This window comes from Diabrotica virgifera, chromosome 10 (assembly GCF_917563875.1).
Source record: "Diabrotica virgifera virgifera chromosome 10, PGI_DIABVI_V3a".
NCBI classification, from domain to species: Eukaryota; Metazoa; Arthropoda; class Insecta; order Coleoptera; family Chrysomelidae; genus Diabrotica; species Diabrotica virgifera.
In genome coordinates, this window is record NC_065452.1 from 82,820,444 (window position 1) to 82,892,532 (window position 72,089).

A 72,089-nucleotide genomic window follows, 5' to 3' on the forward strand; every position below is an offset into this window, starting at 1 on the left:
ACTGGGAGCGATACATCACACCAAATTTTACCTATACAGTTATGAGCACGTTATTCCTGAGAGTTATCTTAACTTTAACTCAAACGTTAAACTTAACTTCATCCATCACACGACTGATTATTATTAAAGTTATTTATTTAAAGTTATTGAAAAAAAATATTAAAATTGAAAAATATTATTTAAGAGAATTGAAAATGTAAATTTTAGTATAAAAACTTGTCGCTTCTACAAACTCCGATTAGGTTGATGAGGGGAGAGCCAAGTAAGGTATCCTCCGGTTTTCCCAACCTTAGTGGGGTACTTCTCATCAACAAGGAAGTACGACGAGCAGGTACGACAAGGAGGTACTTCCTAGTACCGGAAAAATCGTCTATTAAAAAAAAACAAAAAATAATCCAACATTCATCCAAATCCAAACCAAAAGAAACCCCAAAATGATTGTTTATTCTATAATTACAGTAACTAAAGTATCCAATTTGACTTAATCTTCTACTTCTCCTCCAGTGACTAAAAGAAAACAAAAACTGTGATCAGCTGGTTTCCTCTTAGTACACATGACAAGGGGCCTATACAAAAAGGTGCACAACCTTATAAGAACTGACAATAAAAAAATCTAAATAAAAAGTGAAGTTTTGATGTATGTACTTGAAGTATCATTGACTGTAGTACGACCTTGATTTTAAACCGGCATTTTTAGATATGTAAGGGAGTATTTGAACAACTAAAATATGTATTTTACAACAAAAGATTACTTTATAGAATTAGATAAAAGAGAGAATGAAAATATCATTGATTTCAAACTTATTTGGAGTGAAAATTTAATTCTTAGAACTTTTTTTATCTGTAGAACGTAGATTAGAAGTATTGAAGTATTGAAAATCTAATTGTTGAAATATAACAGTTATTTTAATATAATATAGATCTAGTATTAGGAAGGATAAAGATGGTTATGTTTTTTTTAAGGGAAAAAATTAGAAGAAAAAAATATTTCTACATACCCGGTGATCCAATAAAACCAACGAAACTCCTCTCCTAAACTTCACCAAACCCAAAAACACAACTTCTAACTTAACTTATTCTCCAAAAATAATTTCCAATATAAATTATATTCTAAAATCACCGGTCAATGAAGATGTTCTTTCTACCAAATCCTTCAAAAGAGTGAAGGTTTTTCACTTCTGTCAACCACGTTCGGCGGAAATTCCTCGACAGATTGTCAACTTCCCAATTCCAATGTTACCAAATATTTCATCGAATCGTACCCAAAATCAACGCAATACCTCAAACAACCAGCTGCATACTTGGTTGCATACTATTAAGTTCTATCTGACTAATATTCGGAGTTGCATAGATCGTCCCTAACAACACACAACATTCCAGGAATGTACTACCAAAGTTCTATCAATATTTGAATGTCCTGGACATTTAGGGAACATTCGGTGAACATCTGATTAAATTATTCGTGGAATGTTACCATAAGACATTCTGTGAACATACTACCAATGTTCCTGTTCATTTTCAAATTCACGGCGCATGTATTTGTGCATGGTGCTTAGAGAGGGCATCACGTGACTAAAAACGACCAATGACCTCACTTCAGACTTCGGTTCGGCCATCTTGACATGCATCTTGCCTTGGCCACCTTGCCGTGCGTGATCGTTGTTTGTTTTTATTTGTGCTTTTTAAGAATATTTTTTAATTCGGATACTTTTATAATAACTTTAATAGTATTATTAATATAGTGCATAAAATCAGTTGGAGTAGCAGAAGCAATGTAGATAAAAAATCTGCAGGAATAATGTTTCAAAGGTTAGTATATTATGCAAATATGTAAACAAAGGCATGCCCCTATTTCAGAAAATATCCATTTATTATTTTAATAATTGCGAATAAGCCACAAACTTGCTTATTCCTAATTAAAATAGTAGGTAAATAGAGATAATAACAAACGGATTATTTGTAAAATTAAATTTTTTTTTGCGTTTTTGCTAATGTATGCGTTTATAAACAGGATGGTAGACCACACACTATAATAGTACCAACTAATGAATACACAGTATGAATAGTACAGTCGGTTCGCTAAACTTAGTCTCAGACACAACTGGCTAGTGATTTTAGTAAATAATTTTGACAATTTGGTAAAATTGGCAAAAAAATAACTAAATAGTTAGTAATTTTGGCAAAAATGGCCAAAAACAAAAAAATTACCTACTAAAATCACTAGCCAGTTGTGGCTAGGGAAACGACTATACTAATAAACAATTTCTAAGCTGCTTTTTATAATATTTTGTGAGTTCATTAATCATATTTTTTATTTAAAACTAAAATTTGTTAATAATGCTCAGTAATGCATATATTTTGTATTTTTAGCTTTCCAGAAGATCCTGCGAAGAAGGCATGAAGTATTGATCAGATTTGTTAATAGAGCAGTATGTTCAAAACATTTTTTAGAAAAAGATATTGACAGAACTTCACTTTCAACCGTTTGAGAGACTGTGCTGTTCCAATAGCTTATATCACACAGGTAATATGCTTAACCCAATTAATAATACAATTACAATATACAGTTGGAAAAATTAAAGAATAGGGCTTTTCATTTACAGTCATTTGTTTCGAGCTACTGTCATATGTCGTATAATCCGTGTTGTATTAATATTATACACAGATTATATAACATATGACAGAAGCTCGAAACAAATGACAATCGATGAAAAGCAATATAGGGCTTTGTTCATTGTCATTTGTTTCGAGCTTCTGTCATGTGTCACATATATTAATATATCTACGTCATACATCTTTGGTTTGTATCATTGATTATATCAATAACGTATGATGTAGATATATTAATATTATGTGACACATGACAGAAGCTCGAAACAAATGACTGAATGAAAAACCCTATAACCATGAACGATCACATCAATCACTTATTTTGTATAGGGCTTTTCATTCACAGTCATTTGTTTCGAGCTTCTGTCATGTGTCACACAATATTACTATATCTACGTCATAAGTTATTGGCATATACCAATGATACAAACCAAAGACGTATGACGTAGATATATTAATATTATGTGACACATGACAGAAGCTCGAAACAAATGACAGTTGATGAAAAGCCCTATTTGCTGTCTTTTTCTATAAATCACAAACGTTTGTTACCTATAGAAAAAGATCATCATCATCATTGGCTCGACAGCCCTTTCTGGGTCTTGGCCTGTTCCAGGATTCTTCTCCACTCTGATCTGTTTCATGCTTTTTTTCTCCAGTTTTTTATTTTTAATGTTTTTATATCATTTTCTATTTGTTCTAAAATAGAAAAAGATAGCAAATACAACATAAGTGATTGATGTGATCGTTCATGGGTATAGGGCTTTTCATTCACAGTCATTTGTTTCGAGCTTTTGTCATGTGTCACATAATATTAATATATCTACGACATACGTTATTGGTATATACAATAATAGATACAAACCAAAGACATATGACATAGATATATTAATATTATGTGACACATGCCAGAAGCTCGAAACAAATGACAATTGATGAAAAGCCCTATTCTTTCATTTTTCCAACTGTAGATACCGTTGTTCTTCATTATCTACATCAGAGATCTAAGTTGACATTGTTGCCCAATTACAAAAAATTTTTGAATTCATTTTAAGTCCAATATATCACATAATTATTGCGAAGTAGATTATACAAGAAAACAGATTAATGTTGAATGCAAATAAATAAAAACATCAGAAATAGAAAACAAGAATTAAGTTATAATCTTAAGTTAAAGTAAATAATAAAAACAATAAATATAATAAAACAAAATACTTATTAGTTTGTGAAAAAGCTATTTCTTTGTGGCATTTTTGTAATTATTGTAACTATTTTAATGGGGAAATAAGCCAGAATTTACTTGAAAAAATAACTTTATTATGGTTTCTACTTCCACATCGGACGTCGTTGTCAAAATACAAAATGTTTTATTATTTTCTTTATTAAATATTATTTATTATTTATTTAAATATTATTTAATTTATTATTTATTTTATTATTATTATTATATGCATATTATTACCTGTAAATATTTCTTCTGATTGTTAATTGTAAAGGATAGAAAAATTACCATTTATTTTATTTTCTTTTAGAATCAGCTGAGAGAAGTGGTCTACAAAAAACCAGGAAGGAAATGGAATATGTGGCTATGAAAGGCAAAAGAAAGGTTTACAAAGCAAATGTGACACATTTTTTTATAGGAATATCAGTAAATTACATTAAAAAAATGTATGAAAAGATTTTTTGCAATAAAAATGTTTATATTTATCAAGCATGCATTATTTGGTATGGCCACATATCGTCAGTGATGTGACAATACCTCCTATCTGTTTTTTCATGAGATTTGTAAGATAGACTAAAAACTTGTTTGGGCCACCTCCTGTTTTCATATATTTTTTGACTTGTTTTGCAGTAAATTTAACTATCTATTTACTACAAAACAAGCCAGAACTTACGTATGCAAACAGGAGGTGACCTTAAAAAATGTTTTTCGTCTCCTGCAAACCTCATGAAAAAAGATATAGGAAGTATTGTCACAGCACTGACGATATATTTCAGAGAATGTCTAAAAAATATACTGTGAATGTTCAAAGAACGTTCGTAGACATTCATGGAATGTTCCAACAAGACATTTAGTCTAAAAAATATACTGTGAATGTCCAAAGAACATTCATGGAATGTTCCAACATTCATGGAATGTCCCAACAAGACATTCAGTCTAAAAAATATACTGTGAATGTCCAAAGAACATTCATGGAATGTTCCAACAAGACATTCAGTCTAAAACATATACTGTGAATGTCCAAAGAACATTCGTAGACATTCATGGAATGTTCCAACAGAACATTCTAAGAATATTTAAAATGCTGACACAGCACATTCCAGGGACTTTCCAGGGACATTCGTGTGCATTTGGGGACATTCCAGGAATGTTTGGAATGTCCTGTGAGTACATTCTAGGAACATTCATGGAATGTTTTGTGTTATTAGGGGTAACGATGAACTTATCGTTACATTCCCCCTTTACTTGGAGAAAAAATTGATCTAAGGAACATTTTTTTCCATACATATATACACATATAAATACTCAATAGCAGTATTCATAGAGAAAAATCACACGCTGTGGGATCCAACACAGGCGTGAATAAAACAAATATCTAAAATATAATAAGAATCTGACAGTAGTGTAGTACTATAAACTAAACTATGTTAACGGCACAGAACCAGTACTCTGTGACTTATATCCTAAAGACCAAATTGTGTTCAAGTTGATTTAGTAGATTTAAATAAAACCCCAAATTATAGTCAACAAGAACACCATAAAAACACTATTCTCAAATGCAAACTAAATATAACCTATACAACGACTAACTTACGCATACTTACATCTATATTACGACTTAATCGATTATACCTAACCGCAAATTATGAGTCATGTAAATGGGGTTGCGTAAATGCCCAATATATTACATATGGTACCAACATACATACTTAAGGTTTATTATAACCCTTTGCCATATTACTCACTTACGATACATTCTAATCTCAAAAAAAATTGTCGAATGGGACGAGTAGTACAAAATTGTTCCATCGATGGACAACAGATTTTTATCGAAGCATTCCAAAGTGAACAATCAGTAGATTTCGTAGCCAATTCGCAATAAACCAAAACATAGACCACAGTATAAACCAAAATAAATATAAGAGTTATTGACAAGACAACAAATTTGATTGTAGCAAGTCTTTTATCCTATATCTATCCGACAGTGGACAACAGATTTGAATTGAAGCATATCCAAGGTGGAACAACCAGGCAGATTTATTGATCAACACTACAATCAAGTACCAAATGCACTAACAATGACTACACATTGGGTCCTATGAACTAACTCAACTGATCATCAGATTTGCATCAGATGCAACGGAAGATCTATCTAAGGGTCCCAATTGAATAGTTGACATAACAGAAGTTAACTTATTGTGACGAATTTCTAACTGAGGCCGGCCTGCCCCTAGCAGTCAACAAACAACGGCGACACGTCATCGACGAGTAATGTCTCCGCTAATCCAGAATTTTCCCGATGATAGGCGGAGACCTGCCTCAGGCGTTCCAAATGTTCTCGAAGCAGAGCCGTATCTATATAAGCGGATGATTTTTAAGCAGCAGTCAGTCAGTTACTAATTTCGACGCGATATTATATTGTTACGTTTTTGTGAACGGGTTTGAAATGTATTTTTAAAGTAGATAAATAAGTATTTGCAAATGAATTAAATAAGTTAGTATGTAAGTGTAAAATAAATTAGATATATTGTTGTAAAATTAAGTGTTAAATTGTAAGTGTTACAAATTAAACAATTTCAAGTAAGTCTTTTATTTATTTAATAATAATTAAAAGTCAGTTCGCGTAATAGTTCACAAATAAATAAATCAGTACAGTAATAACCCAACAACTGGTGATCAGAAGTGGATAAAATCAACACAAATTTTCGACTTAAATATAGTGTTGAATCTTTTAAAAATAAATAAAATATAAATCGTAATAAATAAAGTTTGTGATCATGTCTACCTTGTGTAAGCTAAAATTTGCAGACCTGAGACTTGAATTAGAAGAAAGGGACCTGAGTTCTACTGGGAAAAAGGCTGATCTAGTCGAACGTCTAAAGAACGCTCTTCAAGAGGAGGGTCAAGATCCAGAAACCTATTTGTTTGAAGACAAGCATGCTGCTTTGATTTCGTCAATTACGTCGTTAGAGAACAAAGTTTCTGGTGATATTTCCCAAGTTTCGACAGACATTACATCGTTAGAGAAAAAGGTTTCTAGTGAAATTTCCCAAGTTTCCTCGGATGTTTTGAAAGTTTCGACAGACATTGCATCGTTAGAGAAGAAAGTTTCGGGTGATATTTCATCCCTTGACAGCAAAATGACTAACGAGATCTCTAAAGTCACTTCGGATTTTGACGACAAGATATCGTCCATAAAATCTACTTTTGAAGAACAGATCAAGGAAATAGAAAAGAAACTGGAGGAAACGGAAAAAGTGGACAAAGTGGTAGAACCCATCTTAACAGACATTAAAAATGATGAAACCAAATACAAATTGGAGCCACGGTCGATAGTTGAAGGGAGTGTGGGTCATGCTCGGGTTAAGGTGCCAAATTTCGACGGAAAGTCGTCATGGAACAGTTATAAATAACAATTTGAAACAGTTTCAAGGGCGAACGGATGTCTGAAAAAGACAAAGCTGTAAATCTGGTTATTGCTCTTCGAGGAGAGGCTTTGGATGTACTCCAGACCATAGCTGTAGAGGAGACGAATGATTTTGAACAACTCATGAAGAGACTAAACATGCGTTATGGGCACGAACATTTGGAGTATGTCTATCAGGCGCGGCTTAAAAACCGACGACAAAAGAAAGATGAAGCTCTTCAAGAATATGAGCTAGATATTGCCAGGCTAGTACGATTCGCTTATCCAACAGCTCCCGAAGACATGAGGGAAATATTGGCTGTTCAAACATTTATGGATGGTCTTCGTGATGTTGAAATGCAGAGAACACTGCGATTAGCTCGTCAGTCCGCGGCCCTCGAGTTCGAATCAGCTACGCAAGCCTCTGGTGAGTACAGTGCAGTTCGAACTGTGAAAGAAGAAGAGGATGAAGACAAACTTGACCAGCTGGTAAATATGGTGAAAGGCTTTACATCGAAGAAAACGAAGACCATGAATGGCTGCAATTGTGGTGAAAATGGGCACGCACGGAGTTTAAGGAAGAAGGCAAATCAAGAAACTCGCCAGCAGGAAATAAGAGAACGCACAGACCCTAGGAGGGCAGCCTCGACTCAGAACTCCTCTAAAGACCATCTAATACTAATAGCTTCTTTGAAATGTCGTGAGGATAGTGTATATGTAGATGGAGAAATAAATGGCAAAAAGTATACATTGTTGGTGGGTACCGGAGCGACCAGGACCATTATTCGACCGTCAATTGTAAACAGCCATAAGAAACTCGTACCAACGAGGTTGCGACTGCGGACTGCCACAGGTGAAAATGCCAACACCCACGGAGAAATCCAGATACAATTAGGGATTGGAGCAGAAAAGTTCGTCCATACCGTCATAGTTGCAGATATCGCAGAAGATGTTATATTAGGAATGGACGTAATGAATTTACATGGATTTCAATTGGATTTTAAGAATAGGGTAATCAAAGTTGGCAACGAGGAGGTATTTCTTCATCCACATGATGACAGCACTGTGCTAGCAGCCATTAAAGAAGATACAGTTGTGCCTGCGAGGAGTGAAACGATCATCGTAGCGCGACTACAGGGAATTGTAGAAGAAGGAACACCTGTTATGATGGAGCCATGGAACCACGACGAGGAGGTTGGCCGAGGAATCATAATTGGAAAGGAATTGGTTACTTCTGCTAAAGAAATTCCCGTGAGATTGATTAATGTCAATGACTACCCAGTGACATTAAGAAGGAGACAAAAGTAGGAACTTGTGTACCCGTGACGTCCATAATCCGTCAGACGACAACATCAGATAATTCCAACGACAAGTTCTACCAAATGGTTGCAGTTGCAGGCCAATCTCTAAATCAAATGGAAAAAAGGAAATTAAGGGAATTTCTTAGGCAATATCGTGACATATTTGTACCGAAAGGAGGAAAGACAGGAAGAACGACAGTTGTCAAACATAAAATTGACACTGGTACCGCTAGGCCAATTCGTCAAACAGCTCGACGATTACCACAGGCGAAGAGAGAGGAAGCTGAAAGGATTGTTCAAGAAATGAAGAATGATAGAACCTTCTACGAGCCCATGGGTCTCTCCAGTGGTCCTTGTCAAGAAGAAAGATGGAACTACGAGGTTTTGTGTGGACTACCGTTTGTTGAACAATGCTACCAAGAAAGATAGTTATCCTCTGCCTCGGATCGACGACACGTTGGACACATTAGCTGGAAGTAAGTTGTTTTCTACGTTGGACTTGAAGTCTGGATATTGGCAGGTAGAAATGGACCCAGTGGACAAGGAGAAGACGGCCTTCACGACAGGATCTGGATTATGGGAATTCAAAGTTATGCCGTCTGGACTCTGTAATGCTCCTGCGACATTTGAGAGGCTTATGGAAAATGTGTTGAGAGGGTTATCTTGGAAAACGTGCCTGGTGTATTTAGACGACATAATCGTTTTGGGGGAGACGTTTGAGGACCACCTTAAGAATTTAGAAGACGTTTTTAATCGACTTAAATCTGCCCAGTTAATGTTAAACCCCAAGAAATGCCAAGTAAAGTCAAGTAAAGTCAAGCCCAAGTAAAGTCAATTATTTAGGTCATATAGTCAGCAAAGAATGAGTGGCCGTGGATAAAGGAAAAATCGATTCCATTAAGGAATGGCCTGAACCAACTGATAAACATCAAGTGAAAAGTTTTCTGGGACTATGTACATACTACCGGAGGTTCATTAAGAAGTTTGCAGATATCGCTAAGCCATTAACGCGACTTACAGAGGAAGCAAGGGATTATTGCTGGGATGGAGACTGCCAAACGGCCTTTGAAACTTTGAAGAGGCATTTAATTACAGCACCAATATTAGGGTATCCACTGCCAGAAGGAGAGTTCATCTTAGATACGGATGCAAGTAATGTGGGAATTGGAGGGGTGCTGTCGCAGATTCAAGGAGGACAGGAACGAGTCCTTGGATATTTTAGTAAAGTGCTTTCAAAATCTGAACGAAATTACTGCGTCACGAGAAGAGAACTTCTAGCAGTAGTAAAATCGGTGGAACACTTCTATCAATACCTCTATGGAAGGAAGTTTCTAATCCGAACCGACCATGCCGCCCTTAAATAGTTAATGCAGTTTAAGAATCCAGAGGGTCAGATAGCCAGATGGATTGAACGACTTCAAGAATATGATTTGAAAATTGAGCATCGGGCCGCAGTTAGCCACAGGAACGCTGATTCTTTATCTAGAAGGCCGTGCTCAGCAGAGTGTTCCCATTGCAACAAAACAGAGTCAAAGGAAGCAGCAGTACTAAGAACAACAGTGGTTAACGACGAGTGGACGCCTACCAAGATCAAGGAAGAACAAGAAAAAGATCCAGTTTTACAGAAGATTCGAAAATGGAAAGAAGAAAATCGTCGACAATCTTGGCAAGAAATATCAAGTCTAGGCTCAGTAGTTAAGACGTATTGGGCCCAGTGGGACTCATTTATCTTGGAAGACAGCTTGCTTAAACGAGTAATGGGAAATGATGATGGTTCAGCGAGGAGAACACAGTTGGTGATTCCAAAGAGCAGAGTAGCCGAAGTACTTCGTCAGTTACACGACAGTCCATCAGGAGGTCATTTAAGTGTAAAGAAAACCCTTCAGAGAATTCGGGAACGATTTTATTGGATGAATAGTTCCGACGATGTGAAGGACTGGTGTAAGAAATGTACTACCTGTGCTACAAGTAACGAACCCTACCGGAAAAGAAAGGCTCCTATGAGACAGTACAATGTTGGAAGTCCGTTTGAAAGAATAGCTTTGGATATTGCCGGGCCATTTCCAGAAAGTGACAATGGATGCAAATACATGTTGGTGGTAATGGATTACTTCACGAAATGGGTTGAGATCTACGCAATTCCAGACCAGAAGGCCGCCACTATTGCAGATGTGTTAATCAAAGACTGCATCAGCCGATTCGGAGTGCCTCTGGAGATCCATAGTGACCAAGGAAGGAACTTTGAGAGCGATCTATTTCAGGTAATTTGTGATAGACTAGGCATGAAGAAGACAAGAACTACGGCCTATCACCCACAATCGGATGAAATGGTGGAGCGTATGAATAGGACCGTCGGCAAGTATTTGACAAAGATGGTGTCCAATCATCAACCAGACTGGGACCAGTACCTTCTGAATCCTACCTATAGATCTGCTGTTAATGAATTAACGGGCCAAACACCAGCAAAAGTCTTATTTGGACGTGAGATGCGTCTACCCTGTGATCTAGAGTTTGGATGTCGACCTGGAGAAGATGTTGCTGGTGAGGATTACGTGAATGAATTGCGAAGAAGAATGGACGATATACATGAGTTGGTCCGTTCCCATCTTCAGATCGCTAGCGACCGAATGAAGAAACGATACGATACCCAAGTCGAGAAGGGATGTTTCAAGGAGAACGACAAAGTCTGGCTTTATAATCCAAAGAAGCGAACAGGTTGTTCTCCCAAGTTGCAGCAGTTCTGGGAAGGTCCGTACGTCATTGTCAAGAAAATTAATGACGTTATCTACCGAATAAGCAAGATTCCTAGGGGAAAGCCGATGATAGTCCACCATAACCGGATGGCGCCATACGAGGGAGACCACGACGTAGATGAAGAAGTAGAAGTCAACCAAGTTCGAGAAATACCTGACCTCACGTTTGAAGAGTTCATGGGGGCTTACGGAGGTACCGGTAAAGCGAGACATGGTGTTACCACTGAAGAAAAGCGAGATCTACTCGCACTTCCCCATGACTATTCACTGGCCCATACCATCCCGGCCAGTATCAAAGACGCACGAGGGTTGGCATCCGCCTTCCGCAGGAAGTTTGGTCGAGTTACAGAACTTCAATGCCAACTGCCAGCTCCTGGCAAAGCATTGAAACTCCAAGATGCATCACGTTACCTATTCTATCTGGTAACAAAAGACACTGTCCATGACCAACCTACCTACCAAGATGTATGGGATGCATTAATTCAATTGAGAGAGCACGTGTTGGAGTCCGACGTGCAAAAGTTGGCCATGCAAAAGTTAGAATGCAGCCAATTAGACTGGAGAGTTATCCGAAATATGGTAGAAGAAATTTTCCAAGACACCGAGGTCCAGGTGTTGGTCTGTTACTGGTGCGGAGCGAAGACCGTCCCCTGTCACTTTTATACAACTGGGAGTTGTAAAAGAGGGTCCAGTTGCCGATACCAGCATCCAGTTCCAGTCCTGACAAGGTTCCAGGAGGAACCATCTATTAAGGAGGGGGCAATGTGACGAATTTCTAACTGAGGCCGGCCCTGCCCCTAGCAGTCAACAAACAACGACGACACGTCATCGACGAGTAATGTCTCCGCTAATCCAGAATTTTCCCGATGATAGGCGGAGACCTGCCTCAGGCGTTCCAAATGTTCTCGAAGCAGAGCCGTATCTATATAAGTGGATGATTTTTAAGCAGCAGTCAGTCAGTTACTAATTTCGACGCGATATTATATTGTTACGTTTTTGTGAACGGGTTTGAAATGTATTTTTAAAGTAGATAAATAAATATTTGCAAATGAATTAAATAAGTTAGTATGTAAGTGTAAAATAAATTAGATATACTGTTGTAAAATTAAGTGTTAAATTGTAAGTGTTATAAATTAAACAATTTCAAGTAAGTCTTTTATTTATTTAATAATAATTAAAAGTCAATTCGCGTAATAGTTCACAAATAAATAAATCAGTACAGTAATAACCCAACATTATTCTGGGATTCTCTAACTATAGCTATAGCTACAACAGATTAATAAGAATAGCCAGAAGAAGCCAACCAATATTTCGAAGTCATCACTAATGAAATAACTCAAGAAGTCAAAGATTAATAACTCTTATAATCAATTTCCAAAGAAACTGCAGATTATGAGAATGTTACCTAGTTACTCACAGAGAACAGGATATCGATCCTGACTCAAGTTACATACAAACAAAAAAATGAGTTCCCAGGAAAGCTGATGCCTAAACAGAATAATCCCTTGGCGAATTCAAAAGCTACAATATTTCAATAGGACTGATATCCAAGAAGTTACCATCATTATCAGAACAATAAAATAGTAAAACTTAAGAAGAATAGATAAACATACAAGTTAAGACCAAGTCTCTTCAGAATGAACATAAACTGAAAATCGAATAAGAATGCAGAGTGTGGGTCGGTTGGGCATGGGAAAATTTTGACAGCGTGGGAAAAATTTTATCTGCCACGCCCCACGCCACGCCCACCACAAAGCCACGCCCACCACAAAGCCACGCCCACCGCAAGCCACGCCCACCACAAAGCCACGCCCACCACAAAGCCACGCCCACCGCAAGCCACGCCCACCACAAAGCCACGCCCACCGACCACGCCCACCACAAAGCCACGCCCACAGACCAATGGTTGCCCACCGGCCAATGATTGCCCACCGACCAATGAGAAGGAAGCCTCGCCCACCCACAGCATCGCCCATGGACCAATGAGATCAAAGTCCAGCGACCAATGAGAACTTAGCCCCAATCACCGACCAATGAGAACGAAGCCCCGCCCAACGACCAATGGGAACACAGCCAGGCCCACCTACGTCACAAACCCTCGCCTTCCAAGATGGCCTCCTCTTTATTTCGTTTATCGCAAAATATACAGGGTGTAGTCAGAAAGCCAAATAAGACACTTATCCATGAAGCACCTATCTGCCATCTGCGTTGTTATTGGTTCGTTTATTACATGTAAGACATTAAACGAAAGAGGAGCAATCACAAAGACATTAGCAAAAGAGCATTAGAGCATGTCTCCGACCTGACTGATCATATATTGTTGGAAAGAGGAAGGCATGTTACCATATAAACAAAGATGTCAGCAATGACAAAACGGCACTATATCATATCTTCGTGTCTATTGGTCCAATTCGTGTGAATATGGTCTCGTTGGGAAAAAGAGGGGATATTGAATATGTTAACATAAAAACAAAGATGTCAGCAATGCCAAAACGACACTATATCTTCGTTGCTATTAATTTTAGCGCAACAGACATCGAAGGGAAGGAGAAACATGGCAACACTGCCAAAACGGTGATATATTAGTCCTATCACAGTTCTTCATCTTATCATGCCACCTGTCGGCTGCAACATGTAACTATGCTCAAACCATCTAGAAGAACGTATACCAGTCTTACAGTATGACCAAACCATCAAACATCCTATCACAGTTCTTCATCTTATCCTGCCACCTGTCGGCTGCAACATGTAACTATGTCCAAACCCTCTATAAGAACATATACCATTCTTACGCTGTGGTCAATTCTTCATCTTATCATGCCACCTGTCGGCTGCAACATGTAACTATGCCCAAGCCCTCTAGAAGAACGTATACCATTCTTACAGTACGACCATCAAACATCCTATCACAGTTCTTCATCTTATCATGCCACCTGTCGGCTGCAACACGTAACTAATTGACATTGCCAAAACGGCATTACAACATATCTTCTTGGCTAATGATCCGATTTTGACGTATGGGATATCAAATGAAAGCGGTGGCGACACAGATGGCAACTGTCAATTCTTCTTCTGTCAACGTTCAATATTAATTGCCAATTCTTCTTCTTCTTTTCCGTATAGTGCCTAACAGAACGTGACAGTGCCTAACAGAACGTGACGTGCATAACGTCACGTGAATCACGCGACGTAAATAACGTGACCTGATGGTTTCTAATGGCCTCTAATGGTCTCTGCTACACTCTATTCCCTAATGGTATAGACTATTTATCTTTAAACCATCCTAACAGTGTACCTCTTTAACGTGATATTTTACCGTGAATGACGTAACGTGAATGACGTGACGTGAATAAGACATTGCCAAAACGGCACTATATCGTATCTTCGTTTCAATCATACATTCCTACAATGAACATATACCATTCTTACAGTATGACCAACAAACATCCTCGATCTCCCTCCAATCATACATTCCTACAATGAACATATACCATTCTTACAGTATGACCAACAAACATCCTCGATCTCCCTCCAATCATACATTCCTACAATGAGCATATACCATTCTTACGCTGTGGCCAAACCTGCAAACATCTCATGTACAAGTCTTTTCAGAAAAATGCGTATTATTTTTATGTAATTGACTGAATAGTTGCATACAATATTTTATCTACGGAAAGTCAGGTAATATTATTGTTTTTTTTTACAGTTTGATATTTTACTTTTATAGTTAAATAATCGTCTATTCAATATATAGGAGGCTACATTTGTCATCTAGTTTTATGTTTATATGATATATAAACCTTCGGTGTAGACTACTATGACGTTCCTCCACTCATGCAAAATTCACAGATACACGATAGAATACTATGACGTTCCCCCACTCCTGCAAAATTCACAGATACACGATAGAATACTATGACGTTCCCCCACTCCTGCAAAATTCGCAGATACATGATAGAATGAATAAAGCAAAAATCAGTATCATTCAATCAATCGATGAAGCAAGATGGAAAAAATTGAGTTGTTCAGAGGTCCGAACGCAGTCAGAAAAATTAAGCAGTTAAATGTAGATGATATACTTATTGATCAATGGATGACAAACACAAAAGTTACCTGCTACATCCTTTATGTCAGCGGAGTACCAGCATCATTTGTACTCCTATCGAAACGTGACTTTGATCCACTTGGACAACATGATGTACCAAGAGTATTAGAATACGTATACACTTTACCTAATCATCGAAGAAGAGGATATGCATGCAAACTTATACATCACATAAAGAAAAATAATGAATTCACTGCGTTCTGCTTCAACGAAGAATCTGAACGGCTTTTTTTAAAAAGGAAATGTATTAATCACGGCTTAATGAATTATAATGTAATGTTTAGATATCCATAATAAATTTATATAAAATATATCTTGTCTTATTTCTTACACGTTTAATGTACTTGTAAGTAATAGATGGTGTAGCTTACAATGACAATACATAAAGATGCATGAATCTCCCTCCAATCATACATGAAACTGTCATGGTTATTAATCCTATTTGATATCGCCCAATAGAAATATGGGGTATAATAAAATGAATGAAGAGATAAAGAAATGATAAAAATAAAACTTCTTTCATTTATCCACTCACTTATGCGGTTAAAAAAACCTTAAAAAGGAAAAGGCTTCGGTTGCTGCTATAAAACGCAGGAGTAGCATACACATGAAAAACACCTCCATCATTGTTTACATACAAAAATAGACTAACCTATATTTGTATAAGCATCAATTTATATATAATCCCATAAAACATACGATATAGTGCCAAAGAGGCCTTATACATAACATGTTGTTAAAACAGACGTCATAACGTAATTTGTCATTCAAAATCCTGTAATTTGAGGTGTCATACGATAAGATTCACCATACAATGCTAAAAATATAAGATAGAGGGCCAAAGGGGCCTTATACATAACATGGTGTTAAAACAGACATCTTAACGTAATTTGTCATTCAAAATCCTGTAATTTGAGGTGCTACATGATAAGATTCAATATATCAGGCAAATAATATAAGATATAACGCCAAAAAGGCGTTATACGTGACATGTTGTTAAAACAAACATCATAACGTAATTTGACATTCTAAATCCTGTAATTTGAGGTGCTACATGATAAGATTTGACATATAATGCGAATAATATAAGATAGAGGGTCAAAAAGGCGTTATACGTGACATGTTGTTAAAACAGACATCATAACGTAATTTGTCATTCAAAATCCTGTAATTTGAGGTGCTACATGATAATATTCTACATATAATGCGAATAATATAAGATAGAGGGTCAAAAAGGCGTTATACGTGACATGTTAAAACAGACATCATAACGTAATTTGTCATTCAAAATCCTGTAATTTGAGGTGCTACATGATAAGATTCTACATATAATGCGAATAATATAAGATAGAGGGTCAAAGAGGCGTTATACATGACATGTTGTTAAAACCGACATCACAACGTAATTTGTCATTCAAAACCCTGTAATTTGAGGTGCTACATGATAAGATTCGACATATCAGGCAAATAATAAACGATAATGTGTCCAAAGGGCGTTATACATGACATGGCGTTAAAACAGACACCGCAACGTAATTCATCATTCAAAATCCTTTAATTTGATGGGTCACACATTGATTTCTGATTATCCGTTCCGAAGATACATGGTACATTGCCATAACGGCCTAAGGGATAACTTGGTTGAGCTGTAAATGCTTATTTATTGTTATTGACGTTAAAACAAAGCCATTAGCATAGAAAAATCTCGTATCGCAGTTTGATCTCTAGCAAATCCTAATTCGCTCAATTTTGCACCAAGTGCTCCGTGCAATATATCATTAGAAAGGTCTTTTCATACATATTAAGAAAATCACTGACCAAGTGTGTTACGGTCATTATTTATGGCTGAAAACGACAAAAAACTACAAATTCTCAATGTACTATATTGACACAAAATGTACTTATATGGTACAAAAAAAAGGCCTTATACAGAACATTGTGTTAAAACAGACATCACAACGTAATTCGTCATTCAAAATCCTTTAATTTGATGGGTCATACATTGATTTCTGATTATCCGTTCCAAAGATACAAATATTTGTACAAAATTATGAAAAATCGAATAATTTGAAATATTTACAAAAATATTTTAAGTTGTTTGTTAACATGCCGGGTGTGTATGGTTGATAAGAAAAGAGTGCAGACGTTATTTTTGTTAATATTAACCTCCAAAGATATGACAAGCCACAATGCTAAAAGTCCGGATGTAGTCGGATGAGAACATGTAACCGCAGTTGTTATTTGTGTAAATGTTATCACATATTTTTAAAACTATAAGGTCTTGTTTTTGCAAAACACATTCAAACATTTGATCACGTTCATGCTGTGTGAATTTCGCCTATAAATACTGAAACAGACGAGCATATACCACAGTCGACATCTGACAGTTTCTACAGTATAGTTGCAGTGTTCAGTGGAAAATATTCAATTAAGGTAAGAGATTTTGCTGTTTATTTTACATATGGTTTTTATGAATTTATTGGTTTGCTATTTTTGTTAAATAATTTGGATGTACATGTGTTTCCTTTCATCTATGGGTAATACTGGTTTTAATTCTCTCTTCCCAACTTGTTTGCAGGTCTTCTAAGTATTTATGATTCTTGTATCTATATATACTTCTCTTACAATAAAATGTGTGTACTATAGGTGATTTTATTCTTATATTCAATGTGATTTATTATAGTAATTTTATTACTTGTTTTTATCATATCGTAGGATGTATCTGTCGCTAATATTTTTAACTGATTTTACGTTTTATCCCTAAAATAATAATAGCTGTTTATGACTCATTTCTACTGTACTTTTTCATCTTTTAATATTTCCTTGTTACATAAATAAATGAGGTAGGTTTTTACATTAAGATAATCATATTTTACTATTTAGTTCTAAGTGGTCACTTTCATGCACCAGAATCGCCATGTGGCTCAGAATCGGTATGCCGATACGGGGGCCACTTTCATGCACCAAAATCGCCATGTGGTCCCGAATCGGTGGTATGCCGACTCCCGGGCACTCAAGAATAGTAACTTTTTATGATACATTTAGCGCGGTACTCCGTCTTCTTTTAGCACATTTTTCTTGTTATCTGCATCAGGATAATAGTATTTTACCGTTTAGTTCTTATTTTCTAATTTGAATTATAAATATGTGTTATTTCATGTTTTTTCAGGCATGTATGATGCAACACCCGTCCGTATATTTCTGAACAATTTTATGATTTATTTCAGTATCTTTTTATGCCGCATTCTACCGTACTTTTGTTTTTCAAGAATATACAATGAAGCGTAGCTGTCATTTATATTTTATATACGACCAAGCGTAGCTGGTATTTATTTTTAACAGTGTGATAATAATCGTGTTGCATTTTCTATTTTATGTACGACCCAACTTATTTTTATTTTTAAAAATATATTGACACTCTTTGTAATGCATTGGGTTAGTAAATAAGAGACAATATGAGTCATTTTATTATTTCATTTAAATTTTTTATGCTAGTACATTATTACAGTTTTTAATTAAAAACTAAATGCCCTAGTCGATTTATTTTAACATTTTTATCCAGAGGTCCAACGACATAATGGTTAAACGATGATGTCTCGTAATCTATGCTTGTGCGCTGTTTAAATTGTCGGTCAGAGCGTTCAACACTCTTACGATGTTTTTTCTCAGTTTTCCGAACATTTTCACAGGGGCTTCGACGCATGTTTGAGTTATTTTTAAACAAAGGTTTTATGATCTTATTAAATTTATCCGGGAATGCTTGATGCCTCAAATATCCTAGGGAATCTCTATGAACACCTGTGACTTCTAATATTTTTTTTATAGTTTAGGCTATCATTTGGTGTAAAGTCTTGAGGATACATATAAAATTATAACAGTATATAGCCCACAAGTAGCCTTGTACTTGCTATCGTTAATCAGTATATTCTTAGGAGCAAATTTGATTTCCATATCACCCATTAGCCATTTATCAGTTTTCCAAACATAGTGTGGACCATAAGCTCTATCAAGGTCTGGTGAATGATGCCAATATTTTTGAAGGTGTTCATCTTCTTCTTCATCTGTGCTTTCTTCATCCTTCTGGCGCATATTTCTCAAACGATTGTTTTGGTGTCCGCTGGTCTCTTCATGCTTCTCTGTCTGATGTGAAGTTTTCAGATAATTGTTTAGTTCTCCAAGAGGTTCAGTACTAGGTGTTAAAACTGTTTTGAGTTGTTGTTCACGTTGCATTATTATTTTGAGTGAATTATACTTTTTTTAATAACTTAGCAAGCTGCTTGACACGATGTTCACCGTTAATTTTCTTGTATCTGAATGCCGTTTCTCTAGTTAACACCTTTATCTATATCCGCTAACTCGCATCTGACATATAGCTAACATGCATCTGGCATACATCTGGCATACATCTGACTAGCATCTGACTTGCATCTGACTTGGCGCTAACCGTTAAATTATCGCTGTATAACCTCAGACATAACGCTGAATCATAGTTTACTTCATGCAGTAATCACGTGACACAGAACGTCACAGTAACTAACAGAACGTGACAGTAACTAACAGAGCGTTACGTGAATGACGTAAATCACGTGACAGTACTCAACAGAACGTGACAGAACGTGACAGAACGTGACGTAAAATAACGTGACAGAACGTGTCAGCACCTAACAGAACGTGACAGAACGTGTCAGCACCTAACTCTCTCTATCTCTCTCTCTCTTTCTCTGCTATCACACTTTCTTTGCGCTCAACAACCTTTTTGCTACAAGCATCAATGACGTACTTCCTATTAACAAGTGATATATTGTTTGTAACAATATAACCTAATTCTTTAATTATTTGTTTTATAGCTAAGTAGGTCATTGTCAATAACTGAGTTGTATATAAAAAACAATTACTTCAAAAATTTATTTATTTTTTCCTAAGTATCTTTGCTACAGTAATAAAAATATTTTTTCGTATTTCCAGCAGACCTGCAGGAGCCTCTTTAAAATAGGCAGTCGTCGATTTGCTTTTCTGAAAATCATAATAAATATTCTACATTTTTATGTCTTCGCCGCTTTTACACATAACATTCCTTTTTTCATCGTAAATTCTATTTGATGAGGTAGATGATGTTTTGTAATTGCATCTGTTGGACCGTATACTAGTTCGTATGTTCATTCCAGAAATGGGGCGTAATTACAATTCCATTTGAGTAGAACTTTGCACCTACTACCACCTCTGTCTTTATCCCATACTGGCTGGCAACTTCATGAAATATTAAACTAGCCGGTAAACACGCGCCTGCGTAGCTGGTTCGGATAAATTCTTGCTCGATACATGTCTTAATCAAGTTTAACTGAATGTACTGTTTCATACTGGAGCAACTGCTGTGCCTGCTTTGACGGTTATTCGAAGAATGAAAACTTATTGTGTTATCGAGTGTGTTAGTGATGAAAGTGGCGGGAGTTTTCTCGCCGAAATGTTATGCAAATCTAACTGAACAGTTTTCAATGTCGTGTTTATTCATCATATCTCGATATATGTATATCGGTTCTCTTCATACATTTTCCACATCTTTCGCTAAGTAGCTGACATCTATCATAATTATGTTGCCCATTTTTCAAATATTTTCGTAACTAGACCAGGAAGAAGAATTATATGAAACCCACTTTCAATTCCTAACCATGAATCCTTCTTGTGATAGAATAATGAAGAATTAACTATGAATGAGTCGACTTATAATTTTATGTGCCTGCTCCAATCTAATCATCACAAAGTATCTTTTACTTTCTGGTAATATTTGTTCTAAGTTGGCCGTACTGCTTCTTTTTATGTTGGTAGTACTGATACTTCCTTGAAAAATGTATCCAAGTTTAATAAATGTCTTAAATGCAGCACTTTTACATTGATTCTTATGGAAGAACAAGCACAAATCTACACTTTGCAGGGGCCTTTTGAGCATAACATAATAACATTTAGTTTTCCGTCCGACTAGAAGTATATTTAATACCTTACATTACGGCATTTTCTTCATTCTGTTTCAGATATTCCTAGCGTTCAGACGTGTGCTCTGGTGAGTTTTATATCGTTCAGAAGTGTGCTCTGTTGAGTGGCAAACTTTGAATATTTTTTGATTTTGTCGAAAACAATTTTTTTTTGAAATTTTTAAAACATATTTAGTGTTTGGGTTCTAATTTTTTTTGAATTCTAAGTTTTGAATATTTATTATTATGTTATTACTTAGTGTTGTTTGATTTGGTCAGTTTTTTTTAATAACGAAAACATGAACACATTCTTAGTCACTAAAGATACATTTAAGAAAATTCGTATTTCTCATCCTTTAATAACGAAAACATGAACAAATTCTTAGTCACTAAAGATACATTTAAGAAAATTCGTAAATTTGGCCTCCAGGGACGAACTCTGGAATTTAAAATCAGGGATGTGCCGCAGAGTGAGGAACCTGTGGGATGGGTAAAAAAGGCCATCGAGGGGATTGTACTTAAGGGAACAGAAGGTTTGGAACCAACCGATCAGGTCGGTTTCACTTTTTGCTCGAAAGACTTTGCCAGAGGTCAGGGTTGGATGAGGTTCAAGCCTGCCTGTGAAGTGACCGTTGATGATATATGGAATAAGATTAGTTCCATATATCAGAGTAATAGCACCGGCCTCAATACCGAAACATTTTGTTTGGGTATTACGACGGTAAAACTGCCCGCGGGAAAAGGTGGTCCGAGAGGAAGAGCTTATAACTCCTTTAACGAGGAGTGTTTGAAAAGGCGAGGAACTGTTGTTATTAAAAACAAGGATAATCTTTGTTTACCTCGTGCTCTTGTGGTTGCAAAAGCTCACGTAGATAAGGACCAAGAATGGAAGAAGGTACGTCAAGATATTGGAAAAATACAAGGACAAAGAGCCCATCAACTGATTGAAGCCGCTAATGTAACAATTCCTGTCGGAGGGGCAGGAATACCCGAACTACAACAGTTTCAGGGACACCTCACAGATTACAAAATTGTGGTGTATAGTTATGGTAGCAAGGGTCGTGACGTTATGTTCTGTGGTAACACTAATGGTCCAGCGTTAAATCTTTTGTATCATGAAGGACACTTTAACGTGATCACTTCTTTGACAGCTGCTTTTTGTTGTATTTATTATTGTGAGGAGTGCCACCAGCCGTTTAACAACAAAAACGACCACAGATGTGGTGGTACATGTTTTGCTTGTCGTCGTTCACCAGCTTGTTCCAAAGATTGCGTGAAAATACCCTGCGATCAATGTGGTCGAAACTTCTACGGTAAGGCATGTTTCAATGCTCATGTTGGTTCGGTATGCGATAAAATCAAAAGGTGTAAGACCTGTTACAAGATCTACACCAAAAGTCATGTCTGTGGTGAGGTCTTCTGTAAAACTTGTAAGAAAAATTGTCTGTCAGATCATCTTTGTTACATACAGCCCGATTCTGGTCTTCCTCCATCAAGCGATTTTCTATTTATATTTTATGATTTGGAAACTAGTCAGGAAAAGATATTGGCTGATGGTTCGCTTCTTCAAGAACCAATTCTCTGTGTATTTAATCAACGTTGTTACAAATGTCTCCCTGAGATGAAATTAGTTTTCTGTCAATCTTGTGGATTTCGCCAAAAGATTTTGAGGGGTCTTGACGTAATAAGTCTTTTTATGAATCATATTTTGCAAATTAGAAAAAAATTCAAGAATGTTGTCGTGTTAGCTCACAATGGAGGAGGCTTCGACCATCAATTTATTTTAAATTATATTTTAACAAAGACTGATTTAACCCCTGATCTCATTATGCGTGGTACAAAGTTGGTGTCAATGGCTGTTGGTAACGCTCGTTTTCTCGATAGTCTTAATTACTTTCCAATGGCGTTGTCTGCTCTACCTAAAGCTTTTGGGTTGACAGAGTTGAAAAAGGGATATTTTCCACATCTGTTTAACAGAGAGGAAAATCAATCTTATGTTGGACCTATGCCTGATCTAAAATTTTACGATCCCGATAATTTAAAAGATGATGCACGTGACAAGCTGATCGCGTGGCACGCTGAAAGAGTAGATGAGGGATACGTTTTTGATTTTCAAAAGGAAATTGTTGAATATTGTATTAGCGATGTTGAGATTTTGACTAAGGCTTGTCTCACTTTCAGAAAACAGTTGATGGATACTTCAAATGTCTGTCCGTTTTTCGAGGCAACAACTGTTGCATCGACGTGTAACAAGGTATTCAGGCGTAATTTCTTACAACCAAACACAATAGCCCTTATTCCAAAAGGTGGCTATCGTTTTAAAGATAATCAGTCGAAAATAGCTTTGCAGTGGTTATTGTGGGAAGAGAAGCAACGCTGTATTAAAATTCAGCATGCCGCCAGGGGACCTGAAGCTCTTATTGGAAATTGTAGGGTGGACGGTCTTTACGAAAACACCATCTTTGATTTTCAAGGTTGTTATTACCACGGTTGTCCTACTTGTTACCCTACAGATAGAACTGCACCCCTTCATGACGATCCTTCAGATTGTATGGAAAATCGTCATGATAAAACAATTGCTAAAGTTAAGCATCTCAGATCAATAGGATATGAGGTGGTTGAAATGTGGGAATGTCAATTCCGTAAAATGCTGACGGCCGAGATAAAGGCGTATACCGAGGGGCATCCTCTTATGGCTAGTTTACCTTTGAATCCTAGAGATGCTTTATATGGTGGTCGTACAGGCAATACTGTAGAGTATTACAAGTGTAAAGATGGTGAAAAAATTAAATACGTTGATGTTTGTTCGCTTTATCCGTGGGTATGCAAGTACGGAAAGTTCCCAATCGGACATCCAAAGAAAATATATATTGGACAGGAATGCACTGCTGTAGACATTACTGAGTTATCTGGATTAATAAAGTGTAAGGTGCTTCCTCCTACAAACCTCTATCATCCTGTTCTTCCTACCAAGATGAACAGTAAATGTATGTTCGTTTTATGCCGAAAGTGTGGAGAGGACTTTGCGGAAGAAGAGTGTGAGCATTCGAATGATGAACGGGCTCTATCAGGTACTTGGGTGATTGAGGAGGTAGTGAAAGCTTTATCAAAGGGTTATAAAATAATTGAGACCTATGAGATATGGTCCTATGATGCTTTACAGTTATCGAAATCTCAGAAAGGTCTTTTTTCCGATATGATGAACAAATTTATCAAAGTGAAACAACAAGCTTCAGGGTGGCCGCGAGGATGTGTATCGGATGAGGAAAAGAGCCGGTACATCGAGGAGTTTCTTCAGAGGGAGGATGTCAGGCTGGAGTTTTCCGACATAACGGAGAACCCTGGTCTGAGGTCGTTGGCTAAGCTTATGCTCAATTCTTTCTGGGGTAAGTTCGCTCAGCGAGAGAACCTCCCTAAAACATCCATAATAAACAAGCCTGGAGAATTTTTTGCTATGTTGATTAATCCATCCATTCAGGTTAATACGGTGATCCCTGTAAATGAGGACACACTGGTTGTTACGTGGGAGTATGTGGAGGAGGCGTACTCAATGTCGTCAACAGTTAATGTTGTTCTGGCATCATACGTTACGGCTCTGGCTCGTCTCAAATTGTACTCTTATCTGGAGATTATTGGGTCTCGGGCAAAATATTACGACACAGATTCGTCTATTTACCTTTCCAAGGCTGGCTTACCTGATCTCCCAATAGGTGAGTGTATAGGTGACTTAACTGATGAGTTGGGTGGGGGGTATATTTCAGAGTTCGTTTCTGGAGGGCCTAAAAATTACGCATATAAATACACTTTGCCTAACGGTGAAGAAAAAATTTGTTGTAAGGTTAAAGGTATTTGTCTAAATTATGAGGCATCTAAATTAGTTAATTTCGATACCATTAAGAAGATGGTACTTATGAAGTCTGACCCTGTTTCTGTGGTGACTAAACAAATACAAAGGACACAGGATCATTGTGTTATCACAAAAACCCTTGAAAAAAAATATAGACCAAACTCAGCAAAAAGAAAATTTTTTGAAGATTTTACATCCGTACCTTATGGTTATAAAAAACTTAAAATTTAAACTATAGCCCAGACTCAGCTTTTTTATTTTTTTAACACTATACCTGTTTAACACTCACAATCAACATTTTTAATTAGTAAGTTATATATTAATAGATTACTTTTTGTTTTGTCAACAGTGGATGCTTTTTCCTCTGCGATACAACCGATCGTCTGTCACACTGAAAAGTGGGTTACTAAAAAGTTGTAGTGAGTTGTCGTTTGTCCTACATGATTAAACATCTTTAAAAGATGTTCAGTTAAGACCATTAAAAGATATCTGATATATAGCCCACTGGCAAATTAATGAGCCGTTCTGGTTAACTCTAGAACCGTTGCTCGTGTAGCCGCTCATTATAAAAGATGGCAATCAGATCATAAAAAGATGTCTGCTGAACCATTTCCTGTATGTTTAAAAAAGATGTTCAGTTAAGGTCACTAAAAGATATTCGTTATAAAAATGTACTATAAATAATGTTAATAAAAAGATACCTGCTGAACCATTTCCGGTATTTTAAAATACAATAAACAGTTTTCGGCTATGAACCACTTTGTGATTTTGTAACATCATTACAGCTTTGCTCGTTACTTACTAGAAGGTGGGGCAACAATCGCTTGTTCTATGCTATCACAAATATATATATATATTGAATCACATTTGATTCCTCTGAGGAAATTTGGTGGTTGTAGGCCTCTAGGGGATGGTGTCCACGATAAAACACCAACGAGGTATGTGTTGTACCTCATGGGTGCCTTGGAAATCAACACGAGTAACCTTTGTTTCAGATTATCCTTGAAAAAAAAAATCAGCACGAGCTATGTTAGCTTTAACGTGACGACCTTTACGACGTGCTTTTTCTTTACGACAATACTGTTAGATATGTCTTTATACATTAACAAAAGTTTTTTTCTACCTAGGTATACTCTAAGTGTATATAATTTTTTTCTCAATATATCTGATACATAATACCTTTAAATATGGTCCTCCTTTTGGAGTATAAAAAGGACGGTCGACTTTTAACCCGCACGGATGCACGCCTATGTACCTTTACGAAGGGAATTGTACATAAACCTATAAGCTGATCGTAATCCATATCTGCAAAGTATGTTGTCAGCTTGGGTTAGTATATACAGTGCATTCCGTATGTTTTATAAACATGATCAGGGGAAATTGTTGCCTGATGGCTATTAAAGAACCGTCTATGGCCCTCATATATTCTTATCGCAGATGTTTAATATCAAACTGTAAAATTAATACTACCCACTTGCCGTAGATAAAATATTGTATGCAACTATTCAGTAAATTACATAAAAAAAAAAATAATACACATTTTTCTGAAAAGACTTGTACATGAGATGTTTGCTGGTTTGGTCACAGCGTAAGAATGGTATATGTTCATTGTAGGAATGTATGCTTGGAGGGAGATCGAGGATGTTTGTTGGTCATACTGTAAGAATGGTATATGTTCATTGTAGGAATGTATGATTGGAGGGAGATCGAGGATGTTTGTTGGTCATACTGTAAGAATGGTATATGTTCATTGTAGGAATGTATGATTGAAACGAAGATACGATATAGTGCCGTTTTGGCAATGTCTTATTCACGTCACGTCATTCACGTTACGTCATTCACGGTAAAATATCACGTTAAAGAGGTACACTGTTAGGATGGTTTAAAGATAAATAGTCTATACCATTAGGGAATAGAGTGTAGCAGAGACCATTAGAGGCCATTAGAAACCATCAGGTCACGTTATTTACGTCGCGTGATTCACGTGACGTTATGCACGTCACGTTCTGTTAGGCACTGTCACGTTCTGTTAGGCACTATACGGAAAAGAAGAAGAAGAATTGGCAATTAATATTGAACGTTGACAGAAGAAGAATTGACAGTTGCCATCTGTGTCGCCACCGCTTTCATTTGATATCCCATACGTCAAAATCGGATCATTAGCCAAGAAGATATGTTGTAATGCCGTTTTGGCAATGTCAATTAGTTACGTGTTGCAGCCGACAGGTGGCATGATAAGATGAAGAACTGTGATAGGATGTTTGATGGTCGTACTGTAAGAATGGTATACGTTCTTCTAGAGGGCTTGGGCATAGTTACATGTTGCAGCCGACAGGTGGCATGATAAGATGAAGAATTGACCACAGCGTAAGAATGGTATATGTTCTTATAGAGGGTTTGGACATAGTTACATGTTGCAGCCGACAGGTGGCAGGATAAGATGAAGAACTGTGATAGGATGTTTGATGGTTTGGTCATACTGTAAGACTGGTATACGTTCTTCTAGATGGTTTGAGCATAGTTACATGTTGCAGCCGACAGGTGGCATGATAAGATGAAGAACTGTGATAGGACTAATATATCACCGTTTTGGCAGTGTTGCCATGTTTCTCCTTCCCTTCGATGTCTGTTGCGCTAAAATTAATAGCAACGAAGATATAGTGTCGTTTTGGCATTGCTGACATCTTTGTTTTTATGTTAACATATTCAATATCCCCTCTTTTTCCCAACGAGACCATATTCACACGAATTGGACCAATAGACACGAAGATATGATATAGTGCCGTTTTGTCATTGCTGACATCTTTGTTTATATGGTAACATGCCTTCCTCTTTCCAACAATATATGATCAGTCAGGTCGGAGACATGCTCTAATGCTCTTTTGCTAATGTCTTTGTGATTGCTCCTCTTTCGTTTAATGTCTTACATGTAATAAACGAACCAATAACAACGCAGATGGCAGATAGGTGCTTCATGGATAAGTGTCTTATTTGGCTTTCTGACTACACCCTGTATATTTTGCGATAAACGAAATAAAGAGGAGGCCATCTTGGAAGGCGAGGGTTTGTGACGTAGGTGGGCCTGGCTGTGTTCCCATTGGTCGTTGGGCGGGGCTTCGTTCTCATTGGTCGGTGATTGGGGCTAAGTTCTCATTGGTCGCTGGACTTTGATCTCATTGGTCCATGGGCGATGCTGTGGGTGGGCGAGGCTTCCTTCTCATTGGTCGGTGGGCAATCATTGGCCGGTGGGCAACCATTGGTCTGTGGGCGTGGCTTTGTGGTGGGCGTGGTCGGTGGGCGTGGCTTTGTGGTGGGCGTGGCTTGCGGTGGGCGTGGCTTTGTGGTGGGCGTGGCTTTGTGGTGGGCGTGGCTTGCGGTGGGCGTGGCTTTGTGGTGGGCGTGGCTTTGTGGTGGGCGTGGCGTGGGGCGTGGCAGATAAAATTTTTCCCACGCTGTCAAAATTTTCCCATGCCCAACCGACCCACACTCTGCTAGCAGTCAGTCAGTTACTAATTTCGACGCGATATTATATTGTTACGTTTTTGTGAACGGGTTTGAAATGTATTTTTAAAGTAGATAAATAAATATTTGCAAATGAATTAAATAAGTTAGTATGTAAGTGTAAAATAAATTAGATATACTGTTGTAAAATTAAGTGTTAAATTGTAAGTGTTATAAATTAAACAATTTCAAGTAAGTCTTTTATTTATTTAATAATAATTAAAAGTCAATTCGCGTAATAGTTCACAAATAAATAAATCAGTACAGTAATAACCCAACATTATTCTGGGATTCTCTAACTATAGCTATAGCTACAACAGATTAATAAGAATAGCCAGAAGAAGCCAACCAATATTTCGAAGTCATCACTAATGAAATAACTCAAGAAGTCAAAGATTAATAACTCTTATAATCAATTTCCAAAGAAACTGCAGATTATGAGAATGTTACCTAGTTACTCACAGAGAACAGGATATCGATCCTGACTCAAGTTACATACAAACAAAAAAATGAGTTCCCAGGAAAGCTGATGCCTAAACAGAATAATCCCTTGGCGAATTCAAAAGCTACAATATTTCAATAGGACTGATATCCAAGAAGTTACCATCATTATCAGAACAATAAAATAGTAAAACTTAAGAAGAATAGATAAACATACAAGTTAAGACCAAGTCTCTTCAGAATGAACATAAACTGAAAATCGAATAAGAATGCCTAGTGCATGATCAAAATGATGATTAAACATTCTATCATAAAGATTCAGCATCTGAACTAATTAAGGTATGACCTAGAACTAGGCAACTGTGAGCCATGAAATCTGCTTCCTATCATGTGCACAGTTGATAAGTAAAACAAGTTTCGAACCCACCTAGTTGCATAGCCAAGCTAGGCAAACCATTTTCCTAATAGACGGAGAGCTAGAGGCGAGAAATCATCGTCATAAGTAATATGGAGTTTGGCATGTGAAATGTGTCTATTGTATATTGATAACTATGACCCCTTTCAGGCTGACACCTCAGTGGATACAGGAAGTAGCAATAAGGGATGAAAGGGGAAAGTTGGTGCAGTCATTAAATGTTTTCACCTTCTATTTTGTTAAACCTCCATCGATTTGCATGAAAATTGGTGAATAGTTAGAGCGTAACTCAAGAAAAAAAACTGATATGGTGCCAACGTGCGCTTTTACCCTGGGGGTGGATGCCACCCCTTCTCGGGGGTGAAAACTATTTTATTAAAAATAACCCCATTAATCGATAGAGGGACAAATTTTAAGCAAAATTTGTTACTTCTAATTACTAAAATAAATCAATACTTTTTGAGTTATTAAAGATCAAAGATTTGAATTTTTCGTGACATAAATGCATGATGTAAAGCGGTTTTTCGTGAATAATTCAAAAACTGTAAGTTTTATCAAAATAGTTATGATTACCAAAATTGAAGATAATAAAAAATAAACGAGATTTATTTTTCGAAAAACCTTTGAGAATTAATAAAAAGTGAGTTATAGGTGATGGAATGTATATTTTTTTCGGCTAGTACCCAAATCTAAGTATTCAAGCTCAAATAACGGGAAAACGGTGCATTTTATAAAATATATTTACTAAACACTTGTCAAAGTATTCAAGAATACCTATCAAGTGAGCTCCAGATGAAGTTTATAACATCAAAGCTAAGCAAGTGATGATTTAAATAAGAGAACCCTTTCGAGTTTTTAGGAAAAAGTGAAAATTAAAACATACGCTATTTATATATTTATTTTGAAATTTGTTAACAGAATAATTTTTAAAGGAATTTCGGGAATGAAGTTATTATTATAATTTATTATCAAGTTCGTTTTATTAAAATTTAAATATAACAAGTTAAAAATGCGAGCATTATTATAACGAAAACTTTGTTTTTTATGTATTTAAATTCCTAATATGGAAAATTGCTATTATGAAAAGTTGTTTAGAATTAAAAATTATGTTTAATGTGCAATTATATCCTACTATTTAAATATTGTGAGCTATAAAGGCACTTTACTGAGCGAATTTCTTGAACGAAATTCACATTTTTTACACATCGACTAAAATCGATACAATTTTATATAATCTTATGTTTATGATTGCATCTTGGATTTTAGACCGTACAGATCTTTTTATGAAGAATAATTTTTGTTCGTAAAATTAATAATAAAAGAGTTATAAATGAAAATGATGATTGGTAGGTATCTCTAATTTGAGAAAAAAATTAAATATTTTCTTTTTATTAGAAGAATGTAGATAATAGTTACATTATTATAATAATTATTAATTATTTAATTATAATAATAACAACTATTGCATATATTAGAACAGTTTTTAATTCCAAACAATTTTTCGTAGGAACAATAATTTACAACAGTGTGAAAAAAAAGGTACTTTAATCTTGAGCGAAATTCATATTTTTTAAAATACCTCCTATAATATAGATAACATTTGCTATCTGATGATTGAATCGTAGGTTTTAGACGATGCAGAACTTTTTATGAATTATAACTTTATTAAAAAAAAAAAAAAAAATTTGTTGGTCTGTGCCCATTGAATTGGCAAGTACCTAGCATCTTCGAGCAGGGAACCATGGCACCCTTTTAGCATGTGTTCCACTTTATCTATTAACATCGACTTGTAGTCATAACATTTTAATATATTACATTATGTAAACCATATACGATGATGTTAACACTATTTACAGTGTGCTAGTTTCAAAATACTCGGCAGGATGCACTGAAGATGTTCTGTTTAGAACGAAAACGTTCTGCAATCCATGACATTTTATAGTTTTAAATAAACGATTTTATACCAGAATACATCTCGAAGTTTTTACTTCTGTATTGGTTTTTTATAACTTTATTTCGTAAAATTAAAAATAAATAAGTGTCCCGTAATATATGTGTCCAACTTAAGTAGACACACTGTATATTATACAATATAATATACATAATACATAAATCATTGGGTAGACAGCACCAAAAATTTGTAACCTGCCATTTAACATTACATACTTACATTAAAATTAATAAGTAATATTTATTTATTTGATATTTCAATTCTTTTACAGTTTATATGAAGTAATATATTTTTGAAATAATATGTATGTTACTAAAATATTATTTTTATATTATTTCGATATTTAATTGAATTTTTTCTATCGATATAAACTTAGTGGGGTTCTAGCCATGGGCAGGGGGGCAGCTGCCCCCCCCCTACAGCTTTTACAGTACTTTTGTACTATCATTTTCGTTAAAAAGGCACGTTATCTTGTTTATTCACTGGTTGTGTTCCCTTGCCCCCACTTTTTTGGTCTAGAACCGCCCCTGTATAAACTGAATATGTACAGAAACTGAGGGTGTCAAATAATGGGCACATTTGACATAATATTCAAACACATTTTTGCTATATTTTATATAAATGTCTTAAAACAATTTTAAAAACTTATATAAATAATATAATAATTAAGCTCCAAATCTTTGGAGCCTAAACTTTGAAAAATGTTTGTAGCATAATGTTTAATGGTATCAACTTTTCCGAGAGCTCATTTGATACATATTTCTAAGTATTTTGACAAGTGTTCAGTAAATATATTTTATAAAATGCACCGTTTTCCCGTTATTTGAGCTTGAATACATAGATGTGGGTACTAGCCGAAAAAAAAATATGCATTCCATCACCTATAACTCACTTTTTATTAATAAGAAATCTCTTTTATTTTTTATTATCTTCAATTTTGGTAATCATAACTATTTTGATAAAACATACAGTTTTTGAATTATTTACGAAAAACCGCTTTACATCATGCATTTATTTCACGAAAAATTCAAATCTTTAATCTTTAATAACTCAAAAAGTATTGATTTATTTTAATAATTAGGGGTAATAAATTTTGCTTAAAATTTGTCCCTCTATCGATTAGTGGGGTTATTTTTAATAAAATAGTTTTCACCTCTGAGAAGGGGTGGCATCCACCCCCAGGGTAAAAGCGCACGTTGGCACCATATCAGTTTTATTTCTTGAGGTATGCTCTAACTACTCACCAATTTTCATGTAAATTGATGGAGGTTTAACAAAATAGGAGGTGAAAACCTTTAATGACTCCGTTAACTTTCCCCTTTCATCCCTTATTGCTACTCCCTGCATCCACTGAGGTGTCAGCCTGAATGGGGTCATAATTATCAACATACAATAGACACATTTTACATGCCAAACTCCATATTACTTATGACGATGATTTCTCGCCTCTAGCTCTTAGACTATAAGAAATGTTCAATACAGTAAAACCGAAATGGTTTCATAGTCTGCATCATAAATTTTATCTCAATTAACTTCATTGAATATTTGACAAATGGAGTGTAACTTTGGAATCGCACTGTATACTAAAATTGTATTTACCAAAACAAATATCACGATAACTTCTTTAGACCACAAGAAGCTAATACAGTCAAACCCGCTTATTAGAATACCTCTTAAAGGAATATCCCGGTTTAAGGAAAAAACGTTTCTACTAGTGACCAATGATCGGTTATTAGAATATCCCGGTTATAGGAATACTTTTGATTGGCACGATGGCTATTCCAATAAGCGGGTTCGACTGTATATCAAGGAATCATATTAAGCATTCGAATAACTTTCCAGTAGAACCGACAAAATCAAACCAGAACCAGATAAACACAAAACTCAACATGTTATGTACATGTTACAGTTCAAGTTGATTATCTAGTTGGAGTTGACTCCAACTAGTTGGAGTCAACTCTAACGGCTGGTTTCAGTAAAAGTTGATTATAAATATAAAATGAAGATTTATATTCAACATTTACTAGTAAAAGTAGACTACAACTAGGAAAAGTATACTCTTCCCAATGCCATTTAGTAAAAGTTGATTCTGATTCACACAAACAGCCGATTCTAGAAATTAAATGTTACTGAATATGTTCAAATTAGTCTAGGCTGTATCGTCGCCCCCGTTAGGTAAATTACTCCGATTCGAATTTTTTGCACAAACTTACTCAAAAAGAGGTCCTTATAACAAATCTACTGGGTGCCAGGCAGTAACTTAATCGATAAATTGTTTTTTAAACAACTTCACAAAAATAATTTTTTCACTTCGAACAATTTTTTTTTAGATCATTTGGGTTATTCTGAGCAAAAAAAGGTATTTTGTGATTTTTCTCTAAAATGGATTGTTGTCGAGTTATACGCGATTTAAAATTTGAAAAATGCGAAAATAGCCATTTTCAAGGCTTAATAACTCGGTTAAAATCCATTATTATGAAAGTCAGAAAGTGACCAAATCAAAGTTTATAGCCCCCTCTACAAGATCCAGCAGAAATTTTTGTCACTATTTTATTACTAAGCTTTATCTTTAATTATTAACAATGAGCGCTAAGTGCGCATTAGGCGGCCGTCAATGGTGAGTGCTAAAGAGATGCACCATTCCAGCCATCCAATGGTGAATCTCACTCGCACTCACATTGACGGCGCCTCAATACACGGTTAGCGCTCATTGTTGATAATTAAAAATAATATCTTATTAATGAAATAATGACAAAAATTTCTTCAGGATCTTATAGAGGTAGCTTTAATCTTTGATTTTTTTAGTTTCTGACTTTCATAATATATAACATCGTATGGCATTTTTGCCTTTCGGAGAGTTCCGGCGTCAATTACATCTTTAACCCTGTTTCAAGTAACTAGTGTCGATGTACACTAGCCCAGGGGGACCGACTGCTTAACGTGCTCTCCGAGGCACGGTGAGACGGCTCGTGTCATTATTGAAAATGAAAATGGTTTGTCTTTAGCAGGGCTCGAACCCACGTGCGCTGGCGTATGAGGCCAGCGATTATGCCGTTACTCCACGGCCGCTCGCTCGACTTTCACAATAATTATCTTTAACCGAGTTATTAAACCTTAAAAATGGTTATTTTGGCGTTTTTCAAATTTTAAGTAGCTAATAACTCGACAACAGTCAATTTTAGAGAAAAAAGGCCCAACGGATCTAAAAAAATTTGTACAAAGTGAAAAAACTATGTATTTTTGCGAATTTGTTTGAAATCATTGTTTAGAGCCAAACTTCACTAAAATCTCATTAAATTATTGTACTCATTTGCCCTCATTTTCGGCAGTAAAGTAACACTTTGTTGTATTGAAAAAAAAATGTTACTTTACCTGCCGCGATAATTAATCAAATTAACCGAGATTGAATGTAAGTGGTCAATGGCAGCAATCGATTATTTATTTGAGTGAAATTAAAATTTATTTACTTTAATTATTAAAAATATTGTACAAAATTTATCGTATTATTAATAAAATTTATGTCAAAAAGTAAAATTCTGTAGTGTTTCGCAATTATATTCATACAAAATAAATCAAAACTTTACAGATTTAGTAATTAGGTAGGTATACAATATTGATAACTATCGATTAAACATCAAAACCGGCCATCATGCAAAAGTCATCTGTAATTACTGTCATTACTGTCATACGAATTTTTTATTTCGTCTAAAATCAAAAAAATTTCCTCAAAGTTGTAAGTAAGTGTTAATGTTTTTTATGATTAACGATACAATTTTGTACGCACCACCTCAATACTCTTTATCGAACGCGTCTGTTCCTCTGCTCGTAATATCAGACTCGTTCGATAAAGAGTCACTTTACTGACTGACTTTACTGAAATTGGTTAAACAATTTTTCGACCGCGGTACCGCGTGACACCCTGTGTATTTGTTATAAGGATTGTTATACGGATGTATTTCTTTGAGTAAGTTTGTGCAAAAAATCGAATCAGAATAATTTACCTAACGGGGGCGACGTTACAGACTATACTAATAAGTAGTTGAAACGGTCAAAACAAAGAAATGCACACTCATCAAAAATGCACTTGAGATTCTCGTATAATCAACATTTACTGAATCGATCCAGGAAGAGTCAACTCCAACTAGTAAAAGTTGATTTAAATTTTTAAAATCAACTTTTACTGCTCGTTTCAGTTGGAGTTGACTCCAACTAGTTGGAGTCAACTCTAACTGAGAATCAACTTGAACTGTAACATACACACTAATCTAGAAGTGATGACACATATAAGCATAATCACGTACAAGGTGTTACAGTTCCATACCAGTTCACTAACAATCCATCATCATCATCATCATACAACCTCTTCTGTCCACTGCTGGGCATAGGTCTCTCCCATTCTTCGCCACTATTCACGGTTCTGTGCTTCTTGTTGCCTAACAATCCAAATTTAGCTAAATCTCAATACTATAACTAATGGCATCTAAGATACATTAAATATGGAAAGCTAAAAATATATTATCATAGATATAACATAATGTCCCTATCTGGTTCCTATCAAAATTGGTAGTATTAACAAAAATAATTTTAGAAGTAGATTATCATATTAGTAAATTTAAAGTGCAGTAGTGCAGTGGAAGTAAAGGCAGAGCAAATCCGTAAGTCGTTGCATGCTTTTTCAAAATTTAAAATCTACAAATAAATAAAAATGATCATTGCCATAATATCATTATCAGTAAATTTCTGCTAATTAGGTTAAAGATAATGAAATAAAGTTGATATTGGTTTCAAAACCTGATTATAAATAATAGCCTGAAAGAAACAGAACCTGCTTGGAAATAATAAGCAGAAATTATAAAATTTTAAATAATTAAATTATTTTATAAAGTTTAGGCAATTAAGACTTAATTAATTGAATAAAGGATAAAAGAGGTAGATTGTTGATGTAGATAAGGTTAGCTCGTGCATCGGTCGTGGGTTGGATTGAGTAGGCTCAGGATTGCGGTGTGCGGGACGCCTAATCTGTATCTAGCAAACACAGCGGAAGAATTTATCCTGCTAAAAGTTAAAATTCAATTAACAACGACAAACATAGCTTAAACGAATAAGCAACAAAAGAGATAAACCGGCCACATGAAAACTTATTCGACGAGGAGGAAGTCTTTAAAAGAAGCAAATCAACGACAAGAACACCACCAAAGGACAACAAAGAAGAGCAAGAAAAACATGAAATGGAAGAAATAAAGAAAATGTTAAAAGAAATGAACGAGGATATCAAAACACAAATAAAAGAACTGAAAACGGAATTAAAAGAAGAAAATGAGGAGATTAGAAACAACATAAGGGAGGTAAAAGAAGAATTAAAACAAAACAACGAAGAAATAAAAAACATAAAACAAGAAATACAAAATATGAAGAATGAATGGGCAAAGGAGGGGAAAGAGCTGAAACAAGAGAATTAAATGCTCAAAGCAGAAAACAAAAAGATAACAGAGGATCTATCTGATCGTAAACGATCAATGGAAAGACTAGAAAAGGAAAAAAGAAAAAATAACCGATCATAAGCGGATTAATTATAGACAGTGAAGATCCAATAGCTCTAAAACAAGAAATGACAAACATACTAGGAAACCATCTAGGAATTAAGACCGATATCAAGAGAGCACAAAAAATTGACACAGAAACCTGCCTAGTTGAATTAGGAAATGAAGAAGAAAAAGTAGCCATACTACGAAATAAAAGCAAGCTAAAAGGAGTAAAGCATAAAAAAATATGGATTACAGAAGACCTCACAAAAAGAGAGCAACAGAAAGCGAAAGCCTTAAGAGATATAAGCAGAGAGATGAGGGAAAAAGGGAAAATAGTAAAAATGGGATATAATAAAATTACAGTAGACGGAAGGGAATGGAGATGGAACCAGAAAGAAGAAAAGGTAATGGAAATAGCGACTCCAAAAAACTAACACAGTCACACGGAAGAAACGACGTAGGGATCATGCGAGGAACAGGGAGAGAAGATATTGCAAGTGAACAGGACACTAACACAAAATGTATAGATTTAAGTAGTGATAAGTTTAGAAATAGGAAAATAAATATTAATTATTATAATATTAATATGATTGGTGGTGGGAATAATAATATTAGGAATAGTATTAAAAATCAAAACAAAAAGAAACAAAAAAGAAAACAGAAAATAATGAAAATATGCACCTGGAATATAAGAACAATCTTAACTGCAGGAAAAATGGAAGAGATAGCAGGAGAACTGAAAAGATACGGTATAAACGTAGCTGCCATACAAGAGACCAGATGGAAAGGAAGCGGCGAATTAGAAAACAAAAACCTCAGCCTCAAATATTCAGGGAGCGAAAGACAAGGGCAATACGGAGTAGAATTTATGATACTCGAAGATGTAAGGCAAAAAATACTACAATTTAGACCGATAAGTAACAGACTTGCATACTTGCGCATAGAAGCAAAGCAAAGCAATTTGTCACTACTAAACGTATATGCGCCTACAGAAAATGCGAACAGAGAAGAAAAAGAAAAATGGTACGATGATATAGAGGAAGAAATAGAAAAGATACCCAAAGAAGACACGATCATGATAATGGGAGACTTCAATGCCCAAATAGGAAAAGAACAATACACAGAAATTGTAGCAGGAAGATACACAATACACAATATATGAAAGGACAAATGACAATGGACAACGATTATGCAACCTAGCAACAAGAACAGGCATGATCGTAAGCAGTAAAAAGTTCCCGCATCCTGACAAACACAAAATAACATGGATATCACCAAATCAGCAAACTAAATCTCAGATAGACCATATTTTGAAAAACAGGCGGAGACAATCTTCAATTAAGGACGTAAGATCTTACAGAGGAGTCTGTGCTGACTCAGATCATTTCATGGTAACAGCAAAAATAAAACAAAAACATGCAGGAGTAAAAATAAAAGCAAACAAACGAAATGGGACAATGAAGAACTAAAAGAAGAGCAAGTAAGAAGGAGATATCAGGAAGAACTGGAAAAATATCTAATAATGGATGACAATCAAGAATGTGTTGATGTGAAACGGGAGTGGAGCTGCATAAAAGACGCCATACAGGAAGCAGCAAAAAAAAACAATTGGCAAAAAGAAGGAGAAGAAAAAAGAATGGTTCAACATCGAATGTCAAACAATTATGGAAAAAAAAGTGGAAGCGAGATTAAAATGTATAAGAACGAACACGGCAGAAGACAGAGAAAACTACGAATTACTGAGAAATGAGGGCAAAAAAATTAACAGAAAACAAAAACGACAATGGATAGATCTAAAGGTTCAAGAAATAGAAAACGAAAAATATAACAGAAATTAAAAAAAAAACCTACATTAAAATAAAAGAAAACAATAGAACATTCAAAGGTAAATTAAAATGAATAAAAAACAAACAAGGTAAAATTGTAGAGGAAGAGAAAAAGTATAAAGGAATATGGACAAGTCACTTTAAAGAACTACTAATTGAACCAGTTATAAATGATGAAATAGAAGACGAGACGAAGAAGAAACGAACACACAGGAACCAACATTAGAAGAAGTAAAAAACATTATAATGAAAGGGAATAATGGAAAGGCACCTGGGAAGGACGGAATAAATCTAGAACTAATAAAATACGGAGAAAATACGCATGAAAAAATACATGAATTGATTAAGAAAATATGGAAAGAGGAAACAATGCCGAACGAGTGGGAAATTGGACAGATTATAACGATCCATAAAAAAGGCGACCAGCATGAGTGTAAGAACTACAGAGGTATTACACTATTAAACGTTGCCTACACTGGCGAAGCGTCCATGTAACCACTGTTACCATTGGTAACAGTTAAAAATCTTGCAAATAAATATTTTATGACTATTACTATGAAATAATTCCATTTATATTTTTTACCAACAGAAATATTTGTTAATACGTAGTACCTACCTAATTCAGTAAATAGCCAACTAGACGCACGAAAATATTGGCGAGATTACATGTGAATACATTTGAATCCGTTGCACGTTATTATATTCCGTCACCACTTCTAGTTCTGGTAACGAAAGATGATTCTCGCTATCGCTCGGGACTGAAAATTTTGAAGGAATGACGGCTCCAGAGACGGCGCGGGCACGCTGTGTATATCAGTATTGTAACCATTTTACAATCTGGTAACGTTAGTTTAGCAGCTATTCGTGCATTTGAACATGGAAGAATGTTGCTGCGTAATCGATCAACTACTTGAAAAGTCATTATCCTTGTATATTTTTTTATATATAGTTTTGAAGAAAAAAAAATGAAATTATTGAAAATAGAAGATTTAAAATATAAACACTAATTTTCAAAATATCTTCTGTTTCCTACTTGTTTATTTTTGATGTTAATTTTATTGTAGAATAATCTGTTTAGTTCGTTTATTATTTATTGTTATACCTATTACATGCATATAATAAATATATACATAATTACATGCATATAATTTGGGAATAGTGATTTGTTTAATTTTATCCCACAGGATTGAAAACAAAAACTTATATTTGGGAGGTTCAAAATAATTTTTATCTACTTTATGTCATATTATGTATAAGTTTTTAGTTTGTGAAAACTGTCGATATAGATAGCAGTGCGTGAAGGGTTTAAAGTGTGCGTGAAGTAACAATGTATTTTAAATGGGATTTACTTTTTCGCACACTTTCAATGGGTTTTTTGGCACACTTTCATATAATCAAGTATCCTTAACTTTCGCCTTGTCATGGTGATGACGATATGATCAATGACTTACGATTTAGAACAAAATTTTTGACAGTTTTGTGGTTTGAAAGTAGTTAGGATTTTTAAATGCCAAAGTTCTAAAAATTGTAGAATAGAAATGAATTCCAGTGACGAAGAGTTACAGTTTTTTTATTTGTTTATCGTAGATAAAATATTGTATGAAACTGTGCGTGAAGTACTTTTTGCGAACTTACGCGATGTATAGCACTCGCTCCCTTGTCGCTCGTGCTCTAAATATCGCGTGCGTTCGCAAAAAGCATACTTCACGAACTGTTTCATAAATAACTATTTTTTAATAAGATTTTTTTACATCTAGTTTTGGTAACACTTTGGAAAAAGTCACGCTTCGCCACTGGTTGCCTATAAAATATTATCGTCAATAATACAAAAAAGGTTAACAGATGAAACAAAAAATATCATAGGACAATACCAATGCGGTTTCGTAAAAGGCAGATCAACAACAGATGCAATACATACCATTAAACAAATCATGGAAAAAGCACACGAACATCAACATGAAATAGAAATATTATTTATAGACTTTGAATAAGCCTTTGACCCAATAAAGAGAAAGGAAATAATGAAAGCCCTAAAATATCAAGGAGTAAGTAATAAACTAAGAATCCTAATAAAAATGTCTATAAATAAATCAAAAATAAGTATCCTAACACAAAAAGGGTAAACAGAAGAATTCGAAATAAATAAAGGAGCGAGACAAGGTGACTCACTGTCAGCAACACTATTTAACCTGACAGTAGATTTTGTGTTAAGAAAGATGCACAAGGGAAAGCATCAGGTTACCAACTAATCGCGTATGCAGATGATATAGCGATAGTAACAGAAACACGAAAAATTATGAAAACATTATTAATGGAGATAGAAGAAGAGGGAAAGAAGATGGGACTAAGAATTAATGAAAAGAAAAACAAATTAATGAGACTCGGAAAAGCAGAACAAAATAGAGAGATAAGGATAGGAAATAAAAAATTCGAGGAAGTACAGAAATTTAAATAGTCATAGTCATAGTCATCTTTATTGGTCCTTTAAGACATTCAAAATAAATGTATAAAGATACGTCACTACAGAATTCAGTATATAAAAAAAACATTAATGTGTATAATACAATATTCACAGTGTAACAAAATTGACAAAACATAAAATATATAAAATAACATTTTTACAAGTAAAATATGAAGCTACTGCAGTTTGTCCTCCAGATATTCATTTATAGAATAATATGCTTTTCTTAAGAGTAAATCTTTAACATTTTTTTTTGAAATTCAGTGGGAAGTGGTATTTCTTTCACAGTTTTTGGCAAATGGTTGTATAAAGTCAGTCCCATATATCTGAAGCTATTTTGAAATTTGGATGTTCTGTGTTTAGGAACTCGTAAAGGTTCAGCACTTCTTGTACTGTAATAGTGATTGTCTGCATTTACTGGAAATGTATTTATTTCCTCTATTACATAAAGTAAACATTTATAGATATATAGGCAGTAGAAAGTTAAAATTTGATGTTTAATAAAAATTGGTTTACAAGATTGTTGATAATCCAAATTAAAAATTTGACGGATAATTTTTTTTGGGTAATGAACACTTTGGTACTATCTACTGAGTTCCCCCATAAAATTACATTATAGCACATGTGGCTGTAAGCAAGGCTATAATAAACGTTTATTAATGCCGATATGGGTAGTGCGTTTGTAATTATATATATATATATATATATATATATATATATATATATATATATATATATATATATATATATATATATATATATATATATATAGCATAAAAAGCTTTATTCAATTTCATTTCACTGAATTCGCTTGCTCTGACCATTTCAGATTACAATCAATGAACACACCCAAAAACATTGTAGAGTGAGTGGAAGATAACATATTGTTTCTATCATGGATGGTTAAAATATAGTCATTGGTAGATGAGTTGTAGAATGAAAATAAATAATTTCTGTCTTGTCAATGTTTAATATTAGTCTGTTGGTATTACACCAGCATATAAAGCAGTCAACAACAGTCTTCACTGTCATTTTTAATTCCTCGAGTGTACGTGCAGAGACTATTAACGAGGTATCGTCAGCAAACATTGATATTATAAGTGCCTTATGTGATCTGGTAGATCGTTAATAAAAATTAGGAATAATAATGGTCCCAGCACGAATCCCTGTGGTACTCCTTTATTTGTCGTGTATGGTTCTGAGCTTGATTCTTTAATTTTAACAACACTCTTCCTGTCACTTAAGAAATTTATTACCCATTCTAGAAACATTCCTCTAAAACCAACGTTATATAATTTATTGCGAATAAATGTTATGTCTAAGCAGTCAAAAGCTCGTGATAGATCAAAAATAGTCCTGCCACGTGGTTTCTACTATCTAATTCATCATAAATACGCTCAAACAAGCTGCATGCAGCCGTGAGTGTCGACTTTTTTGGTCTAAATCCGTGTTGGTTTGGAGTTAATAAATTGTATTCTTCTATAAAATTTAACATTCTGTTGTATACAACCTTCTCTATTACTTTGGAAATTATGCTAAGGACAGATACTGGTCTATAATTTGAAATATCATGAGGTTCATTCTTTTTGAAGATTGGAATAACTTTTGCCATTTTAAATATGGATGGAAATTGGCTGGTTGTTATTGAAAGATTAACTAAATGGGTTAAAGGATTCGATATATGGTCACTAATCAGTTTTATTATTTTTGCAGATATGTTATCAATACCAATACTAGGCTTATTTTTTAATTGATCGATTGTATTTTTTATTTCAATTGTACTTACGGGTAAAACGAAAAATGTTTGGTTACACATTTTTGAGGTAGTACAAGAAGAAGGCAACGATGTGCCAAAATGAGTTTAAAGATTGTATTCTGTAATTGAGGTCCGTGAAGTTGGCCCGAAAAAGTCGAGAAAAAAATGTGACTGATGCCATTCGATTGTCCATTGATTGTCCACGTTTGTCCACAGTTTTATTTCGTTAGTCCACCCTTAAATTTTTTTTATAAACAAAAATTTTTTTTCGATCTTCACAAATCCACAAATTTTCGAAAATTCAAAAACTCTCTTGCTATATTGTTTGTCCATGTTTGTCCACCGCATAATTTTGTTTGTCCACCCACTGATATTTTAAAAATAAAAAAAAATTATATATCCCTAATAGCACAAGGACGTCCAATGGACGTCCATTGGACGTCCTTCACGGACTTTAGGGACGTCCTTTGGACGTCCGTTTTCGTCCGAGGAACGTCCTTTATACGTCCTATTTTGGTCCAAATGTCGCGCTACCGAACGTCCATTGGACGTCCATCTAAGGTCCGAGGGGACGTATATTGGAACTTAATCGGACGCAAATTGGACCTTAATCGGACGTCCTAGGGGACGTAAATTGGACCTTAATCGGACGTAAATTGGACCTTAATCGGACATAAATTGGACCTTAATCGGACGTCCTAGGGGACGTAAATTGGACCTTAATCGGACGTAAATTGGACCTTAATCGGACGTAAATTGGACCTTAATCGGACATAAATTGGACCTTAATAGGACGTAAATTTGACCTTAATAGGACGTAAATTGGACCTTAATCGGACGTAAATTGGACCTTAATCGGACGTAAATTGGACCTTAATCGGACGTAAATTGGACTTTAATCGGACGTAAATGGGACCTTAAGCGGACGTAAATTGTACCTTAATCGGACGTAAATTGGACCTTAATCGGACGTCCTAGGGGACGTGAATTGGACCTTAATCGGACGTCCTAGGGGACGTGAATTGGACCTTAACAGGACGTCCAATTTTGGTCCAAAGGCCAAGTTGTTAAACGTCCAATGGAGGTCCACCTAACGTCGGAGGGGACGTTCGGTGGACGTCATTTGGGCATTCATAGGATGTCCCAGTTTGGTCCAATGTCTTGCTGCTGAACATCCATCTAACGTCCTGGAAGGTCATTCGGTGGACGTCTAGCGACGATATTTAGACCTGTGGAGAATGTATTGTGGGAAATAAAAAATATATTTTTTAAGGAACTTATATTTCATCTTATATCAAATTACAATTATTGGATATTACAGTATTTACATTAAATTACAATACACTTCTCCAAGAAATTAACGCACCACCTTAAATATGGGGTATATTTGATGTCTCGTATTTCCTAAACCTGTTGTCCCATCTAAGTGATGTTTTTATAATATTATAGCCTAGGCTATAGGTTACCTCCTTAAGCTTGTCATGCTGTAATATATGTATATTATATCATATCGCTCTCTATAGTAATGTGATATAATATATATTACAGTATAGCTCCCTGTGCATGACAAGCATAAGGAGGTAACATATTCTAGGGCCTAGGCTAGAATATTATAAAAAAAATCACCTAGATGCAACAACAGGTTTAGGAAATTCGAGACATCAAAAATGCCCAATTTTTAAGGTGGTGCGTAATGGGCTGTATATACAGGGTGTAACAAAAATACAGGTCATAAATTAAATCACATTATTCTGGGACCAAAAATAGTTCAAATGAACCTAACTTACCTTGTACAAATATGCACATAAAAAGTTACAGCCCTTTGAAATTACAAAATGAAAATGGATTTTTTCGATTATATCGAAAACTATTAGCGATTTTTTATTGAAAATGGACATGTGACATGTGGCATTATTATGGCAGGAATATCTTAAAGAAAAATTATGGTGAAATTTGTGCACCCCATAAAAATTTTATGGGGGTTTTGATCCCTTAAATCCTCCCAAACTTTTGTGTATGTTCCAATTCAATTTTATTATTGTGGTACCATTAGTTAAATTCAATATTTTTGTTTCTTAGTATTTTTCAGATAAGGCAGTTTTTATCGAGTTGCGACTTCTTTTTTAATATGTCCACGTAAAAATTTTATGGGGGTTTTGTTCCTTTAAACCCCCCAAATGTTGTATGTTCCAATTAAACTATTACTGAGGTACCATTAGTTAAACAGAGTGTTTTCAAAACTTTTTTGCCTCTTTGTATTTTTTCGATAAGGCACGTTTTTTCGAGTCTGGCTTCTTTTTTAATATGGTTCAAAATATACCTAAAAATGTAAAGCATAAATAAGTTTGCATATTATTACCAAGTCTCCATAATCGTACTTAACCATATACAAATATGTGGTGGATTTGACAAATATTCACAATATTTCGATAAAAATTGACTTTTCGAAAAAGCAATAAGAGGCAAAAAAGTTTTTAAAACGTTGTTTAAATGGTAGGTACTACAATAATAATTAAATTGAAACGTGCACAAAAGCACATTGTTTTCGATACATTGGAAAAAATCACTTTTCATTTTGTAACTTCAAATGAGTGATAAAGGCACAGAGACTTAGATCACGAGGTCACATTGAAAGGATGCCAAAAACGAGGACTCCGAAAAGGGTACTAAACTACACTATAGCTTCAAGAAAGAGAAGAGGAAGACCGGAAAATAGATGGAAGCAAGAGGTCGAAAAAGATTTGGAAAGAATGGTGTTACAGGGTCAGAAAAGAAAAATGAATAAGAGGAAGGAATGGAGAAAAATCACATATCAAGCCAGAGAAGATCTCAGTACATAAAGAAACGTGAAAATGAAGAAAAAACAAACTTTTCAAGCCATGGGCCTCTAAGGCCCTTGGTGCTATTAATATATAACTTCAAAGGGCTGTAACTTTTCTTTTGTGCACATTTGTACTAAGGTAAGTTAGGTCCAATCAAACTATTTTTGGTCCCAGGATATGTGATTAAATTTATGACCTGTATTTTTGTTACACCCTGTATATATATAAAGGTTATATTTGGTTCTTGGGACATCAAAGTATATTTTTTAGACATTCCCTGGATATAGTCACTGATGTGACATACCTCCGATTTGTTTTTTCATGAGTTTTGTAAGAGAGACTAAAAACTTTTTTATGGTTACCTCCTGTTTTCATATATTTTTTGACATGTTTTGTAGTAAATTCAACTATCTATTTACTACAAGACATGTCAAAATTTACATGTGAAAGCAGGAGATGATCCTAAAAATGGTTTTTCGTCTCCTACAAAATTTATGAAAAATCAGATAGGAGAATTTGTACATTACAATTCTCTGATGTTTGGGAAAAAGGGCTTAAGTCAGAAATGCACATCGATAATGTTTTGATGATTTCTGGACCAGAAAAATCGGCTCTTTTTATTGGTACATACAGTTTACGTCTACAACAGTTTTTTGCTGGTCCAGAAATCATCAAAACATTAGCAATGTGCAATTCTGACTTACGCCCTTTTTGCCAAACATAAAAAAAGCAATCTGGTCATAACTGACCAATGAGCAATTTTAATTTAACCTAAATTACTAATGTTTCTTAAAATGAAGAGCTTACCCGATAGCGTCTCTTATCTAATCTAACAAGATCGTGCACTATTCTAACATACACAGCCACATCACGCACTATGCTCTGCTTTTCACTATCACCTATCACTCAAACTAGTTCAAAAGGCTTTGTCCTCTTCAATCTTCTAGTTTGCCCAGTAGTATCGAGGAGGATTTCCTCAATATTCTTGTACTTATTTAAGTTGTTTGTCGGGATTCCTGCTATCTTCTTGATGATTATATCCAGGTTCCATTCCTAGGTATTAATATTTGTTTATAAAGTAATAACTTATTATGCATGGACAATGTTGTTTCTTCCAATTAGCCAATACACTTTTTATATCTTTATTTTGGTTATATCTGGTTTTTTGTAGACCACTTTCAGCTGATTCTAAAAAAAATTAAAATGAACGGTAATTTTTCTATTCTTTACAATTAAAAATCAAAATATTTACAGGTAATACATGCATAAATGATTCGTTTCATAAAGAAAATTGAAAACGGATTTTATAATACTTACATAATTGTTTAAGAGATCCAGCCATAGCCAAAACTAGCATACTAAACAGTACAGTTGAGTACAGCAAAAAAAGCCACTAATTTCCATTTTTCACCCCCTTATCGATGCATTTTTTTCCAATCAAAATTTTTACTAAATTTTTAGGTTATCTTATGATGAAAATGAAATAATTGATGACTTGATGACCAATGACCACGCGACGCTACATAGATACTCGCGCGGCAAATTTGAAAATGAACGCAAATTGAATAGTAAATGGCCTCTCTTTAGAGTATGGAAAATTTTACCCCTCCAGGAGGACATTGTACTCTTTTCATAGAATATCTTGTGGTAACTTTCCAGCCATAATTTAATCAGATGTTCACGGAATAGAACTTTGATAGTAGAATTCCTGGAATGTTTTGTTGTTAGGGGAAACTTTTATTTTATTTATTCTTGAATATTTCCTGTTGTTAAACATTGTAACCAATAATTTACAAATAAGATTTTCATTACATTACATGAAATCAAAACATGTTTTGGATATTAAACTATATAGTTTTATAATTGTAATAATTTAATATACAATTTTGAATTAAGATTTAATCTTTCGATCTAATCGATTTAAACTACAGTAAAACTTGTGTTACCGGCCCCCTGCCAACACCGGCCACCTGTACTAACGGCCAGTTTAAAAATTCCCCACACTAATTACAGTAAAACCTGTCAGTAACGGCCGCTAAAAATGAAAAAGCTATTGGCCGATATAGAAAGGTGACCGGTATTGCCAGTTTTTGTAGTCTAGATATAATTGGTTTGGGGAATTTTTAAACTGGCCGTTAGTACAGGTGGCCAGTAACACAGGTTGTACTGTATATCTAGGCTACAAAAACTGGCAATAACGACCACTTTTCTATATCGGCCAATAGTTCTTTCATTTTAGTGGCCGTTAGTGACAGGTTTGACTGTATTTCATTAACGTAAAGTTAACGCAAGTTAATATTTTATTGAATTATTTTGCTATTTGATCTCGTAATTGGTATAATGTGTCCAATATAAGCGTTCATAAAACGTCCGTATTTCGTCCAGTATGGACGTCCAAAGGACGTCCATATTTATTCCGTCCGAAGGACGTCCATATTTATTCCTTCCGAAGGACGTCCAACATGGGACGTCCGTTTATAGTCCATGGACGTTAGGACCAAAAATGGACCTATTTTGGACGTCCAAATGACGTCGTGTGCTATTAGGGAATTGTCCGTATTTCGTCCAGTATATATACGTCCATATTTGTTCCATCCGAAGGACGTCCAACGTCGGACGTCCATTTTTATTCCGTCCGAAGAATGTCCAACGTCGGACGTCCAAAGGACGTCCATATTTATTCCTTCCGAAGGACGTCCAACGTCGGACGTCCATATTTATTCCTTCCGAAGGACGTCCAACGTCGGATGTCCAAAGGACGTCCATTTTTATTCCGTCCGAAGGACGTCCAACGTCGGACGTCCAAAGGACGTCCATATTTATTCCTTCCGAAGGACGTCCAACGTCGGACGTCCAAAGGACGTCCATTTTTATTCCGTCCGAAGGACGTCCAACGTCGGACGTCCAAAGGACGTCCATATTTATTCCTTCCGAAGGACGTCCAACATGGGACGTCCAAAGGACGTCCATTTATAGTCCATGGACGTTAGGACCAAAAATGGACCTATTTTGGACGTCCATTGGACGTCGTGTGCTATTAGGGATATTGCTTACGGATAATAGGACAGTACTGCTGAAAAAGTACTTCAGACTCCATTAGAATGAATGTTTCTGCGGGGCCATAATCCCAACTACCCGCTTGTCTACCCCTTCACAACGTTTGTCCAACCCCTTAAATTGCAAAACGACCCCCCCCCCCCCCGGAGACTGTAATTATTTTTTTCTCAACTCGGGTTAACTTCACGTCTGCTTAAATGCGTATATAAACGTTGATTCGGGGCCAGAACCCTAACTACCCGTTTGTCCACCCCTTCACAACGTTTGTCCAACCCCTTAAAGTGCAACACGACCCCCTGGGGATTGTAATTATTTTTTTTAATTTTCAATTCGGGCTAACTTCACGTCTGCTTAAATGCGTATTTAAACTTTAATTCGGGGCAGAATCCCAACTAGCCGTTTGTCCACCCCTTCACAACGTTTGTCCAACCCCTTAAAGTGCAAAACGACCCCCTTGGAGATTGTAATTATTTTTTTAATTCTCAATTCGGGCTAACTTCACGTCCGCTTAAATGCGTATCTAAACGTTAATTGAGAATTGAGAATTAAACAAGCTGAAAATGCATTATCATAACGAAAACTTTGTTTATATACGTATTTAAATTCATAATATGGAAAATTGCTATTACGAAAAGTTGTTTAAAATTAAAAATTATGTTTTAATGTGCAAATAATCATTCTAATTTAAATGTTGTGAACTACACTCCGCGTCATAGAAAACAGGCACCCCAAAAATGGGTCATTTTTCATGTCTCGTATCTCGTAAACCTGTGGTCCGCTTTAATTAATTTTTTCAATATCTTATAGCTTTATTCTTTAACAGTATCGCTGTATATAGTAATAATGTTGTTGATAAACAGGTAAATTTTCATTATATACCTACCGGGTGTACCAATCAAACTGTGTTTTTTCCTTAAAGTTTGCAACACCCTGTGAAATATTCTAATATTTATAAAACACTGAAATTAAAGCTCTACAATTGCCTCAGGTTTTCTTAACATTCTGTTTCATGATTCATTCGCTTATGTTGGATAGTACAAAAGTTATTAGGTACTTTAATAATTAGACATGGTCTTTATCAGTACAGGGTGTTTCTAAATGCGAGATCCAGTGCGACAAACTTTAAGGGGTAATTCTGCATTAAAAAATAATGACAGTTTGCTCTACAATCGTATGCCCGCAAATGCTTCGTTGCCGAGATACGGGATGTTGAATTTTTTCTTACAAACTGACGATTTATTTATTGCTTAAAAATTGGTTGAGATATGCAAATAAAATTTGGTGGGTTTCATGACGTAGTTATTGCACATTTTCTGACATACAATTAAAAATTTTATATTCACCATTGGCGTGCATACGTAAATATAAATTTCTTAATTGCATGTCAAAAAATGCGCAATAACTATTTCTGAAAATCCACCAAATTTCATTTGCATATCTCAACCGGTTTTAATGCAATAAATAAATAGTCGGTTTGTAAGAAAAAATTCAACATCCTGTATCTCAGAGGCGAAGCACTTGCGAACATATGTTTATACAGCAAATGGTCATTATTTTTTCATGCAGAATTACCCCTTAAAGTTTGTCGTACTTATTTAGAAACACCCTGTACTGATGAAGAACATGGCTTGTTGTTAAAGTACCTAACTTTTGTATTATCCAATACAAGCGAATGTATCAATAAACAGAATTTTAAGAGAACCTGAGGCTATAGTTGTATTTTAATTTCAGTATTTTATAAATGCTAGAATATGCCACAGGGTGTTGCAAACTTTGAGGAAAAAACACAGTTTGATTCGTACACCCGGTATAAAATCAAAATTTACGTGTTTAGCAACAATATTATTGCAGCGATGTTGTTAAAGAATAAAGCTATAAGATATTGAAAAAATTAATTAAATCGGACGACAGGTTTTGGGAGACACTTGACATCAAACATGACCCATTTGTAAACTTGCCCTAAAACGATAACAAGACTAATTATTAGGTTGCACCTATATATCAAAAACATATTTGTAAAATCTATTCTTTTTATTACTCTCCCAGTTGTAAACTGAATTACATTTTTGAAGAAATTTGTTACTAAGCTTTTTTGAAAGAAAAAACTACCTTTTATTTTTGTTAATAAGGTTTAATTTATATTAACAACATAATTTTTGTTTAATTAACCACAATTTCTTGTTAATAAAGTTTTATTTATCACCATTAGCTTATTTTATTTCGATTAAGGAGCGTAAACCATAGTTGGGTCATATTGGGGGCTATGCTGTATCATTTACGTAAACTGATTACGTACGGTAAACTCGAATTACAGGCTGTAATCTTGTGTGTAAAATCGGTATGCTGTATCAATGATATCCAAGGGGTTGCCTACCTTCGTATGTAATTTCTTTTAGGTAAAGGCACGCGTAAACGTAATTTTAAACTTTTCTAAACAAAAATTACTTGCCGTTTAGTTTGGTTATGTGAAAATGTTTATGTTATATTAATAAATATTGTTATTTTTATTTGTGAAACCAAGTTGTTTGTGTGATAGACTTTATTTGATTTTTAGTTTAATTGGTTTAGTGTTTAATTTTTAAGTGATTTTTTAGTTGTTTAGTACTTCAATATATTATATCATAAAATGAATTTTTGTTTTTGTTCTAAGTAGCTTTCACTATTTCCTACTAACACTACATCATCAGGATACAGTAAGTACCAGGAAATGTAAAGTTGTGCTCACAACGAGGCGCCGACCCTCGCTCCCTGGTATCCCTCGTACCATATCATGGATCGCCCGATGCATTATGTTAAATGCGATGAGATCGTTCACGATAATGAAGAGTAGTAGGATACTCTGTTCTAGGAGAGGACACCATCCTTTGGTCTCCTTAGTGAGTGCACCCTTACCCTGCTAGGCCTGGATCCCACGTACCAAAAAAAAGTTGATTAATAGCAAGCTGAAAATTTGCTAATAGGGCTTTTCATCAATTGTCATTTGTTTCGAGTTCCTGTCATATGTTATATAATATTAATATAGGGCTTTTCATTCACAGTCATTTGTTTCGAGCTTCTGTCATGTGTCACATAATATTAATATATCTACGTCATACGTTATTGGCATATACCAATGATACAAACCAAAGACATATGACGTAGATATATTAATATAATATGACACATGACAGAAGCTCGAAACAAATGACAATCGATGAAAAGCCCTATACACGGATTATACGGCATATGACAGAAGCTCGAAACAAATGACTGTGAATGAAAAGCCCTATAGCTTAACGGTGTCTAGTCAGACAAACTTTAATGTACGCAAACACTGGAAGTTTTATTTGTGGAACAGTTTAAAAATTTGGAACGTAGATTACTAAAACTCATGTGTATTTTGTCAGACAGAACATCCAATTGATTTGTTACCTTTTCATTAAACTCTCATGCAAAAAGCAGACTGATATTACTAACCAACATGATTCCTGTCATTTGACATATGTTCTTCTTGTTCCACTCATTAAAATGCCCAGTTGGTGATAAACACCAGTCTGATTTTTGCATGAGAGTAATGAAATGGAAACAAATCAATTGGAAGTTCTGTCCGACAAAATACATAAAACGTATTCAAAGTCTGACGTTCCAAATTTTTAACTTATTCCACAATTAATACTTCCCCTGTTCCCATACATCAAAGTTTGTCTGACTAGACACTGTTAATCTATTAACAAATAATTTTCAGCTAGCTATTAATCAACTTTTTTTTGGTACGCATTATCCAGGTCTATGCAGTTCCCTTGTTTACTGATCCAAAACTAATGAGTATAAATAAGAACTGAGTACTTACTGTGCCTCTCCCATATTTTCATGAAGTGTCTAAGTAGTTTTATGACTGTAGTTTGTTCATTATTGTATTTTTTTTTGTTTTTATAAACGGGTACAAATATACTGCTTCTTCATTCGTTTAGCATTTGTCCAACTTCCATAATTCTATTAAATAAACGTATTAGCCAACTTATTCCTGCCTCTTCTAATGGCTTCCACATTTCCCCAGGAATATCCCGATTCCTTTATTTTTTGAAGTGCTTGAACCACTTCCTCATGGTCAGTGCGAGTTGACAGTAAAATCAAGTAGGAAGTATATATCAGCACGTCTCGCAACAAGGATGGAAAAAATACAGTATGTTTAAGATATACTATGTGAAGACAGACACATGTCTCTGACTCATTAGCTATCATCAGTACAGTATAGCCAAATTAGAATAGGTCTGCGTTAACCTTTCCTTGTTTGAAAAACTCTAAACATTGATTGTTTGAAACATTCCGCATTCCTTTCCTCAGGTAGCTGTAGCTTCCTCCTTGGATGTGTTAGTTGTTGCTCTGGAATCGTTAGGATCTTCTAACATTATTGTCACAAATTGGTTGCATTGCTCCTGTAGTGATCTTTTCCCAAGCTAGCATACACCTCTAGTAGGTATAGCGGTATAGCATACAGAAATGTAGATAAACTGATAATGTTGATTTGTAAACAAAACATCTTCACTAAATGGGTGAAAAAGCTGAATTCTTAGTGTCTGTTATCTGTATTTTGAGGTTGCAGTCATTAAGTTAAGGGGCAGAATAAAAAAAAACTCTGTAGACACATTAACGGACACACTTCACATGTAGTCACATCTTCTTAAGGAGTGACTTCATATGTAGTTGTGTCAGTGAATGTATTAATATCAAGCTTTCGCAAAATTTATTTGTTTCATCAAGTCTAAAATAAATTTATAATTCTTTTCTCAGTAAATACAATGAAATTAAGACAAAAAAGCATTGTATTAAAGAAGCATAAAAACTTACAACATGAGCTTAGTCCATTAAATTTTAAACATTATCACTAAACATAAAAAATATAAGATTGTTAATCTAGTAGTAATTACAATGTTTTATTTAATTTTATATCACTATCACAGTAATAGTTTTTGGCACTGAAATATCTCATAAAAACGGATTACTGGTTGTCTCGTAACTGAAGTCACTCTAGATTTAAATTATGTCTTTCTGCCACAGCATTTAAGTACATAAATAACCGATTTACAAAATTCATCTTTTCAAAATATAAACATTAAACTTAAAAACAAGCAAAAAGTTGGGTTAACATGAATTAAATGACAGTCAGGACATGACAGAACCCTAAATAACATGATACGTAATTTTTTTGATACAGCATACCACTTTATACACTTATGTTTTGACGACTGTAATCTGATGTACGTAATTCTGAACTTAACACATGTACGTAATCACTTTACGTAAAGGATACAGCATAGCCCCCATTGACCCGAACAGTACATTTGTGTAGTTAAATCGAACGGGACAGCAGGGTTAAATACGCAATTAAGCGGACGTCAAGTTAGCCCGAATTGACAATTAAAAAAAAATAATTACAATCTCCAGGGGGGTCGTTTTGCAATTTGCGGGGTTGAACAAACGTTGTGAAGGGGTGGACAGAGGGGTAGTTGGGATTCTGGCCCCTAATTAACGTTTAAATACGCATTTAAGCGGACGTGAAGTTAACCCGAAATGAGAATTGAAAAAATAATTACAATCTCCATGGGGGTCGTTTTGAACTTTAAGGGGTTGGACAAACGTTGTGAAGGGGTGGACAAACGGCTAGTTGGGATTCTGGCCCCGAATTAACGTTTAAATACGCATTTAAGCAGACGTGAAATTAGCCCGAATTAAAAAAATAATTACAATCTCCACGGAGGTCGTTTCGCACTTTAAGGGGTTGGACAAACGCTGCGGAGGGGTAGACAAACGGGTAGTTGGAATTCTTTCCCCGAATTAACGTTTAAATACGCATTTAAGCGGACGTGAAGTTAGCCCGAATTGAGAATTAAAAAAAGTAATTACAATCTCCATGGGGGTCGCTTTGCACTTTGAGGGGTTGGACAAACGCTGCGGAGGGGTGGACAAACGGGTAGTTGGGATTCTGTCCCCGAATTAACGTTTAAATACGCATATAAGCGGACGCGAAGTTAGCCCGAATTGAGAATTAAAAAAAATAATTACAATCTCCAGGGGGGCGTTTTGCACTTTAAGGGGTTGGACAAACGCTGCGGAGGGGTAGACAAAGGGGTAGTTGGAATTCTGCCCCCGAATTATTTTTTAAATACGCATTTAAGCGGACGTGAAGTTAGCCCGAATTGAGAATTAAAAAAAATAATTACAATCTCCATGGGGGTCGTTTTGCACTTTAAGGGGTTGGACAAACGTTGTGAAGGGGTGAACAAACGGGTAGTTAGGATTCTGGCCACAAATTAACGTTTATATACGCATTTAAGCAGACGTGAAGTTAGCCCGAATTGAGAATTAAAAAAAAAATAATTACAGTCTCCAAGGTGGCCGTTTGGCAATTTACGGGGTTGGACAAACGTTGTGAAGGGGTGGACAAACGGCTAGTTGGGATTCTGGCCCCGAATTAACGTTTAAATGCGCATTTAAGCAGACGTGAATTTAGCCCGAATTAAAAAAAATAATTACAATCTCCACGGTGGTCGTTTCGCACTTTAAGGGGTTGGACAAAAGTTGTGAAGGGGTGGACAAACGGCTAGTTGGGATTCTGGCCCCGAATTAACGTTTAAATACGCATTTAAGTAGACGTGAATTTAGTCCGAATTAAAAAAAATAATTACAATCTCCACGGGGGTCGTTTCGCACTTTAAGGGGTTGGACAAACGCTGCGGAGGGGTAGACAAAAGGGTAGTTGGAGTTCTGTCCCCGAATTAACGTTTAAATACGCATATAAGCAGACGCCAAGTTAGCCCGAATTGAGAATTAAAAAAATAATTACAATCTCCATGGGGGTCGTTTTGCACTTTAAGGGGTTGGACAAACGTTGTGAAGGGGTGGAAAAACGGCTAGTTGGGATTCTGGCCCCGAATTAACGTTTAAATACGCATTTAAGCAGACGTGAATTTACCCCGAAATAAAAAAATAATTACAATCTCCACGGGGGTCGTTTCACACTTTAAGGGGTTGGACAACCGCTGCGGAGGGGTAGACAAACGGATAGTTGGAATTCTGTCCCCGAATTAACGTTTAAATACGCATTTAAGCGGACGTGAAGTTAGCACGAATTGAGAATTAAAATAAATAATTACAATCTCCATGGGGGTCGCTTTGCACTTTAAGGGGTTGGACAAACGCTGCGGAGGGGTGGACAAACGGGTAGTTGGGATTCTGTCCCCGAATTAATGTTTAAATACGCATATAAGCGGACGCGAAGTTAGCCCGAATTGAGAATTAAAAAAAATAATTACAATCTCCAGGGGGGTCGTTTTGCACTTTAAGGGGTTGGACAAACGTTGTGAAGGGGTGGACAAACGGGTAGTTGGGATTGTGTCTCCGAATTAACGTTTAAATGTGCATTTGAGCGGACGTGAAATTAGCCCGAATTGAGAATTGAAAAAAATAATTATAATCTCCAGGGGGTCGCTTTGCACTTTAAGGGGTTGGACAAACGTTGTGAAGGGGTGGACAAACGGGTAGATGGGATTCTGGTCCCGCAGAAACTTTTATTCTAATGGAGTCTGAAGTACTTTTTCGGCAGTACTATCCTATTATCCGTAAGCAATATATATATATATATATATATATATATATATATATATATATATATATATATATATATATATAACTGCATTCCCCAAAATTATTCTTTTTATATATATATATATATATATATATATATATAATTTTAAAAATATCAGTGGGTGGACAAACATGGACAAACAATATAGCAAGAGTGTTTTTGAATTTTCGAAAATTTGTGGATTTGTGAAAGCCCGAAAAAAAATTTTTGTTTATAAAATTGAAAGGTGGACTAACGAAATAAAACTGTGGATAAACGTGGACAAGCAATGGACAATCGAATGGCATCAGTCACATTTTTTTTCCCGACTTTTTCGGGTCAACTTCACGGACCTCTGTAATTGTAGCAAAATATGAGGCAAACGAATTAGCAATATCACAAGACTTGGTAATAATTTTATTATCATAATGTGGAATAATATCAGACCTGTTCTTTTGCCTACCAGTTTCCCTGTTTACTAAATTCCAAATTGTTTTTGGTATATTGTAAGATTGATTAATTAAGTCACTATGAAAGTTTTTGTTAGTATTTATTAATAGAGAATTATATTCTTTTTTTGCCTGTTTATAGGTATCTTGAGACTCGAGACCCCCTATATTTTTTGCTATCCAGTGTAGATTTTTTAAGTTTTCACTAGCTTGTCTTACCTCATTTATTACCCATGTAGCCTTATTTGTTTTGTGTGCTTTATACCGTGTTTTTATTTTACAATATAAATTTAGATTGTAATCTAAAATGCTAACAAATGAGTTTGTGGCATATTCAGCCTTCAATTGAGAATAAACTTCATTAAAAACTGTAGAAGAAATCCCTGCTTTAAACATCATCATATTTTCATCTGACATATCCCTGTAACTGATGGGTTTTTATCTTTTTTTCGATAATTTATTGGCTTGCAAATTTACACTAAGTGAAAATGCTTTATTGTCACTGAAGTGCCCCTCGAAAACATTGACTTATAAAGATGTGGTTCGATATTTGTCAATATGTAGTCCAATTTTGTAGATGATGTTTTACCCACTTTATCTAAGAAAACTCTTGTAGGAACCTCAGACGTGACTCTCAGATTATAACTTACTAAAAACTCGTTAAAAGATTGCTTATTATTAGACATGACAAGAAAATCAATGTTTAGTTCCCCACAAATATAAATATCATGATGTCTGAATAGCACCAATATATTATGTAATTTATACAGAAAACTCTGAACTTGTCCTGATGGCGAACGATAAACACTAATAACACATATTTTCCTATTGGCTATAAATAGAGAAATCGCACAGCACTCACACACCATTTCTTCACCAAAGTTGGAGACATCTAATGTTTTGAATTTAATAATATCAGCTTTAATGTAGATGATGGATCCTCTATGGGTATGGAACATTCGACAAAAATAAGAGGCGATGTTGTATCCATTCAGGTTCATAAATTGGATGTTTTCTTCCGTGCACCAATGTTCTGATATACAAATTATATCAGGTGTTTCTTGCAATGTTAAGACTTCAATTTTAAGTAACTTATTTGTCAAAGATTGAGCATTTAGTTGCAATATTTTTAAACAACTGTCTGGTGATGATAAAAGTAAGGTTTCTCTTGGATTTACTTGACTAAAAAAGAGTCTGGTCTATCTTCTCCAGTTGACAGACGGCTATTGTGATGCTCTCGATCTAAAAATCTTCTTCCTAGCCTAAAGTCAAATCGTTCAATGCCAATTCTTTTCGGCCAAAAAGCAGGATTGTAAATTTCTTCCCTTAAGTCAGGTAGTACACCTATCATGAAACATTGATTATCCCTTCTTTTATGGTCAGTTGGTAACAATTTTACTTGTATAGTTGTCTTAGTTTGTCTTAGTTATTATGAAACTCTTGATGTGGTCCGCATTTACACTATCCGGAACTTTTGAGATGAATAGCCACAATTTTTTGTCTGGTTTTTCGGATTTTCCATGGAAATCCTTATCACCAATTCCAGTTTCCATTATTTTCTTGCGTCTTTTTGTCACAACCTGATATCCTTCATCGTTCATTTTATTCTCTGAACTCCCCATTGTGATATGATTAAGATTCATTTTTGAGCTTTCCTCGTTTTCAACAGGTAAATTTGTAATGTAGTCACATGTTTGTTTGGTTTGAGTTTCCATTAATTGTGCATTTAATTCCTTTGTAGTAATTTTTGAATTGCCCTGTACATTGGAATTTCTTTCAACATGTTTGGTGTTTTTATCATTAAAATTTTTATTTGAGTCAGTTTCATTGTTTGTTTTGTATTTAGAATTTGTTAACTGGATACTGGCCGTATTCTGTCCAATATTCTCCTTCACTTGTTGTTGGGTATCGGTTGTTACTAACTTGTTTGTTTTATTGACAAAATTGTTGACATCTGATTGAATGGGTTGTTTATATTTATGTTCGATGTTTTTTATTTTCTGGGTCATTAAGTTTAATTGGTATTCTATTTTTATCTTTGGTGTGATAGTTTTATAATTCAGTCTTCAATAAATCGACTTTTTCTTTGCGTAAATAGTTATTAGATTTTAAAGGTTCATTATTATTTAGCAGTCATTTATACTTATCTTCCTTTTCCTCCAGTAAGTGTCTTAGCATTTTATTTTCTAACTGCATAAGGTTCATGGGTTCGGTAACATCAGATGGTTTTTCACAACACACCATGCGCGTGTCACAAATTTTAGAACATTTTAACTTGCTTTTGATGGCACAGGAAATATGATAACTTTTTCCGCATACCACACATACCATCGTTTTATTTGGCTTAGTATTACAACATTTAAATGTTTTATCTTCAAATGTTCCCTCATCTATTTGAGAGAGAAGTGACAGCACATTCACTCCGTCCGCCATCTTGGATGTCACTCCAATACCTGGGCGTTATGATAAATAACAAAGGGGAAAGAAAAACGGAGATCGAAGAAAGAATAACTGCGACAAACCGGGTATACCAAGCAAATAGAAAACTACTAATGAGTAAACTTTTGACCAAACAAACAAAAATGAATATATATATATATATATATATATATATATATATATATATATATATATATATATAAACCAATAATAAGACCAATAAGGATGTATGCAGCAGAAACCATGACTATGACAAAAAAAGAAGAAGAGAAATTATGGATAAATGAACGAAAGATAATAAGGACAATACTGGGTCCAGTGAGTATCGAAGAACAAGGCTATAGAAGGAGAACGAATAAAGAAATTTTAGAAGAATTAAATGTTGAAGATATAGTAAAGAAAATAAAAGTACAAAGAACCAAATGGCTAGGTCACATATGGAGACAAGGACCAGAATCAGTATCAAAAGCTATGATATTATGGCAACCAGGAGAAAAAAGGAGACGTGGTCGACCCAGATCGAAATGGTTAACTAAAGTAGAAGAGGACCTAAGAGGAGCAGGAATTACAAAATGGAAAGAGAGGGCAATAGACCGGAAGAAATGGAGACATATTAGTAAACAAATACAATGATCATGGGGACTGATCCACCCCGTAAAATGGATCTAGAAAGAGAAAGCGGCGAAACCCCACATGGGGTGTTAAGCCATATACTATACTATACCAATCTACAAGTGATTACACATATAAGCTGTAACTATCCCGTTACTTCGTAACATGACAATTGTTATTTTAGCTTAATGCATGCCTAGTGACGGTCACGTTCGCTTTTAAAGTTTAATTTATGTTGATATTTCGACATCTGTTGGTAGGAACTTATGGTCTAGCGGTTTAGATAGAAGAAGATATTAAATATCTTAAATAAATTGTACTTACGTGTAATACTTGAATATTTGTTGTTTATCTTGAGTTGGTTATGTTTGGGAGCAGTGAATTATATATTTGATGTTCGAGGAGTTTTTAAAAAAAGTATTATATTTTTAAAATATAAATTATAACTATTTTCAAAATGTGAATCAACAGAATTTTAAACAAAACTGAACAAAGTTACCAAAGTTAAATACAAGTAGCAAAAGTTAAGCAAAAGTTAGAATGATCTGAAAGTCCCTGTATTTATAAGGTATTATTGCGTAGTTTCTAGTATCCTAGAATCTGCAGAATCCAGTGGCGTAACTCCTCCCTCACTGAGTTCGAAAAATAATGGAGTTATTTTTGGGATGCTGGTTGCTGGTTGCTGGATCTTCTTCTTCAAAGCCGGAATCTTCTTGTAATTCTATTTCATTCTCGTTCCGTTGCTTTGGTCTTCTTTGTTTAATAATATATAGGATTATCAGGATTAGGATAACTGCTATGACTGAGGTTGTCACTAATGGAGTTGTATGCAATGTAGTACTTGTTTCTCTTATTGGTACTAATTGTTTTGCCATATTATTAATTGCGTAAAGATTTTCAAAATCAATTTTGGTAATATTATGGTTTTGGAATTTTCGTAGATTTTCTGTAGAAAAATATTTTATTTTTGGTAAAATTAGAGCTTTCCCTCTGTGTATTTTGATATTATTATTGAATTTCAATTGATTGATTGTCAGTTCACAATTTTCTGGTATACTGATGAGAGATGGACTGTGCACTTCGAAAATTTGGTCTCTCTTGCACTTTGATTGGACTCGTTCAGATGTGGATGGCATTATCAATACTTCATTATTGGTTACTTGTTCGATAATGGATTCTTGAAGAGTGACTTCTGTGGTAAAACATTGGGTTGAACTTTGACCATTGAGGAAACGTAAGGTACAATTGTCTTGTAGTATGGTATCTTCTTTACAATAATATATTTCTTCTAAAATTGGGCATTCGCCTTTTTGTAGGTGCATTTCGTCGGAGGTTCGTGCCAAATAAGGGTATGTGGGAGTATACATTTTGTTCTTTTGGATTATTGGGTATATATGATAAAAATCAAGGACTTTTGGTTTTAGGATAGGAATGTGAGTAGCAAAGATCAGTTTTGAACTTGAAAAAGTTACTTGTGTCCCTAATAGCATGTAATATGTTAAAATAGTTGTAAATTTTGGGATTTGAGAAGGTTGATAAATACTGTGCAAATATTCAATCATGTCTTGAATTTCCTTACTTGAAATAATTGAACCATGCAATGAGTTTAATTTGGAGAACATAATTCCGTTTGCGATATTCTCAATAAAATCTATCATATTTTGGCAATCTAAATTTATCTGACTTATGGTACCTTGAAAAGTAATATAGTTTCCTAAACTATTTATAGTGTTTTGGATTTCTAATTGGAATTTCTGTAAGTTACGTTGCAGTTTTTCTTGGTTTTGCCAAAGTGTGGCTGAAGATTTGTTGTAGTTTCTGTTTTTTTTTATTATTTTCCAGGACTTCTATCGCTTTATCATATCTATCTCCGTCATCTGAATCTAAGTTTCCAAATAAATATTTATTAACTTTACCTATGCCATCAATTAGGCCTCTTTTTGACCGAATATGGGGATAGATATTTTCTAATTTTTTGTCTAATGTATTAATTAAAACTTCTGTTCTTTCTAACATGTTTTCTGCCAATCCATGGTATGAAATAGGATTTGAGGCATTAACTTTTACTACACTAGTTTTTGTTATCCGATAATTATCTTTAAGAGATTCTACTTGCCTAACTATTTCGTTTAAGTTAATATAATGGATAAATGTATGTTTACTATAAATTAATCTACATGTACCTAATTTAATTGGGAGTAAAAGGTTTTCAAGGGGCGTTATATTGATATCGATGTCATCTCCTTTAACCTGGTGAGACGTCCGGTATATCACTTGTATCAGAGTCAACACGATTATCGTCTTCATTTTGTTGAACCTGCAAAATTTTTTCTATTAGATCTTGGTTTGCGAGCTGTGTTTTTGTGATAAACCCCTTTATCAATCTGTAATGTCAGCTTATCGTCTTTAAGAATAGTTGTTTGTTTAAACTTAGGAAGTGCCTTGCTACGGTTTCCACTTTTAATATAGGCTTTGTCTTCGTTTGTGTATTCATCAGGTTCTGACCTCGATAAATTGCGTTTATCTATCTGCTGACTTTTCACGTTGGCATTCCTTTCATGTATTTTCCCGTATAATATCTTGCATTGTTCTTTATGATTTTGCACGTATTGTGATAAAATAAGATGATCATTGTTATCGAATGGATCTGGGTTATGTTATTTATATGCCCTTTTATAATTTCGAACGGCGTAAATTTAGTTACAGAATGGATGGAATTATTATATGATAATATAAAATGTTTCATTAATTGTTCAACTGACATGTCTTTATTTGTTTCTTTAAGGCATCTAAAATGTTCTATTAATGAAGAATGAAAACGTTCTACCGGAGAATTTGAATTACTATTTTTAGGAGTGGTAAAATATAATTCTATTTTATGTAATTTGCAAAAATCTTCTAAGTCATAATTTTTGAATTCAGTGCCGGAGTCAGTTGTTATTTTATAGGGTAATCCATGATGTGTGATATAGTTTAATAGACCATCGACTATTGAAATTCCACTTATGCTAGGAATTTAATATGCTTGTCCGTATCGAGAAAATGTGTCGATTATTGTAAGAAATGGTGTATTGGATATTCTAAATACATCCATGTGAATATGATCAAATGGCTTAGAAGCCGTTGGCGTAAGATTAAATTTAATGACTGGTGGGTTTCTATCATATTTATTTTTTAAACAAACTTCACAATTATTGACACATTGTTCTATATCTTCTGACATATTGGGCCAGTAGTATCGTGAACTTAATGACATTTTTAGCTCATTAATGCCACGATGTCCTTTTTTATAAACATGATAATAATTAAGTTTTTCTTTTTGTTCGTCGGTAGTCTCAATATCATCTAATATTTTTGTACAGTGTACAAATTTAAATGCAGAATTTTAAAATAATTTTGTAATGAAACTACAAATGTTTCAGGTGATAGCGGTGCTCTAAAATACAAGGCGTATAATTTTCTTGGGTCTATATAATCTTTTACAAAATTTATTATTCCTTTTTGTAAATCTCTTTGGGGTAAGATAACAAATAGTCTTGTGTTGTCGAATATCTTTTCTCTTTTAGTTTTTATTTCGTTAATTTCTCCATAAGTTAGTAAAATTTGGTTCTTGTATAAGTTCAAGGCTCGATCTGTTATTGGTATGCTAAGAATTGGATTTTCGGCTGAAGTATGTACTGTATTTCCTTCGCTATCTTCGTTTCCACTTTGATTAGTATCTGGAGGTCTAATTTGTACATCAGATATTACGTTTATTCTTTTTTCTTGTTCATATTTGTCTTTTAATGTTTCAGAAATGTCTTTATTACTTAGCTCAGGTAAATAAAGTTCATTTGGATCAAATAATTGATCGGTATTTTCTTGATTTGGAATTGATAAGTTTTCTATCTCTTTTTGTATTATTTCAACTATGTCATCTAGATTTACACACAAAGATTCAGATTCTAGTACATTTATTTCATGGTCGGTGTCTATTCGTGAAAGACAATCCGCAACTTTGTTAAGGGTTCCTTTTTGGTATTTAATTGTATAATCAAATTCTTCGAGTTGTAACCGTCATCTCACTAATCGTGAGTTAGGTTCTTTTAATGAGAACAACCATTGTAGTGGTTTATGATCCGTAAAAATTATAAATTCTCTTCCAAATAAGTATGGTCTAAAGTATTTGCAACTCCATACTATAGCTAATAATTCTTTTTCGATAGTGGAATAATTTATTTCTGCTGAATTTAGGGTCCTTGACGCATAAGAAATAGGATGTCCATCCTGTGATAATAATGCCCCGATGGCATATTTGGATGCGTCTGTCATTATTTCGAATTTTTTATTAAAATCTGGGTAGGCTAGAATTGGTTCTGATATTAACAAATTTTTGCAAGTATTAAAGCAATCGATAAATTCTTTTGTATGTTCTATTTTGTGGTCTTTCTTTAAACAAACTGTTAATGGTTTTGTTATTTTAGCAAAATTCTTTATAAATTTTCGATAATATCCTAAGAGACCTAAAAACGATTTAATCTGTTTTTGTGTTCTTGGAATTGGAAAATTCTGTATAGCTATTATTTTGTCTTTGTTGGGTTTAATTCCTACTGGTGTCACAACGTGACCAAGAAATTCAACTTCTTTGTGCAAAAATTCACATTTGTCTAGTTGAATTTTTAAGCGTGCTTCTCGTAGTTTATGAAATACTAGTTTTAAATTTTGAATATGTTCCTGTAAGCTAGTGCTAAATATTATTATATCATCCATATGGACCATGCATACTTTGTTTTGCAAATCTTTTAATACTTCGTCCATTACGCGTTGGAATGTTGACGGCGAATTTTTGAGACCAAAAGGCATTCTTAGAAATTCATAGTGACCGTTGTCTACGTTAAATGCTGTTTTCTCTATAGATTTTGGATCCATTTCGATTTGGTGAAATCCGCTGGCCAAATCTAATGTGCTAAAATATTGCGCTCTTCCTAATTTGTCCAAAATTTCTGTAATATGTGGAATTGGATATCTATCCGAAATTGTCTTCTCATTAAGGTTTCGATAATCTATAACTAGACGGTATTTTTTCTTGCCTGATGCGTCTAATTTCTTGTTTACGATCCATATAGGCGAACTCCAAGGCGAGCAACTTGACCTTATGATTCCTTTGTCTAGCATTTCTTGAATTTGCCTTCTAACTTCTTCTTTATGGCAATAAGGATATGTATAAGATCTTGAATGTATCGGAACCTCGTCTGTAGTTTTTATGGTGTGTCTGACATTGGAAGTAAATGTCAAAGGATCTCCTGTTTTTAGAAATATATCTGAAAATTCTCTACATAGTTTAATTATGTTTTCTCTTTCTTCTGAATTCATGTGGTCTGTTCTTATTAGATTTCCTAAGTCTATTTTGTTTTTCTTGCTCCATTTGTCATTAGGATTTTTGTTAAAATAATTCAGGTTATATAGTTCATAATTTTCGTTTTCAAATGGGTATACGTCTATTGGTCTTAGTAAAGTCATCTTCAAAGATTTATCTGTTGTGTTTATTATTTCCATTATAGCATAGCCATTTCTTGCTGCTGTTAATGTTTCCGGTATATAAACTTTGTCTAAATATGTTTCTTCTATTATTATTTCTCCATTAGGTATAGTTACAGGCAGAGGATAAAGAATTATTTCCTGTGCCCCTATAGTAAATTCAAATTTAATATCCACAAGTCCTCTTAATTTAACCGGTATCATTACGTTATTATTATAAAGTATTTTATTAGTAAAATCTATAACTAAGTTCATTCTCATCATATCTTCTAATCCTAAGATTCCATCAAAATATTCGTGAAAATCGTATAGGATATAATTGATATAAAAGTCACTTCCGAATTCTGGAAATGCTGGTATTTCGGCTTGATATTTAATAGTCTTAGTATAAAGAGCAGTATTTATGTCTACATTTGACTGGTAAATACAATTAGGAAAATATTTTTGGGCAATACTTGGTCGTAGCAAAGACCATGCACTACCGGTATCAATTAATAATTTTATTTTTGAATTTCCTACTTCAATATATGGTAGGGGATTATTTGAGTTTATTTCGATGTTGACTGTTTCATTTCCGAGGCAACTATCCGAAAATTTTGTTCGTCTTGACCGTTTTGTTTTAAATCATATTCAGGATTTTTAAAATAGTCGAATTGACTAGCATGTTGGGGTTCTCTTGAATGAAGATTTTCATTTTGATAATTATTTGTGTATAGCTCTTCTTCAGCTATAGTATCGGGAATTCTTCTTGGGAAATAATTTTTTCGATAATTGTTGTATCTATTGGAATTTGATCTAGAGTTTGAATTTAATGTATTTCTGGATGCTATAGTCATCGGTTGTGGCTTAGGCAACCTATCACTAGAAATTCGGTTGAGCCTGAAGACATTACTTTCTGGTCGAAAATTTGTGGAACGATTCTGAGATGAGGAATGATTTTCAAAATGTCGGGGTCCTGAAGGATTTTGGTTTTGATAACCTTGATTACGATTAAAATAATTAGAATTGAAAGGGTTTTGATTTTGATAAGTAAAGTTTGGATTTCGAATCCATCAAAAGTTTGGATTTGTTTGGTATTGATGTGTGGAGTTCGAACTTAAGGGTCGATAATAGTTGTTAGGCTGAGTTTACCTGTTAGATTGATTAAAAGAATTGTGTGGCTTAAAATTATGATTATTTTTTGGAAAATTATTACTGGAATGTCCATATAAATTTTCAAAATTATGAAACTCGTCAACATATGCAATGGCATCTTCAAGAGAATTGGGTTTCTTAAGGTGCATATTATTTTTAAGAGCACCTGTACATCCCGCAATAAAAGTGTTTAATGCGATCTTGTCACAATGGTTAATTTGGCATACTTTATCTGCAAGTTCTATACTAGTATCGTTACTTATTCTTTGGGCTACATTACTTCTTAAGAGTTGTATCCTTGTTCCAAAATTATGGAGGCTTCCATTCTTATATGGTTTTGTTCGTGTTAGTTCTTGCATTAAGCAGTCTAAATCACGGCTATCTGCGAAACATTGTTGTAATGCTTTCTTTATGCTATCCCATGTCGTTAATTCCATGCGATTTCCTATTAGTGCTTCTGCTTTTCCAACTAGTTTATCCTGTATGCATTCCAAAATATGTTTATTTAAATCTGCATCCTTATATACAGTATATGTTCGCATTAATTCATCGCATCTTAAGATGAATTTGTTCAAATTATTAGAATATCCGTCGTAGGGTCTAATATTTTTTAGTTTTGATTTGAGAAAATCCCAATTAAGGGGAGTTTGTGTTTGAGCTTGAGCTGCAGTAGCCATATTATCAGATAAAATATAAATTTTAATTCAAAATATCTAACAAAATAATACGTATGTAAATAAAATAAAAAATATATATGCAATATAAATATTTTTCAAATATTTCAAAAAATTATTCAATAAAATTCAATATTTGCAACAGTATATAAATATATCAAAAATGTATCAGAAATGTATCAAAAATGTATTCTTTTTCAAAATTCAAAAAATTAATCCATCCTTCCTCACAAAGATATTAAAGCAAAGGCGAAAAGGAAAGGCACTTACAGTTATCTGCAGCACCTGGTTCTCTTCTCCGAACTTTTGCTTCTTCCGGAACTCTACTTCTCGCTGGATACCACTGTAGCGTAGAGATTCGTTTCGATACGCGCTACGATGTAAAAACACCAAAAACCGAAAAAGTTCTATCACTGTATGGGTGAAATTGTCTTTTCCGATCCCGCACGTGTCCTACTGACTGCGCCAATTATATATTTGATGTTCGAGAAGGAGTTTTTAAAAAAAGTATTTTATTTTTAAAATATAAATTATAACTATTTTCAAAATGTGAAACAACAGAAGTGTTAAACAAAACTGAACAAAGTTACCAAAGTTAAATACAAGTAGCAAAAGTTAAGCAAAAGTTAGAATGATCTGAAAGTCCCTCTATGTATAAGGTATTATTGCGTAGTTTCTAGTATCCTAGAATCTGCAGAATCCAGTGGAGTAACTAGTGTCAGTGTCTCGATAGATTTGGGGTCCTGTGTGGATAGTGAGATGTATTTCTGTTGAACAATATTAAAAGCCTTTGATGCTTCAGTAGGAGAAATAGCTTCTCATTATTTTCCGAATACTCAGTAGATTCCTGTTTATCGGATGACTGGTGTACACTGCAGTTACGATAATTACACTCGGGACAATTGTTACAATTATTGCAGCAATTAGGATTAAATAATACATGAACAAAATAATAAAATGTTTACATTTGAAAAATATCTGACATTCGTATTCGTAGGTTATGTATGACTTGAAGTTTGTCCTCTTCTCTTTTCTAAACTGGTATTGACAGTAGTCGTTGATATTTTGTTTTTGGGACGAAAGGTGACAGTATGACGTCATTGGGTGGATATTCTGGTAAATTTGTTATTTTTCTCGGCTATAAAGGGGTTGCGGGTGATGGAAGGCCGTACAGGGTGTATATAGGTGGAAAGGCCATCATCCTGTAATATATAATCAGATTCGACAAGGTTGTTGGTTGTTAGAGTACCTGTCGTTCTCTAAGAGTGCTGTCAACGAATGACAGATAACGGAAGTATGTCTCTCGAACGGAGTCTCACTTTTGGAGAAGAAGGCGGAAGCGGCTTTTGATCCATCTTGGTTAGATCGCTCGAAGATGGTCTCACGGCTTGTCTAGTCTAAGCTATGTTTTTTTTTCGGGGTTTTAGGACATCCCATTGGGGATAATATGTGAAAACTATCATCTTAAAGTTCAGAAGAAATTGGGGAATTTGGATGATCATATTTTCTTCTTGAGCTGCACGTATGTGGATAAATTAGCGGTCATATTTTTTATGGAAGGCCTGTTTTTCGTTTTTTTTTTTTTTCATGGAGACAGAAGTTTTATAGGGAAACCCTTGGTGAACAAGGTAATTATTATTATATATATTACGGGGTTAATTTTTGGGACTTCTCTGTAGATGGGAAGTAAGATATTTGAACATTGTTTTTTTATTGTAGAGTTTTACGGGGAGGGACATTACATACTTGATAGCTTAGGACACTTTGTTCTACACTAACTGTAGTAGTTTATTTTTTGATTACAATACTTTTTTTTTGGGGGGAGGTGAGAATCTTCTAAACACCGTCTGGGAAGGTGTCCCAGGTGTGTTGGATTCAATCCGCCACGCTTCACCGTGCCGGATCGCCTACCAACTAAACTCACCTCCTCTTTCTCCAGCCGACGAGTCCGGGAACACTCTTAGCGAGTATATACACTGACCCTTCGACCTTACTCTTAACTCCCCCTGGCACTTTTCGCGTGCGTTCCGCAGACTAAGTGACCCCCTAGTTGCCCCACCCCACACACACCTCGCAAAAGGCCGGGCAGTGAAGACGACCGTCCCGTGCAACCCATGTGTGGGTGAGGCAACCGGGGTGCCCCCCATTCAGCATGAAACTAGCAAGAAGATACCAGTCGGCAATTACGAGTAACTCCAAGCATTCATGTTTTCATTCACTCACACTCACTCTCACACACATACCTTATAAATTATTACGTAAATAGACTTCCCTATGAGAAATAATGAAAAACGATTATAAAAAAAATTTTTGTGGATAAAATTATGGTACAATATTAAATAAAATAAATAAAATTAAAAGGTAAAATCGATAAAATATTTGTATAAATAAAATTAAATAAACAAATAAATAAAATAAAGTAAAATAAAATGATAAAGCAGTCAGCGTAGTTTGGATGTAAAAGGTCCTCCCACCCTGGCTGCCCTCTACAACACAAACACGTTAAAAATAAATAAAATAAATAATAAGGGTCATCCTGCTTGCAGTCGCCTCTCGTTTTCCTCTTTGTGCTTCATTGTTTTTGTAACAAAGGCAATGACCAGGTCGAAGTCACTCTTGCTACTGATAGCTTTATCCATAAGCTCGTGAGGCTCGCCTAGAGCAGACCCCAGACCCAGCTGCAGCTCGGTTCGCCACGCACGGTATGCCGGGCATACGAATACGACATGTTGCGCGTCATCCACCACTCCACACTCGGGGCATAGATCGTCCGCGGTCTTCTTTATACGATAGGTATATGATCTGAACGATCCATGTCCCGTCAAGAACTGTGTAAAGTAGTAATTGACGCGCCTGTGCCTGCACTCGTACCACCTTACTACATCCGGAATCAGAGATCTCGTCCATTTTCGATGTTTTTTTGAAAAAAATGCCTTTTCGACCTCGGCTGCCCATTCCCTCTGCCACATCTCTAAACTTCTGTTTCGTTCTTGAGGTCCTGAACCAATTGCCCCGTTACCCCTCTGATACATTCGGACTCTTTCTCTGGCCAGAATGTGCACCGGCACAGAACCAGCCACAACCTGTAAGGCAATAGTTGATACGGTTCTGTACGCGCTGCACACCCTGATCAGAGGTTTTCTCTGTACTCTAAGAAGCATGTCTTTATATTTCTTCTTCTCCAGGGCCTCGTGCCATACTGGGGCCCCGTACAGTGCGATGGATAAAATTGATTGCAACATCACCGCTCTTCTATGAGATCCATAACCCCCTATATTTGGCATTAACTTGTTTAACGTGGAGGTCCTTTCTTCCGCTTTCCGACATGCCTCTTGCAATTGTGGTCCGAATATCCGTTTGTCATCAAAAGTAATTCCTAGATATTTAACTGTCTTCTGGAGTCTTATTTCGGAGCCCTTGTACTCAAATACTATATCTTTTCTATCTCTCGGTCCCCTCAAGATTATCGCTTCTGTTTTCTCTACTGCTAGCTTTAGGTCATTTCTTTCTATCCATTCCGCGGTTGTCTTGATTGATTTGTTTACTCTCTCTTTTATACCCCAATTCATGTCGTCTTCTACTAGTAGAGCCAGGTCGTCCGCGTATGCAATTGCTCTTACTCCTCTCATCTTATTTACTTCTAGTACCCCGTTGTATAGTATGGTCCATAGTGTGGGTCCCAGGACCGACCCTTGGGGTACTCCCGCGGTCATTTCCATCTTCTTTTTTTTTATATGCATACGGTTCTCTCGGAAAGATAGTCCTTTATTATGTTGGACACATAATCTGGAGCCCAAAATTTGTCGATTCTGTCTACTATGAGGCCCCAGTTTGCTGAATTAAAAGCGTTTTTTATGTCCAACAAAACAAGGACCACCCATCTTTTTTTGCTTGCTCTAGCCGCGCCTCTTATCCAGGTCGCAGCATCGACGGTCGATCGACCTTTTCGAGATCCATATTGTTGTTGTGATAATACTCTCTCATTTTCCAACATGCCTTCCAGCCTCTTCTTGATAAGTCCCTCGTAGAACTTGCCAAGGCAGTCCAGGAGGCATATTGGCCGATAAGAGGATGCTGAATCGGGGGGTTTCCCAGGCTTTAGGAGCAGAACAAGGTTCGCTTCTTTTAAGTCCCTGGGAAACTCTTGCTTCTGCAGTAGGTCGTTGCATATTCTTCTGATCAAACATGGTTTCTCCGTTGCTATTATCTTAATTGCCTCTGGTGGCAGCCCGTCGGGGCTGGGAGCTTTCCCCGTCTTCATCTCCTGACCAGCGGTTTTTATTTCCTCTTCCGTGAACTCCTCCACCATCGTTGGAAAGATTTTTGTAAAAGTTTGAATGTCCTTAGTGGGGAAGAGGAGTTCAGCCGATTTCATCCGCTGGTCCTCGTCCAGTTTATATGGGGCCATTATCCTTAATGACTTCATGGTAATTTTGTAGGCATCACCCCATATATCCTCATCCAATGCTTTTATCAGGGTCTGCCACTTTTCCTTTTTTTCTTGTTTTATTTTTTTATTCAGTGTTTTCTTTAGTTCTTTGTAGATTTCTTTGAGCTCGAGGTTGCCCTGGCTTCTCGTGTAATTCCTTCGAGCTCTGAGCCATCTTTCCCGTAGACCTTCTATCTCATCCGTCCACCAGTAGGGGGATCTTTTGTTATTCTTTTTCTTCACGGTGGCCAACTTTGCTGCATT

The 72,089-nt window shown here is 35.1% G+C and overlaps 1 protein-coding gene and 1 long non-coding RNA gene across 3 annotated transcripts; both read left to right on the forward strand.

Annotated features, from left to right (window-relative positions):
- Nucleotides 1-1,369: 1,369 nt before the first annotated feature.
- Nucleotides 1,370-4,565, forward strand: LOC126893394 (uncharacterized). The gene is made up of 3 exons (XR_007701163.1): nucleotides 1,370-1,809; nucleotides 2,371-2,524; nucleotides 4,143-4,565. It is a non-coding gene; the product is annotated as an uncharacterized LOC126893394 (long non-coding RNA).
- Nucleotides 4,566-16,799: 12,234 nt separating this feature from the next.
- On the forward strand, nucleotides 16,800-28,725 carry LOC126878569 (uncharacterized). 2 transcript variants are annotated; one of them, XR_007695703.1, is made up of 3 exons: nucleotides 16,800-17,833; nucleotides 21,427-27,548; nucleotides 27,755-28,724. XR_007695703.1 is itself a non-coding variant. In XM_050641358.1 (2 exons), the coding sequence occupies exon 2, from the start codon at nucleotides 21,737-21,739 to the stop codon at nucleotides 25,442-25,444; it is 3,708 nt and encodes a 1,235-aa protein (XP_050497315.1). In that variant the 5' UTR covers nucleotides 16,800-17,833; nucleotides 21,427-21,736; the 3' UTR covers nucleotides 25,445-28,725. The 2 variants fall into 2 exon arrangements, 1 of the variants encoding a protein (XP_050497315.1); XM_050641358.1 differs by having other exon boundaries at nucleotides 21,427-28,725.
- The last annotated feature ends 43,364 nt before the right edge of the window (nucleotides 28,726-72,089 follow it).

Bases quoted from the DNA above. Each gene is read 5' to 3' on its own strand.
- LOC126878569 (XM_050641358.1), top strand. From the start codon at position 21,737: ATGAACAAATTCTTAGTCACTAAAGATACATTTAAGAAAATTCGTAAA.